A 72,089-nucleotide genomic window follows, 5' to 3' on the forward strand; every position below is an offset into this window, starting at 1 on the left:
TTCCTTGGAATGGAGAGAGAAAGGTTACCTGTGACACTGTTTAAATCCTCGGATCCAAACAAGTGCAAAGCCAATTCTGGACTTTCTAGTGAAATGATCTGTTAAATCCAGAGTTTAAGATTTTTTGAATTGAGTTTCTGTAATCTGCAACCCAAACATGCCTGATTTGTACACTGGCTCAGGGTCACAAAACAGCAAGCCCAGAGCAAGGGCTTCCCTGGTGACACAGTGGTTGAGGGTCCGCCTGCCGATGCAGGGGACATGGGTTCGTGCCCCGGTCCGGGAAGATCCCACATGCCGTGGAGCGGCTGGGCCCGTGAGCCATGGCCGCTGAGTCTGCGCGTCCGGAGCCTGTGCTCCACAACGGGAGAGGCCACAACAGTGAGAGGCCCGCGTACCGCAAAAAAAAAAACAACAAAAAAACAAACAGCAGAGCAAGATTTCATGCCAGGTCATCTGATGACCGAGTCCAACCTCTTGATCGTTATAGGGGTCGCTGATGATAATGCTCATTTGCCCTTTATTTGACCGGGGGGCCTCTTAATTCTTGGTTCGTGCTCTCACTCCCACCTGCCTGCCTTGGCCACAGGGATTTACATTGTGGCTTCTTGTTCAGGGCTACACTCTCTTCTAATCCTCACCAAATTCCTAGCCTGTTTCTTCCAGTACTTTTAAAAATATGGTAAACAGTGACTCACTGACAAGCTAGGCCTCAGATTCTAGGGCTGCAAAGACATGTATCTTTCCTGGGGTATAAGAAAGACTTTGTCTTTAGAGAGAGAACTAACTATCCCCTTCCAACCGATCCCATCTCCAAGACTGGAAAGCATGCTTTTAGTAAAAAACAGTTGAATTTTTAAATTTTGTTACATTAAATTCTTAAACCTCAAGTGTTACCCACAGACTTCACTACTGGCTGCCTGGAAGACACCATCCTTTGCTTCAAGACCTTATATTGCCCAAATGACAGCTATTGCTTCAAGCTAGGCTTAAATATAAACACAAGGTACGAAGAGGGCATAAGATAATCAACTTAATCTAATTTATGCAAGGTGGTAGGCAATTATTGTTTTTCGAAGTGAGATATATGATTACTGATTGATTTTATGATGTTATAATATTCTGTATTTCTGTAACAGTTCACTTTAGCTGGGCTGTCCCGTCAATTTGGAATGTTAGTCCCTTAAGTGAACCAAATCAGGTTATCCTGGCTCCTTAGCTGGACCTAATATAGCCTTAAGATTCATCATTTGGCATTTGACAAGTGAAACGTGGGTATTTGCATAATGTAATTTTGATACTTTTTAAGTTCCCATGTGAAGATTCTTTCATTATCATATTTTGTTATAGATTTCAGAATGGTTATATTTATATGATATCCTTTACCATTTAGAATAATAACTAGGGAAAAAACATAAATACTCCAGTAAATTCTCTTTTAAAAAAGTCATATTTCATGCAGTGAAGATTATGCAATGGTTTTTTTTTTTTTTTGCGGTACATGCTCCTCTCACTGTTGTGGCCTCTCCTGTTGCGGAGCACAGGCTCCGGACGCACAGGCTCAGCGGCCATGGCTCACGGGCCCAGCCGCTCCGCGGCATGTGGGATCTTCCCGGACCGGGGCACGAAGCCGTGTCCCCTGCATCGGCAGGCGGACTCTCAACCACTGCGCCACCAGGGAAGCCCACATGCAATGGTATTTTGAATTGAGGATCCTTAATGCAAATTCAAACACACTTTACAAATCGTAGGTTGTTACAGTCAATGGGTGACAACATACCTTTTAATAGATAAAATACCCTGTGTTTTATTTGGTTGTTAGACTCATTTTGGAGCTAAATGGTTTTTGTGTTGCCGTCTACTTGTAGGAAAACTTATACACGTTACAAAACATTTTACCTGGCTTTTTATAGAAGTGAACACACTGGTTAGCCGAGGCTGATAGAAGTCTGGATCATTTTTCTATATTTCTAAATCTGAAATAATTCTAATGCCCCCCAAAAATGTCAAAGCAAGGCATTAGAAAAAAGATGATCCTCCCCCCACCCCCAAATTTTAATCCCCATAAAAACTAAGCTATAGGTACAAGTTGTAAGTAGCTATATGGTCATAGCAATCTAAGAGTAAGAGAGAGAAACAAAATTTTGCTGTGTCCCTGAAGTACTTGGCAGTCTCGAGGGAACTGACAGATGTTGGAGACAGGATTTCAAAGCTAATGTGAGCACTTCTACATTTTTATGTTTATTGCTGGGCATTCGGTTGAATTAGTACTATTTCCTGCCCTTCTGGATCTCACAATCTAGTATGTCCCCATACTTTCCTAGCTTTGGTGTTAGTCTCTGCATCCTCCCATCTGATTCCCCCTATATTTTCTTCTTGCCCTAGATCCTGGGCTGTTCTAACTCTAAGTTAGTGGGGGTGGATCGACCTGGCCCTGAAGCTCCAGGTTCTGATTTTTGAATTAAGAGAATAGCTCTGTTATTTCTGATGGGAAGGAAACTCCCTGACCCTCCCAACCCTGTCCTCAGCAGCTGGGGTGTCTGTCTTGGGAAGGCCTTGATGACACCTCAGGCCTTCTGTTGCCCTTTCCTGGCTAGAGCTACTTCTGCTGCCGAGGCGGTTAATTCATCAGGCTGGAGCCCAGTGGGTTCTCTGGCCCAAGGAAACACTAGCACCCCGACCAGATGGCTCTTGGCTTCATCTAAGCTGCAAACTCTCAACAGTAGGTTTACCAGCTGTGTGACCTTCAGCAAGTTTCTTAATCTCTCTGTGTTTAATTTTTCTATTCTGCAAAATGAGGCTAATGATAGCACCTTCCTTACACTGCTGTTTTGAAGATCAAATGTGTTACTATTTGTGAAGCATTTGAACATTTAAATCCTATATGAAAGTTTGTTAAATAAAAACAAACAAAAGAAGAGCATTAGGATATGCCACTCCAAAATATGTCTCTTTGGCATAAGGATTATTTTGAGCTAATTATTTTTGAGAAACTGCAGACACTGGAGAAGCTCAGAAAATAGAAAGTTATCTTTTGTAAGGGAAATTGGCACTTATAAAGGAGATCTCCCTTTGTAAGGGTGTCTCCCTCTCGGTACCAGGAAGAGAAGGATAACTCTAAAACATAACAGAATCTTGTCAATGGAGAAGGCAGCCACTTAAATCTGCATACCATACCATACCCTTGTTGACTGTGGTTTTCCTGGAAACCTCTAACTGGCCTCCTCTGTTGCACCTCCAGCACACACCTTTCTCTTTTGTCTTTAGCTGGAGATGATATTTACGGGAGTGGCTTAGGCCATCTTAGGGAGTTACTAGGTTTCCCTGGGTCTCTCCCATGTATACATGAGGCATATTTGTTAAATTAATTAGACAAGGAGGCCATTGGACTAATGTGGCTCTAGTGCCTGGTGGCCTACATAAGCAAACCAAAATAAAAGCCTATATATTCCTCACGCTTCCTAGATCAAAATGCTAAGGACAACCAGTCACAAACAGCCAGCTAGGTTTTAAGCTGTAGTCAATCAATAATTTCCTTACTTTGCTTCTGCCTTTTCTCTATAAAGGTCTCCCCATTTCCTGTCCCACATAGTGCTCCTAGCCACTTGCGGTTTAACATTACCCAGTTAGAATCGATTTTTGCTCAAAAAAAACTCTTAAAATTTTTAATATACCTCAATTTACCTTTTAACAACATATTAATAAACGTCTGTTCCCTTTTCTCTTGTTAATCTATCTTTTATTACAGGGATCTCAGACAAGAACTCAGAAGAAGGTAGAGGGAAAGTTAATTTTCCTCCTGTGCAGAAACAAACAAACAAATAATCAGTGTGTTGGGTAGAGAAGAGTTAGTGATGACAAGGGAGAGAATTCTAGGATCATAGAGATATCCTCCAAGTATATGGGGAAAGGGGATGAGACCAGAGTGTCTTGTATTTGTCGTCCCTGATATAGACCCTAATGCATTCAGCCCTAGACACAGGTTTAAAGATGATAAATGTGCAATTACTCTCAAACCTCTATTCTTCTTCCCTTTAGAAAAGATCTTAAATGTATTCTCTAGGGAGTAACATTTATTCATTTATTCAACAGTAATTTTTTTTTTCTCTATTCAGTACCTACTTATTTCAAGGCAGATGCTACATGCTGGGGACACACGTAACTAAGTTAACCATGGTCTCTGACCAGATAAGCCTTAGATTCTAGTTGGTGAGAGACATTATGCAGATAACTGTGCAATTACTTATTTAATCACAACTGTGAAGAGCACTCTGAAGGAGAAAGATAATGTGTAACAGGAGTCCCATCCTAATCCTGTGGGTCAGGGAAAGTGTCTTTAAAGAAATGGTATTTCAGAGGAGCTGGTTAGGCCAGGGGTTTGGCCTTGAGGAAGAGAAGGGCGTTCCAAGCTGAGGGAGCAACATGGGCAAAGGCTCTGGAATCATTTTGCACTAGATGAGATTCAACAAAGAAGAGAATTAATGTCTTACTTTAAGAAGGAAGGAATGGTAGGTGGCAGATGTTTTATATAATCACCTGTTTCCCCCAAAGGCAGACAGTGTGGGTGCCTTATAATTTTACCAGCACCATGAAACAACAGTAGGGAATATTGAAAATAATTCTGATTGAGGGAAGGGAAGATTTCATGGAGGCAATTATACTAGGGTTTTACAGGATGGGTTGAGCTACAATAGACATGAATAAACTGGAGGATAAGAAGCTATAGACCAAATACATCACTGAAATGTAAAATGTTTGGTATTAGCAAGACGGCAGAATTTATGCTTGTATTTTCTTAGATCTACTTCTCTGGGCTCCCGAAAGCATACCGTGGAATCCACTGCCAGAGCCACTTACAATAAAGTTGTCCTGTTTACAGGTTTTTGATAAGCTGTTTTTATTCTTTAATAAATAAGAAAAGAGGCCATTGTCCTTTACAAAATAGCTGAGGTTGTACTTGAACAAAATCTGTTTGGAAATGTTAAGCTGGTTACACAGAACTAATATGCCTCAAGGTGGTCATTCTCTCTGGATTAAAGCTGTGGAACAATTGTGGCTCCTGTTACAAGGAAAAGGACAAAGGGCCATTATGAAAAGGGACAAAAATCTCTGTTCCCAGAGGGGGACTGACAAGCTGAAAGTCCCCCTGTACATGCCAACACAAAAGGCTGATTGCCTCGGATTGTTTGTTTATGTAAATCAAAAGGCTGCCATTAATTCTGCAAGTGGGACTGCTGAGCAACAAAGAAGGTGGTGATTGGCCAGATTCTCGCTCATGCGTTGGTGGCAAATCTGACAAATTCTATTACTTTTGTGCTATGCTCTATCTGCACACCTTCAGGAAAAGAAGCTTGTTATTATGCACTAAAGGGAATCATTTGTGTCTTTAGAGTAAGAGCTGGATTTGAAGGCAAGAGAACTTCTCAAGGATCTTCCCCAAAGCTCTCTCCAAGTCGGACTCAACTGTACATCATGACAGACGTTACAGTGACATTCAGTCAGGTTGAGTGTAATGGGGATACACCCCCTGAAAAGAGTCAACAAAAAATCACTAAAATCACGGAAAAAGCCAGTGATATGGATGGCACCCCACCATACTGCAGGGTAGAATCTAGTCTTGAAGATGAACCCACGAAAGGAAGTCAGGAGAAAAGTGAAAAATTACAAGAGAACATACTGCTCCACTCGTCCATGGATGAGAAGATTCTAAAAGGTAAAGCATTTTCCTCTTCTATAATTTGCTTGATTTGATTTGTAAACTCACTCAGGAATCTTTGGGTGAACTGTTATGACAGGAATAAGCTGTACATCCTCCCACCCTTGCCCCTGCCCAAATGCAGTCCCTTATCCTACAGGGGCTGCAGAGTATAAGGACTAAACCTCTGCCCTGGGTCAAATCCAGGCTCATTTATTTGATAGCTCTGTGACCCTAGACAACTTTCTTGGCTTCCCGAAGCCTTGGTTTTCTCATTAGAAGAAGGCAGAATAATAGTTCTGATATTTGTACAGTTGTTGTGAAAATTCCTGTTGGTTAAATGTTAACTACTGTTATTTATTATTATATGGACAGCACCATTATTATTCAGTCAGAAGAAATTCATAAATTCAACTTTTCTTTCTAAATCTACCTGGAAGTGTCTGAATTCGTGGTACTATAAACTTACATAGACATTAAAGGAGAGGTTACCGTTATGCTTATACATAAAAGGAATCAGTGAAGAAATGAGTTGGAAAAATGAAATAGTTATTTTTAGTGACCACAAAAATCAAAGACCTCTACCTTGTTAGAGTCTTCATTGGTAATTTATTTATCTTAGACTACTTAAATGTTAAAATATTAATCTTGTGGGGGGTTTTCTTCCCAGAAACACCAGAAGAGAATCTCTATATTGCTCATAAGGCTATCACAGATCTTTCTCTCCAAGAAACAAGTGTTGACGAAATGACATTCAGAGAAGGTAAGAGGAACTTCCATTTTGTACACAGAAATTGTTTGATGGAATGTGGAAGACAGTTTTTGCATGGGATGTTACGTGAGTGTGGTATTGAAAAAGCAATCCAGGTAATGCTTTCAAAAACTCAAAGCTGCTATAGGCAGATAAGGGAGTCTGGATTTATCTGTGGGTTCCACGTGGGAAAGCATTACACACTCTTCAAGACTGAGACTGCATGGAACGGTAAAACTGATTGGCACGCTTTGACCTGATGATATGATATCTGCGTCTTAATAAGTTAGTCTACTAAATAAACCTTTCCTTTTGATTAAGTGTCTTCAAATCTATGTCAGGCGCCTTGCAAGATGTAAACATTTCAAAAATGGGTTTATCTTAAAAGTTTACCATTGGCATACTGTTTAAAATAATCTTATAAATTTATTTATCTATAGGAAAATTCTAGGCCTCTGCTGTAAGCACAAAATGGTTACCTAATTCTTGTCAAAGAAATCTTCCAGGTGATGAAGTTAATTTTACTTGTGTTCTTTCAGAAAAATGGGAGAAGAAAAAGAACATTGATTTTTAAATGACTGTATTATTTTTCAAATAAACTCAAGAGTCTAAGAGACACAAAATCTTTTAGACTTCTAAGGAGACACCTACATTCAAACAATTTCAAAATAAAGTGGAAGATAAAAATCTACCAATTAATCATTCATATCCTCTCTTGCAGCCATACACATCTTATCTCAAAATTGAAGTCAGCTTGGTAGACCTAAGTGATTTAGCTTAGTCAGGACCTTAACAAGTAAAACATTGAAGAGATTATTGGTTGAAATATTAGAACATCACACAAAATAGTAGATGCCTAGGAGGATAAGGTTGTTGGCAGTTTCCTGGGTTTGTCCCCTTTGCCTGGACACCTCTCAGACTGTCTGCTGACTACATACGGTGGTCCACTGTGTAGTCACTCAAAGAAGAACGTAGTAAGCAACAGTCACTGTCAAGCTCTTACATTATCACAGATAATTTATAAGACCTAAACCGCATGAAATGGACTAAATAACCTCTCACCCTAACCCTTCTACTGCCAATGAGCAAGCGAATTCTGAGAGGCAGGGATCTCAACCTTTCAACTAGAGCCCCTTTCAAATTTGTGATCAGAAAGTCACTGGAGACAATAGTTTTCTATGATCTTTCATTTCCTTCAAATAAAGAATAAAAGCAGTCTGGATTTTTAAAGTGGATGATCTCAGATCAGAGTTTTTCCCTGCATGAATCCTTTTGTGTTTGGTGGAACATGTTCCTCCTGTAGGGTTAGAAGGACACATTATGGTGTTTTTTATTTTCACAATGGCAAACAGCTATAAAGTCCCCAAAGAGAATACTCCTGAGTGGAAAAATAGGAAGATGTTAAAAATACTTAGAATTATAATTTAAAGTCAAGAAGTAATTTCATGCATGACAACTCCATGCCCAAGTCACGAATATGAGTAAAAAGATCAGTTTCTTTGGTTCTTATGGAAAAGAAGAAAACAAAACAAAGCTTAAAATTATAGCAAACATTCGAGTACATATTTATTTATGATGTAAAGAATACTGACTGGATGCCAGTGGCCTGATAGGAGTTGTGCACAGCTAATGAGGAGAGATGAACCACCTCCACTTCTATCTCTTTGTGTAAGTTTACAATCTGATTCCTATAGTTGGGAAAACAAAACGAAAAGAGAATGAAAAATCTCTGATGGAAATGGACTTGTCAACATCTTTCAGTGGAAATAGGAAATTGTGGAGGAGAAGGGCAAAGAGGAACAGTGCCTCTCGCTTTATATAAAGACTGTTATGGTGTTGAAAGGGAATAGTGAACGCAACCCTGAGTCATGTGCACTGCAGGCTGAAGCTTCCCACAGAAGTCCTTCAGGGCTGAAAGCTCTAAGAACAACCTCTACTCTCCTATTATTAATTCATTTTTTTCATGCTCAATAAATATTATTGAGGATATGCTGATAGGATGTGTTTGAAAAGTGAAATTTGCAATGAATTAAATGAGCCTCTTAAAAGTCACTGCATGGTACCAAACAACTTAAGTTAATTAGTTGTCGGTTAAGGACATGTCGAAAATAATAGGCTAACCTAACACTCTGTAGATATGACCTCAACATGATTTTTAAATCTTGACTCACTAGAAATCAGTGGCAGATCTTAGGCTATAGAGTGTGTCCTTTCGTGGACTTGATGCGTCCATTAGCCCAGCACATGACTCTTGGCCATCTGTACTCCTCCTCCATAGCTGGTACTTTAGGACATGAGAACTCTGAGAAGCATGGTGGTAAACACTGAATTTGCTACTCTGAGTGTGACCAGTCACTGGCAGTCATTATTTCATTATTTTTACTGTTGGAAGAAAGCCTTTTTTCTAACTTTCCTTGAGGAGTGTGTGTGTGTGTGTGTGTGTGTGTGTGTGTGTGTGTGTGTGTGTGTAGGAGCTAGGTCCAAATATTTTTTAATATATTCACATATCCACTCGTGACAGGCTAGACAGGATTTTTAAAAGTGTGTCTCAGGGAATACCAGTATCGCTAGATACAGTAGTCCACACCAAAAATGTTCCGTAGTCAGATGAGGTTGGGTTGCTGGATGCTAACATCCATTAGTATTTTAAAGGCTTGGATAAATTCTGAAGAGGCTTACTTCATTGTGCTTAATGCAGTGTCTTCCAAGCTAATTTGATGGTGTAGCCTGTTTTATTGTGTAAAACATATTAATAACCCATAAAACAATATCCCATAAAATGTTTGGTGGAAAATGATTGTCCAGAAATATAATCTGGAGAATCTGTGGTATTTTGAAATCTCTACACATATCAATTGCCAATTGATTTTGCTACAGGACGTCAGTGGGAGAAGATTCCTTTGAGCAGCAGTTACCAAGAACCAAGTAGACGAAAGGAAAGGATTGCTGAACAACCTTTAGGAGAGAGAGGAGATGAGGATCTGAAGAACAAAACTCAACAACAGGCAATGGAAATTGAATGGCTAGGATTTCGGAAACCAAGCCAAGCTGATGTGTTACATTCTAAGCATGATGAGGAGCAAGAGGTTTGGGATGAAGAAATTAATAATGATGATGATGATGATTGCAAAGATGATGAAGATGAAGTTCGAGTGATAGAACTTAAGAAAAAAAATGAAGAAGGTTCTCAGTTAAAAGAGGAAGGCGATGCAAGTGAGGACTCCCCACTGAGCAGCCCCAGTTCCCAACCTGTCACACCTGATGAGCAGCCAGCCTTCGGAAAGAAGGGTGATATTTCCAGAAATGCTTATTCAAGATACAATACGATATCCTATCGGAAAATCAGAAAGGGGAACACCAAGCAAAGAATTGATGAATTCGAGTCTATGATGCATTTATAAACTAACTGGAACTGAGAAGTTCTCATGCCCACTAAAGCAAAAGCTAATTCTCTTCTCCTGAGATGCATCTTTGTATGCCTTGAGTCATCCCCTATAAAGAAGTGGAAGCTTAATCTCTGTTTCACTGCAGAATAATGTGGAAATAACCCTAGGCAAAACTCAGTCTGGTAACCTCAAATCAAAAAGCTTTAGATTCATTCTTGGATATTTGCTTTTTAAATCCTCACTAATATAGCCTGTGTGCTAAGCACTAAACAGTTTGACTTTAAAAGTAGCAATGCTGGGAAATGTAGTCATCAAATGAAAGAGGACTATTTGAAATGAAATGTATTTCTTTTGGTGTCTTTCTTCCTGAGGGTGATAGAAAGTCTGGTATCAAATCTCTCTTTCTTTAAAACGTGGTTTTATAGACTCTGGCAATAAACTTTCCAAAATACTTTGCCTTTCCTATTATCTTCAGATTTTAAGTTGTTTTTCTTGGCATGTACGGAGTGAAATTCTGTATAGGCTGCCTTCCTAGGTGTTACCATTCACTGAATTTTCTCACTAGAGGGGCTGAGCAATTGTCAGTCAGGAAAATTCTGTTTACTAAATGTTGGCTTTATGTTCTCAAGATGAATTAAATCCATTGTGAGATTGCCACAGGGAGGGGCTGGAAGATTGGTGGGCAATTGACTAGAGTTATATCAGATAGATTATTTCTGAGACTGAAAATAAAATCTTGTCTAGCACAGTTAATGTCATTAAACATGAAAATGACAGCTTTAGCACAATTTTAAGAAAATACCCCTCTCTATTACTACACTTTCTCCTATTAAGAGTATCTCAGAATAATTTTCTTTCCTTAGAAACCTGAGACAACTCTAGTCATAACTGTACTAGTTACTATGAAAATGGAAATAATTATCTTAGAATATTTTCAAAGTAGAGTGTGAGCATGTATTTTTAGTGAGAAAGCTCTGATGGTTGTTGGGAATATATAATTTACTGGACCTCAGCCCAAATCAGGATGCTTAAAATTGTGCTTGTGAAGCTTCACTCAAACCAATGTGTCAAATAATGTATTGAATATTTATGAAAAGGGAGAGTCTATATTTATATTCTTAGATAGTTCCATAATTTTTCATTTCATGCTTCTATATATATTATCCTGAGCTTTCTGTCACCACAGATAAAGACATTTCTTTTGGCCCTAGAAATAAAAAGACAATTCCTTATTGTCTGAATGTAATACAGTCTTCATTGTACTATTCAACCCTTTGTTTATTTATTTTTCATTTTGTGAAAAACCCTGGGTTAGCCCTTCTCAGATTTTTGCTTATTTCTGTGTAACAAATCCCACACATTCTAAAGGCACTTTCTTTAATTCTTTTTTATCATGTAATATGTTTCCATGGTATCATATACTATTAGTGTTGATGAGACCCAATTTTGAATTTTTTCCTTTTATTCTTTCAAACAGATACTTCACAACCTGACCATATAAAAGTCTGTCACGCTTAATCTATAGAATCTATACATTTCACTCTCGACAATGCAAGTTTTCAGAATAAAGACAGGGAAATCAGTTTTTTATTGACAAATTTCGGTAGAAGATTGATGCACTAGGACAATTACCTGTTTACTTAGAGCCTCTAAATCTTTTCACTTGGACAAGCTATTTTCTTTTTGGATTACTGATGAACCCTACTATTTTCTACTTAATTTCAAAGCACAGTATTGTGTTATCCATCATGGAACAGGACCATATTCTTAACCTACCATCAACAGAGCCTGTATTTTGAATTATTCCAGCAGAGGCAGCCAATTCCTGTGGAACTTGAGTGAGGTGGGAGGTCTGTGGTCATTTGATGTGGTCAAGCAACTAGCTCTAATTGGACTCCAAAATATAGTAACCCTGGCCCTTTTAGTTTTGTGCTCTTACCAGATGATTAACCAACTATGAAAGATTTTATCAACAAGACTATTTCAGGGTATGTTCAATGAGTAAATGCTTAATGCTCATGAATGAGGCAATGTAGTTGCAGAAGAGCACTGAAACTATTATTTGGCATTCGTGCCCATTGCCCTATTCCGCCATCTTACACTAAGGCCACAGAGCTTAGTGACTGTAAGTACATAATGGTGATGGGTGGCTGTTTGATTCTTGTAGCCTAAGAAAGACAAGGGTCTGGTTCAAATCTCATGGGGGGATACTTCACATATTTGAAAAGCATATGGGACACATTAAGAACACAGATTGGTAGCTACACATGAAGGTTTACTGCTTTTGTGCTTCAAGATTCAGGAATGGAAGAAGGACTCTGGTACCTGGTAGGAGGGAGAATTGACTTATTGTGAGAATGCTGGTATTTCTTACATGACTTTTTATTTTCCTTACATGCTGGGTGAACAGGAAGTAATAACAGCTCTATTTCTCTGTCAATATAAAACGTAACCCTTCATATAATGCTACCTTTGAAGACACAGAATATATCAGACTCTATCTATCTACCTATTAACAGTTTAAATAAAGAACTGTGTTTGACTTGCTCTCAATAAAAGTTTGTGTCCTTGTTTTTGGTGCCTAGATTTTATTTTTTTTAATCTGCCTTTTAAAATTTAAAAGAACCCTTGCATATTAGCAGCTATTGAGACCATCAATAAATACCATTTCAGAAATCAAGAGAATACCTCCTTTTAATTCATTTGCATTATTTATTTCAAAAAGGTCTTAAAATGCTTGTATATGAAATTGTAAAAAGAATTTCTGATGGATAGATATGTAATGTTCATGAGACATTTCTATTATTTTTACAGGAACTGAACTATTGTTTTAGATACATCTTAATTCCAACAACTTGAAACATATATATATCTTTGTAGTCATTAAGGTAATACATTGCTGTGAACTATGCTGACACTTTTATAGTAATTGTTTCTACATATTTACATGGTGGAGTACTTTTGACACACTTTCAAATGGAGAACAGACATTTGAGTTTTTCAAAATGATAGGAAAAACATTTAAAATAAGTACTAATAGAGAATTATGGAAAAAGATGAAACACCAGCGTATCATGAAGAAATATGTCTGGCCATATGAGAAAGGCATTATTTCTTTTAAAGCCTAAACTTTCATTTCTCTATAAAAGCAAGAGGGCTATAAAAAGTAATGTCAAAAGTTACAGCAAACATTTGTCCATTTTAAAATATCAGACAGGAACATAATAAATATGAATACCAAAACGTGTACACAGCTCATGAAGAACACAAGGTAAGTAGAACATACAATTGACATAAACACAATGACACGGGTAGTAATGAGCAGTGGAAATCACCCGGATACGTGGCAAACTACAAAATCAAAGCGTTTTGTAATTAACCACAAGCTTGGATGAGTTTTGGTTATGAATTTGGAAAGTAATTGAATTTTTACTTAGAAACTTAAAATTACATATTTGATTTATTCTTTATAGTAAACTTGGTCAGAGGCAGAAAAACTGGGTACCTAAAAATGTTCAAATTTATTCCAAATTCCTTTCTACTCCATAGTTTCAATCTAGTTTTTCCACTAACAAATATCTTTAGGTAATCAATAACAAATTCACAAATTTAACCTTTGCCTTCCCTTGTTTTTATGCCCAGCTCTTATAGCTAATACGTATAAAACTAGCAACATTTGGGCAGTTGTTTGAAGGAGAAGAATTAACGCATGTGCATAAACCTAAACTGAATAACAAGCATCCTGATAATTTAGAGTTTGGTTACTCCTTTCAGGTCTGGAAAAAAAAATACCCAGAGTGAAAGTCTGTGTGAGATACTTTTGTCCAGAAGACCAGATGCAGATGAAGCTATGCACTTAAGAGAGACGTAAAAAAAATCCCAAAACAGTTCTTAATTTTTCTTTGTTAGTTAAAACTCTTGGTTTTACTTTCTCTCAGTTCAAAGCATAAAATATAGAAACATACCCATAGCCATATATATATGTTTTAGTTTCAACAGCTAATATAAAGACTTTGTATAGATATTTATAACCAATATCCTTGAACTGGGAAAACCTATCAGTCAATAACAAAATAGAAAATCTCAGTTTTCAAAGAAATTATTTGTTACTTATTTGATGGCTACTGTCGTCATTAGAAACTCAGCATATTAGAAGTTGCTCTATTTGCTGGAAAATGAGATTTTTGTGTTTTTGCAAAGCAAAGATTCACATAAACTTGAAAAGAGACCCTAACTGTAGTGATAACTATTAGTTGACCCATTAGGTTGAAAACAGAGGCATTAAATCTTAGTGCGATGGTATTTTTTTCCTTTCTTTTAGGCACGGACACCACCAACACCTGAAATTCCACCCATTAAACCTCATCAGGAGTAGATAATACTTTACATGGCTTATTCAAACCTGACCATGGAATGGCTATTTGCCAAAAATGAATATTTTTGTACATTAACTGTGGTTAGTGTTCCTTTTCTCATTTCAAGGCATCTTGGCTCGTAGCAATTGTTGAGTAAACTTATGCAAAGGTTGTTGTAAAAGCATTATGGTGACAATCTACACATTGGAATGAAAGCTACACGACTTGGTTTTTGTTTTAAATTAAAGGACTCCAGTTTTTCACTTTCCACCTCTGTTCAAATTGAGCAATTTGTCAGCTTTGATTAATGGTTGGGGGACCAAAGAGTTGGTAATATCATTCACAGAGAAGCAATCTCTCTATGTCCACTTCTCCCTCTCATACTTGTTCTAGGAAATGGAAAGGAATATGTCCTGCATGAAGTCAAGGAGATAGACCACTGCGAAGTGTATGAGGATAACTATCCTTAAGCCTACACTTCAGTTGTTTAACAGAGAGGGGCGCAGCCTCTATTTCCTGTCTGTACAACATGCAAGAGAGAGACCAAAGAGGTGTGACTCTATACCAAGGGATTTTAACTGAGCCCACCTGAGTTGTCTGTCCTACTTACAGAAGAAATAGAAAGAGGAGAAGAAGGAGGGAGAGGAGAAGAAGAGGAGAAGGAAGAGAAGAATCAAAGAATCACAGCAGCATGGTTTAGTGAAAGAGGCTCACCTTTTTTTTTTTTTTTGAGCCCAATAGAATGGAATCTGGGTTTTAACTCTTACTAGTGGGACGACTTTAGACAACCCCTCTCAGCTATCCTCGTCTGCATAATGAGGAGAATGAAACTCCCCTCACTGAGTTGCGCACAATAGTGAGATGGGGCACAAACAGTGCCTAGCACATAGTAGGTACTCAAAGGTACTTAGTCCCACTTCTTTTCTCTTTACTCCTTGTAATTTTCTTGTTTTTATCCAAGTTCTTGGGGCTTTCTTTTGAGACAGAATTTCTTTTCTGCGTTTGAATGTGAAAGTTAAAGATGTTACAGCAAATCAAGATGGTACTATCTGGTGAACCTCAACTCCATTCTCTTGCATGAGAGACCCTTGAAAATCATTTTAAGCCATTCATGAAATGAAGGTTGACTGGAAAAATTGAATTCCTATACACCGTAACTAGTATCTTTGCTCCTCTACAGTTCCTAAGGCAATTCTAGAGGCAAGGTGTTAATATATAAGAAAGTATTTCCAAATTAGAGTTCAAAGCTAATGATACATTGTGATCAGAGCACATGGTGGTTTTTGCCCTTGTGAATGACAGTTGATTAAATGTTGGCAAGAAGAATTGAGCAAATTTGAGGCTGGTGATAAAAAACAGTTGTATCAACAACAGCTGTGTAATCCTTCAGGAGAGTAGGGTAGAATCTCTAGGTAACTGTTGAAAACAAGAAAAGAACTGTGCAAGCTGGAAGGCTCAGAAGAACTCAGACGGTTTGGTAAATTAGTTTTTGATCAAATAAGTCCTGTAAAATATTATCAACTATGTTTGTGTTCAAGGTAACAAGATGCAGAGACATTTTTTAAAGAAAAGGCAATAATTTAAGCTAATCCAGGGAAAACTCTGAAGTCCCCAAGAACAGAGCCCCCTATTGAGGAACTTGGGCTAATTAAGACCCTAATGTGTCCCAGCCAAGGGTTTATCTTTAGAAGTACCAGAAAACCTAGAGGCATTTATACTTTTATGAAGGTCTTCTGAAAACAAAAATTAGAGGGCAATGTTTAAAAGAATGTTGGTAGTAGATTTCACAACTAGTCAATACTCTTACAGTTAGGTCCATAAGATTCCTAACTACTGCTTAGTTCCTTGCTTCTAAGAGTAATTGAGCAAAAACATGGTAAAAGCTGTTTTAAAAGTTCTACCCAGGGCTTTCCTGGTGGCGCAGTGGTTGAGAGTCCGCCTGCCGATGCAGGGGACGCGGGTTCGTGCCCCGGTCCGGGAGGATCCCACATGCCGCGGAGCGGCTGCGTCCGTGAGCCATGGCCGCTGGGCCTGCACGTCCGGAGCCTGTGCTCCACAACGGGAGAGGCCACAGCAGTGAGAGGCCTGTGTACCGCAAAAAAAAAAAAAAAAAAATTCTACCCACGAACAAATATGTGATGTATGAAAACAGTTCTTTGTTATATTGACAATATGGATCCAAATATAGCTTCACATATTAAGTATGTCAAGGCAAAGCCAGGAAGAGCATACACTGAACAGACCACAGAAGGGTCTTTTGAGCAAAAATATTCAAATTTCTTCAGCTGGTATACCCAAAGGTAAGTGTATCAAAAACATAATTCATCTGTTTGTGAACAGAGTTGACATTTTTGGTGGAAACTCTTTTTGAATAAAAAGAGATTCTTTAGACTGGCAGAAAACCTTTCAACATTTTTCATTTACACAAAGCATTGCATGAGGCATCCAGCATATTTAGTTTGGTCAGCAACTCAATTAGTCCTTTGGCAACTGACTTGTGTTTTATCCCTCACGTGGCTCTGTTTTGAAAATAATTATCTCATTTTCTACTCATTTTCTTATCTCATCTGCAATGTCAATTATTTACATAAAACATCTTAAATATGTTGCAAATACGTAAAACTATTTCCCCTTCCAACTCTTAGTTATTGTTTTGCTTTTGTGTAATTAATTGGGAGTTAAAATTTAAACAGGAAATCAGAACTAAAGGTGCCCAGTTTTACCATCAGCTCAACAGCACAGGTTTGTTTGTTTGTTTGTTTGTTTTAATATTAACAGGAATATAGCATGATTGACCTCCAGAGACCCAACCCTAACAAAAAAATTTATGTATATCTTTCTTAAGAATGTTGTGGAGGAGATTTGGTTAGGCTAGTGGCCCTGTCTCTGGAGATCCAAATTCTAATCCTGATTCTCTCACTAACTGGCCTGGGATTTCTGGACAGGCCATCTTCCTTACCAAAATGAATGCAAAGGATATTAGGATTTCTAAGATATCTTCTGGTATGCCTAAGTATTGTCATACCTAAGATTATGTGCTCAATTTGGATCAAAGAAATATTGGAATTTTCCCCAAATTTATCAGTGTTATCTTGAGGTCCACATCTAGGACTTTATTCTTTTCTCCCCCCACCCCCCGCCCCATAGAGGTGCCGGATCCCCTCCCGTTTTTGGACAAGTCTCGGACAATTTTTTCTTAACTCTCTCCCTAACTGTTTTAAACTCATTCTCTTCCCCTTTCTTTATGTTTCCCTCACTTTATTTCTACCTTGAAATCTTTTAGAGCTCATTTTTAGCATTCTTCATCCCCGTGAATGCTGCTGAATAGTAGTATTTTCACATAAAAGAACTTTAATATTTTTCCGTGCTCTACTTCTGCTTTACTCATTTCAACTCCTCTTATTTGGTCCCACATTAGAGTAGGTTCAATGATTAAATGTATTTTTGGTTACTGCGGTGTGCCGTGACCCAGCCTCTATTTCTCTGCATTTTTTTCTTTCTTTTTTAATATCCACATGAGTCTAGAAGTTACTAGTATGACCATTTTTTAAAGTGCAATTTAAAAGCACAGAATGAATGGAAACAACATCCATGTCTAGAATCGAATAAGCATGTGACTTCCTCACTTAAAGTTTTTCCACTGACTCAGATTGGGAAAAACATTATACAATCATCTAGATCAAAACCCTGCCATCAAGGAGTATTATATCAATACTATTTCAAACTGTTAGGTAACCATGCATGTAGTGGGGAGGGATTTCACCAAGGTGAAAGCTGTGTGTTTCTGAGGTCTTTTAGCCTAGGAACTCAAGTAATTTTCTTTCTTTCTTTTTTTTTTTTGATGAAAAAATAGCAAATAAAGGATCAGCTTCTCACTGATTATACCTACTTGTGGACCAAAAGAGCTGGTTATGATCAAACTCAGCCTTCATGAGTATCATTGTGCTTCTCCAAGTACTTCCGTCTTCTTTTCCAGTTACCTGTTACATGGCATGTGGAAACTTGAAGGCTTTGTTCCAGCACAGGGTGGAAAGCAGGCAATTCAAAAGCCCATCTAGTGCTAAGAAGGACTCCAATCTAATGTTGGACTGTTTCCCTGAGTTAACTTTTGGTATCTCAAATATTGTGATTTTTAAAAAATCTTCCATTCAAATGTTATTAATTTTGAAAATTTTGAACTAGCATGGAGAAATAGTCACCAAGTTCATTGTCATAGTCACAGTGTCTAATAGATTTACTAGATAAAGACATCAGTTCCTCCTCAGTCTTCATAATATTTTTCAAATTTCCACTTTTGATATGGCTTCACTGGGTCACAAGCAGCAACTTTCAGGGTCTTCTGAGAGAAATTTCCTTCTAAGCATAACAACTGGTGATAGTTTCCGAAAACAATGTGATTCACCTGGAGAGAAACATGATCTGAGAATGAGCCACAGACTGAATTTGACAATCGTGATGTAAGAAAATGAAAACCAATAAAAAATTAGGTAATTACATTTTTGATTTTTCAGGAATTCTCCTGAACAAAATTAATAACATAAACACAAGTTTTAGGCAGTATTAAGTTTGTCTTTATCTCAAACTAAGTTCTCACATTCTCCTAGCTACAAGACGTTTAATTCTTCATGAGACAAAAGATGAATTTTCTGATGATATGGCTGATAATTATATTACTTAAAGGAAATAATTCCAGATGGCATTTACTATATTTGATCGCTGGCTGCCTCACTGCTGGTAGTAAGAAAAAATACACACCATTATAAAAAGTGTGTTAGTTAATTTCTTAAGTCTGTGACTTAGAATGCAAATTTGGAATAAAAAGTGCTAGAAATGATGTATTTTATTTAAGAGTTTCCTATCATGATCTCTGAGAGTACATAATGTCTGATGTCCAGAAAGTCCAGACGTGATTAGAGAAAGTCATAGGTATTTCAGAGGTTCTATTATTGCTTAATATTTATTGAATGTCCTAGAAATGGTCGATAACCTACTTAGAACTTGCTCATGGGTTTATAATTTTTTCACTTACCAGTCCTCTCAATTACCCATGACTGTGACAAAGATCATTCTAATTATATATATATTTAATTATATATAATATATATATATATGTTGTTTTGAAATGCTTTAAAAATTTATCAAACAGGGGTGACTTCATAATAATTTATTTTAGAGATGCTCTTACAAAACCAATGTCATCCTTGTAGGATTTTGGGAATATGATGCTTGAGTATGCTCAAGGTTTTGTAAAAGAGATAACATTGAGAAGATCATTCTGGATTTTCTACAATGTTCTGCTCATGGGTTGTAAAGAGGTAACTAAATAACTTGTCCCCAGCAAAAAACACAATGTGGAAACCGGTATTGGAGGGGCATTCTATATCCAAATCCTAGCCGCCACCTGTGAGACTTTTCCTCTTAGGTGGCCACAGTTCACAGCATTTGAGGAGGGCTGACCTAGAGGACACCTTTTAAATGCAGATTCAGAAATGTATAATTTTAATAGCTCACTGGTATCCGGGGTCAAACTCACTGTCACCCTTCTGCCTTCCATGAAGCTCTCAATGCCTAATGCTTTCTAAAAGAAGAGACATGTTCCTGTTATTCATAGTCTTATTCTCCATTTCTTTTGTTTTTTAAGACTTATACATCTTGGGGGACCTAGGAGGTTTAGTAAGAAAACTACCAAAATACTGAAAAAATAAGAAAGATAATTGTCAAGATACTCTTCTCCATGACATCTAGCGTCGTGAAAAGGGGAACCCAAGGCAGAAGGCAGCTATGTAACATGTTACAAAGTCATAGGCACAAACAAGGTAGGGGAACAGCTTTCTAATTTTTGCCAGCTTAATGAAATTACCTTATTTACAAATTGGCTTACCATTAAGGAGACCAGTTTTGGGCCTATACAAAAATCAGCGAATAAAGGCTTAAGTTCTCAGTGGGCCCAATCCAGTTTATAATTTAATTTAAGGACTGTCAGCTCCTAAATATTTTAATTTAAGGACTGTCAGCTCCTAAATATTTTCTCACCAGCCTAATATCTTTTCTGATAACAGATTCACTTCTGAAGATGAGAAATGTATTCTTTTTCTCATTCGCAATCTCAATCTTTCCTCCTCTCTCTCTCCCTCTCTCCCTCCCTCCCTCCCTCCCTCCGTATCTATCTATCTATCTATCTATCTATCTATCTATCTATCTATCTAATCTATCTATCTATCCATCTACGTATCTCTCTCTCTCCCTCCCTCTCTCTATCGCTCCTCTTTGCCACAGGGTTAAGAAAGCAGAAGGTAAAATGTAATTTATTCAATATGTGTTTACAGGTTTTCTTAACACTATGCAACGTGAAATTAGCAGCTCACACACTGGTAATTCCTAATTTTTCTGAATAACTCAATAATAACCATCATCACTAAAAAGAAAAAAATATTGTCCAGAAGGAACTGAAATATAACAGGGATGATCTATAGAAAGAAAGATTGGAGGAGGTGTTGCTTAGGTCCTAATTTTGATCCTGAGCAGGAAGAAAAATGTCATGAAGAGAACAGTCACTGGCTGTGACATCAAAAAGAATGGAGGCGCTCCAAAGAAAAAAGTGTGCTTACTTTGGGGTTCATCCCTGAGCAAAATGATGGTCTCGCATACTCAATGCATTCAGTGGATTTGGTGGCTACCTGCTAGTGAGATAGCAGAAAATTTGAGAAGGCAGGCTTGAAATTATTCCTACCACTCCAAGATCCTACACCAAAGCTTATGACTTTGTGTCCTATTAAAATATAATTGGGGAAAACAGAAGACTTTGAGAGTGAATAGGATAGAGCACAGATGTTCTGGTAAATATTCACAACTGGACCTCTGGTAAAACATCCCCGATTTGTAGTGTGAAATAAAATTCATATTTATGGCAAGACAAGAAAAATTTAAACATAAAAATTCCTCTCTGCCCTTTGGCCTCCCCTCTCCCCCATCTATGCATTGTGTCTCCGCATTATGCATTGACCGAACCTCCCCCATCAGCAGGAATACCTGCTCAACCATAAACAACAACATTCTTCTAGCATCAACAACTCCTTAAAAGAGAACAGTCCTTCCTGATCTTGTGAAGGGTCACATGACCCACCACGATGGCACTTAAATCTGGATTGTGTAAATTGTCAATAATTCGTTATTTAATGTGCAGCCCTGTGTCTCAAAAAATTTATATAAACTGTGTCTTGACTTCTAACAGGCAGAACAGTTCTCAGAGCTTTCTGAGATGCTCTTTCCGGGTTATAATCCTCAAATTTGGCTCAAATAAAATTTTCCAATTCTTTCTTAGATCGACTGGTTAATTTTTTGTCAACAGTAGCATGGGTATAAATACTTGCATCATGGCTGGTTTCAAGTTACCCATGTGACATTGCTGAATGTGAAGTTGGCAAGAGCTGTGCACAGCCAGCTCCCCCAGGCTGGTTGCAGTTGGCTCCAGCACCCGCTCAGAGCCTAGGCCTCTGGGAACCAGAGGGCATGAGAAAGTCTCTCTACACGGAAAGGAGGCAGGATGCGGAACCAGGTTCACACTAAGTGCAGGGCTTGTGGGAAGCACACTGCTTCTCACTTTTCCCATATACTGTCCCTGTAAACTTTCCTGGTAACCAGTGAGAACCAATTCTAGTCTATACACCTTTCTTCTGGCATTATTAGTTGACTGAAGCAAGTGACTTTTAGAAACAAAGATGACAATAGCAATTTAACCAAAAGAACCTGGTGACTGTTCTATTTAAAATAACTGACTTGAAATAAATTTTGTGAAAAGAATAAAAAAAGACTCAACAATTTATAGAAAATATCTGTTTATCTCTCTGTATGAACTTTCACACTGTCTCTATTGTCCCAAACACACTTAAGGCTTCTGATTGAGAAAGCTGACAATGAGGGTTTTATGTCCCATTTAATTGAAAGCTGGATTTGTGGTAAGCAACAGGTGCAAATATTCTCTTACCAGTTCTGGATGAAAGACAGATGTTGATTTATGCAGCCATTTTAGCCCTTTGTTTCTGTTATCACAAGGGTGCAGCCTCAGGGCTCCGTTATCAGGGAAGGGAGCTAAGCACCATTCTCCTTGTTTAATAAGTCTTAACCAGGTGTAATTAAATTGTTGAAGCTGTAGGTGAAATGAATAAGAAGGTGACTTCCAATGGCACACACAAGTAGCAGCTTTGTCAAACGTTTTTGTTAGCAATGCTTAAGAATATAGGCACTCTAGTCAGATGTTCTGTGTTCAAATCCTGGTGTTGTCATTTTCAGTTCTGACCATGTGGGCATATTATTTACCCTGTCTGATCTTATTTTTATCATTTTTAAGTTGGATAGCTATAGTGTCTATCTCAAAACCTTGGGGTAATGACTCTCAAGTGTTGAGCACACAGTAAGGCCTCAATAAGTGTTAGTTGCAATAATAAAAAGTATTTAGTACAATTAGTATGTATCTGCGAATGGATGTCATTTTAGGTGTTCTGAATGCCAGACTACCTTGGTGCTTGAAGTATTGGAACATTCAAACCACCACATAATTTAGGCCCCTGGCCATTGGGGCTACAGGGAGATCCAAGTCACAGTCCTAAATTACTTTGATGGGAATTATTATGTTTCTTTTTTTTAAGACTAGACATTTGGACTCCTAGAGGCTTTGTTCTATTATAGGAAAGGTTAAAAATCTTTCTTTGCTGGTAGCATAAGGAATCACCAGTTTGCTACTGCGTCAGCATCCCCCAGTTCACAGGAATGGCTCTTGGAGATGTCCAGTTTTGGGGAGTCGCCAACTGTATGTCTAAAATAAATACTGTTTTAGGTAATGGAAGGATGTTTTTAATTTTTATAAATATTTCTCTCCAGTTTTCTTACAACCTAGTACTGTCTGCCTGGTCAATATACTCTAAATGTCTAGGTGTGTGGGAAATTTGTTGTTTTGCACCAATGTAAACATATTTTAAGAAAATAGACTGCCGGTAAAATCTATCTAAATACTTTTATCTAGTGAACCATTTGTAATATAATTGAGATTTAACTTAGATTATCAAGTATGTTATTGTATTAGAACTCTCCATTCAAAGGGTAGTACCTGGACCAAAATTAGCATCTCCTGGGAGCTACTTAGAAACGCTGAATCTCACTCCCCACTATGGACTTATTAAATCAGAATCTGCATTGTAACAAACTCCCCAGGTGATATGAGTGCACATTAAATCTGAGAAGCACAAACACGTCATAATACAAGGATTTATGTGGCTACTAGGAGAAGCTAACTCTTACCTTGAAAAGGGACATTTCAACTGGTAGAAAAGTCAATAACTAAGGAGACATTTTAAGTAAGGTGACAGATAGGGCTTGATGGTTCAATCCTAGGGTTTTATTCCTTTTGAGCTTTTTTGGATGAATGCTACAGTCACTGGCTTAATATTAAGCCTCATTAATTCTGCTAAAAATAAGTTAACTTCCTCCATGTTCCTTTACTTTTTATTACTCAAACCAACCAAAAGAAGCAGAAGCTAAAAATGAGTAACAAGACAAAAAGGAAGATGGGCGTTTGTGAAAAGCAGGGGCTCCATGATTCATACTTTTTGTCTCCTAGCATCCCTTCGAGAGACTTAGTGGTTATTGAGAACTTGGGTTTTCAGATAAAATACTGGTTCATCAGACACAGAAAGTCACTATAATGATGAGTCTTGAAGGATTGCATTAGTTAATATTTTACTTTCATATAATTTGGACTGCTTATGGTTTTGTTTTACAATTTACTACTTTATTTCCTCTTTGAATTGTTAATACGTGAAAATTACTTCTTTCAATTGATTTTTGACACTTTTCTCTTTCCTCTGTCTCCTCTTTCCTAATTAAGAACGAATTCCATTAGCTTCAAGTTTCCAATCCAGAGCTGAATTATAGCAGCTTTGAATTCAGAGGTAGAGATGGGATGTGCTTGAAAATACAAGCAATACCTCTAAGTCAAAGCAAAGGAGTAAGTCTTGGCAAGCCTAGATTCTCATCACAAAAAATTTCTCTATCAAAGAATTTACCTGAAATTTTAGGGGGTGAATTCAACTCCGGAATGTATGTTCCTGTGAGTCCTATTTGGTACCCAAACTGATAACTGTCCCCACAGAATGAGTTGTTAGGAAACATATGTTGGAGAGGGAGATGCTATCACTCAGAGCTCACCTCCAGCCCTGCAGAGTCCTTGCTCTGTTCTCCCTGGCCCTACTCCCTCCCCTAAATATTGTGCTCTGAGTTTGTTGAAATTTTGCTTAGAGTTTTCCGCCATGGATCATGAATTGTGCAATTTGTATTACTCCCTTAAGATGTAGGATAACGTGTGTGTGTGTGTGTGGGGGGGTGGAATCAGAGAGTAAAATTGCTCCCTTAGATTAATTATTTAAAAATATGTACCATCTTTATTTTCTTTATCATTTTGTCGTTATACGTAATGAGTTACTTTTCTCATTTTTGTCTTTATTACTATAGCAGTGAAAATTTGTGGAGCAGCAAATGTTAGATATTCTTTTACAGGCTTCACATGTGTTATCTAATTCTATCCTCACACCAGCTCTGGAATAGGCACTATTATCACTGCCATTTACCTAAGGGTTAAGAAATTTGCAGTTGACACGTTTTTTACAAGTGATGGAACCAGAACTGGGTCCCCGGTGGGTTGACTACAGTATCAACTACAGTTGACCTTTATTCCCTGTCACTGTCTTTTACATTTAGAAGTGGACCCTGTTGTCACCAACCCTATCATTACACAGAAATGTAGAAACTAATTATTGTTTCTGTAGGCGAAAATGAATTACTCAAGTGAATGACGAATGTCATACCCTGCACCTATCAACTACACCTGCACCTACTATCAACTGTACCTACCATGAGAGAAAAAACCCAGCTCAGCATACCTTGCTGCTCCCATCACAGTCTTCCAGAATGGCTGTGGTGTTTTTGATGGAAATGCATTTACCCAAGGCCTCATTAATAAGCTAGGAAGCAAAATATAAATGCGTTAAGAAAAGATATTTTAAAGTACAATAAGACATTCAGAAAACACAAAACTATAATAGGGTTAAAAGATAGCTAAGTTAATAGCATTACTTAGCACTATACAATTTTATTGGTTGCTGTCTCTAACAGAGACATAATGTAATCTTGCTAAAGTACAGCTTCAATCTGTCAATTTAGGCCTGTGATTCAGCCACAGAGCCAACAGAGGCTCTTAATTAACCCTTGCCTGGAATGCTGAATAGGAAAGGAGAAAAAGGTGGCATGAAAAGTAGTTATTTTCTTGTCTCAAGTTTGTCTGATGCATATATTAAAAGTCAATGCACATACTTGCAACTTAATCAAACCAGCGGTTATGGGCTCTGTTCCCTGGCTGACCCCTCCAAGCTATTCGACTGCTTAGGCACTGAATCATAGATAAATTGAGTCCTTCAAAAACAGCAGATTCCAGCTGACTCCTGGTCGGAATCTTCCTAATGACTCAGGCAAGCTACAATTCATTACAGGAAAGTCACGCAAGTTAATACAGAGCAAAGCTTAAAGGCATTTTCTGGCAGGCCCCCAGGTTTTTAATGGATTTCTAAGGTCCAGTATGGAGGCAGCTTTCTATAAGTCACCATTTAATGTGGAAAAATATTGATTCCCTCGCTCCCTTTGACATTCTGGGCAGGTCTAACGAGATGGTGGGTTAATAGCACAATTTGGGGGCTTCCCTGGTGGCGTAGTGGTTGGGAGTACGCCTGCCGATGCAGGGGACACGGGTTCGTGCCCCGGTCCGGGAACATCCCACATGCCGTGGAGCGGCTGGGCCCATGAGCCATGGCCGCTGAGCCTGCGCGTCCGGAGCCTGTGCTCCGCAGCGGGAGGGGCCACAACAGTGAGAGGCCCGCGTACCGCAAAAAAAAAAAAAAAAAGAAAGAAAAAAAAGCACAATTTGGACTTAGATATCTAGAAGAGCTGTGGAGAGCTAAGTGTCTACACAGGGAAGCCCCCTGTGCTGGGAAGTGGGGAGGTCTTTGTTGCCGGGGACTCTATTTGTGTCCTTTCTGTTCCAGGGCGCCTAACAAAGAGCTCTAACCCTGGAGCGCTGTAGGACGCAGGCTATGTAGCTCACAGAGTTGCCAGACTTCATAACGCAGTGCTCAGTGGGTTGGTTCTCACTTTTACATGCATAACTTTTCTTGTGAGAAAGTTAAGGGGAATCTTTAGGGTCCAGAAAGTGCAGAAAAAAAAATGTAAAAACAAGAGGGAAAATTGCAAATGCTGGCAAGCAGGGGACCAATAGTGAGCATGGATAAGCCAGAGCTGGAATTGAGGTCGTCCGCACATGATGGGAAGCTAAAAAGTTAGACCCTCAGTGGAATGGTGTACTGGGAAAAAACAATTTACCCATTAGCACAGGGGGACAAAGGGGAAGCTAGGTTCTCCCATGGGAATCTGAAACCTTACATCAACCTTCATTTTGGTTTGAGATGCCCACTTATACCACTAGCATTGGCTAGGAACACGGATAGAACCCTCAAAGCACAAAAATAAACATAAAAATCTACCAGTTTTGTTACCTCTGGGGTGACTGGCAAGCAAAACATTTCTAGAAGAACAGAATCTCCATCAGAAATCCTCAAAGGAAGCTCTATTCACAATTTAAATTGTGACTAGACAATGACAAGTTTGGGAGGAGACAACCCATCATTAGTAAGTGGGAGCAGTCAGAACCTACAGAAGGAATCCACCACCATGAACTTCAGAGAAAGGGTTAATAAATAGAAGTGCACAGAGGTAGAATACTCCTGGAGTTGAAAGAAAGGAAATGCTGTCCCAATTGCTCTCTGGATCTTAACAGAAATAAATATAAACTCCTGTACTTGTAGATTATGCAGAAAATATCTTATCTTCAAATGAATTTGGAAAACTCTGGCTTCAGTACAGTTGAACAGGTTGCCTTACTCCAGAACTTCTCAGAACCTTCGGTACTGAGTGCAGGTTAATGTTTAGCTCGTGGCTCTGAAAGGCAATGTGGTACGAGAGTTTGCCAAATACATTTGACCACGGAATCCTATTTCTGACTGCACAACTACTAACTTTGCTCAGAACAGTGTTTGGGATCGCCTGGTTTAATTGATTTCTTTGTATTCATTTCTCACAATCCCTTCTTCCAAGCACTGAAAGGCTTAGAAAGAGAGAAAACTTTTCTATCCCTTGCCTCCCCTCTCCCACTTCATATGAAGATCTGTTTCCCTTCCCTTCTTTTGGAAATTACTGGAGAAACTGCTTTCCTTCATATAGGAATGGTCTATGAAGTGCTAAGGAATTGTTATTCTTTATCTCATTATGAATAGTTTTGAAAACTGGTTTTTAACTTTTGATTTTTAAAAAATTATATCCATGCTTTTATTGTAAACCATGTCAATCATTTTTTTTAAATTAGGGAGTACACAAATTTTAAATTATCCATTTTGAATTATTTCATTTCCAATTTAGGAGGTGGGAGTTCCCTATGGTTTATCTCAGAGTTGTTAAACACTAGGCTAGAAGCTGTTTGCTGAGTTTTATCCAACATAAATACGAATTATTGGTGAGGTTCTTTTACTTTATTATTTTCAAATATTTTTGGTTCAGTGAGAAAAGATTTGTTCTTATTTTTAAAAAGTCAAACTTGGGCTTCCCTGGTGGCGCAGTTGTTGGGAGTCCACCTGCCGATGCAGGGGGCGTGGGTTCGTGCCCTGGTCCGGGAGGATCCCACGTGCCGCGGAGCGGCTGGGCCCGCGGGCCGTGGCCGCTGGGCCTGCGCGTCCGGAGCCTGTGCTCCGCAACGGGAGAGGCCACAGCAGTGAGAGGCCCGCGTACCGTAAAAAAAAAAAAAAAAAGTCAAACTTTCCTCAGTGTGTAGGTTTAAAGAAGGGAAAAATATGAAGCAAGTAAAAAAAAGCTGTGGATTTTATTTTCTTGGAACTTTACACGATTATCTATCCAAAATAATAGTCTAGTTAATCTTACTCTGAATTGCCTGGAGAAAGGTTTTTTGTTTGTTTGTTTGTTTGTTTTAATAGTAATAATACTCCCTACTGGTTGCTTCAGAAGGGAGCAAATGTCATTTTATTAAAATTTGTCTAAGGAAGGCAGCAAATAGGGAGGAAAATAGAAAGAATTTGTTAAAATCATTTAAAAAATATTTTCCACATTTTGTTGTATTAAAACTCAGGCATCAGCAGAAGGCTGTTTCATTAGGAGAGCTCTTCAAAAATTTCACGGGAACTATTATACAAGCTAGCCTCAAAGAGGAGCAAAAGATAGTTTTTTAGTTCCCTCTGGTGGTTAAAGTTCAGTAATGCTCTTGCTGAGATTCTGTGTTGTTAGGACAGGAAAAAATTACTACGGCGATAATTTCTTTTTATTTTATCCTGCTCAGGAAATAGAGTCTTAAAAATGTAAATTTATTTTACAAGCATATTATTTGAACAGTGTATTAACCCAGGTTATTCTTGCTAATGAGTTATCTAAGATAAAATATCAGGTTGAACCATCTGAAGTAGCGACTATCGCATTTTGACCTACAAAGGTGGCAATTATGTCATACACAAACAGATTCCATATACTTATTTGTCAGTTGAATTTTATAAAAGCAGAACAAATTCTCAGACTGGTTTCCTCTCTTTCTCACTTTTCTGGGATCTCCTTTATATCATCAAGGGGAATGGCTTTACTAAGTGTCCTTGTCATCAGGAGATTTCCTAGGCAGAGAAAAACTGGGTTTGTACAATCCACTTTCTAGGGAGAACTGAAAAAATATGACCTAAAAAAAATTTGCATTAAAATTAAAAATTTAAAATTTGCATTAAAATTAAAAATTTGCATTACAGGAGAAGACCTCTAGGTCAAGGCTTGACTAACCATCTCTAAACCCAGTCTATGGTAAGTGTTCTCATATCTTGTCATCTTCTTCAAATTAAGCCTCGCTCCTAGAATGGTTTTGAAATGGCTTTTTTTTTTTTTTTTTTTTTTGCATTACGCGGGCCTCTCACTGTTGTGGCCTCTCCCGTTGTGGAACACAGGCTCCGGACGCGCAGGCTCAGCGGCCATGGCTCACGAGCCCAGCCGCTCTGCGGCACGTGGGATCTTCCCGGACCGGGGCACGAACCCGCGTCCCCTGCATCGGCAGGCGGACTCTCAACCACTGCGCCACCAGGGAAGCCCTGAAATGGCTTTTACTTTGTTTGTTTTCTCTCTTATTTTTTTTAGAGTTTCTCTCCTTCCTTGACTTTTCTTAGCTTTGTACTCTATCCAACCTATCAAGTTTGGCTTCCTTCCCTTTGGTATGTTACCTTGTGCCCTGGAATTTTCCCTGCTATTGTCTGACAATTTCTATTATTTTCAATCCCTCTTTGAAATCTCTAAAATTCTAATTAAATCACGGTCATGCCATTGCTTAACCCTACTCAGCAACTTCCAATTACATTCTGAAGAGAGAGAGAGAGAGAGAGAGAGAGAGAGAGAGAGAGAGAGAGAATCCTTACTCTGCCGCCCGCAAGGACCTGTGTATGCATCTCCTTCCTCTCTCTTCACCTTCATCTGGTGCCATCCTTCCCACCTTCACACCCTGATAACAACATCCATCTTCTTTCCAGTTCTTGAAATCCTCAAACTTTCACCTGTCTTAGAGTTTTTGCACAAAGGGCATCCTCTGCCCACGGCTCTCTTCTTTACAGCTTGGCCAGCGCTTGGTCTTTCAGGCCTGGCCTTCAATGTCTCCACAGAGTTGACTACTCTAAGAATAATTCCTGACTTGTGGCCAGTTCCCTAAATAAAAGCTATTATATTTTTTATTTACAGTTTACTTGCTTATTTGTTTATTATCTTTCTATCCTACCCAACTTTAAGCTCCACAGAGAAGGGATCAAGTCTACTTCATTCATCACCCTATAATCCAGTTCTGAAATACTGCCTGGTTTCTTGACACTCGGTACGTGTTTGCTGAATTAATCAATGAGCATGGCCGCCTGGAAGCCTTCCTCAAGTTTACCCAATGTATGTAGTCCTCAACCACGCTTGGTCTCCTCTGCACTCATATTTGCTGTTTACTTATAATGTAATAATTCATTCTTCCCCATGCATTTTCAAAAGGGTTTTTGCATTGTCTTTTGACGAAGTCAGATTTTAAATTGCTGCTTGAACTTACCACACCACTTGCCCTCACTATGGGAGCCTTCAAGTCTGGAAAAACATTCTCCAAGTACCACTTGAAGCTTTTGCATTTTAGTTTCTTTCGAAGTTCCCGTTGCTGGGTGAGGTTTCCGACATCTAACCCTTGGTCTGTGAGGTGATCCCCATGGCCGTAGAAGAGCTCCTTGTACTCATCAAGCCAGACCTCAGCCACCCTCACCAAGTTCCGCTCCACTGTTTTCATCCGGTCTTTGGGGAAGGAATACGGATTGTCATTTCGGAATATGTGGCCCACTCGGGAACAGGGAATGATCTCAATTTCGCCACCACACATCCACACCTGGAACAATTGGATGACACACACCAATTATCTGGTGATTGTCCACAAATCATGGACAATTAGTGACAAGAAGCCAACCGGCAACTTTTTCCCCCTGTTGAAGTACTACTCTTCACTTCTGAAATCCTTTTCAACAGAAAATTAAACTCAACAGGTTTATTTAGTTTTGTATATTGCTGTGGACCATTTTAGGGTTATTAAAATATATATTTTCTCTTTTCCTATCCTGTATAAATCTTGTTTTTTTCCTAAAAAAATCCTAACAGAATCCCAATGTATGAAATATGTACCATGAGTTCCTGCTTTAGTCAGATCAAGGAAAGGAATATATATTTCCTTTTTTTTTCACTGTCCCCTTCTCACATCTTGGAATGATCTGTATGACTTGTGGCCACAACTGAAGACAATTCTTCCTGATCAAGAGCTCAAAGTAATACCCCTGTCACTATATACACCCCTCTCCATAGGAAAGCAGGCGCTTTGGATGTTCTCCACTATGGCTGCTGCCACCGCTTTCTCAGATATGAATCAATGGTTATATAAATATCCAGAGTTATCTGAGACGTCCTAAGATGCTGTACTATCGCCTGTTGGTGGCCTTCCCTAGTGGCTCTTTTTATCCTTCTGTCACTTGTGCTCTCCAAGATGGCCCGTTACTAAATAATTCCATTATTTCTAATATATTAGAAAAACACATGAGAGTAATTTTGTGTCGAGTATGCATCCCACAGCATTTACATTGAATGGCAGACAGTTATTTCCCCCACATTCAGATGCAGAAACCATGTTGTGAAATATGAGGGAACTCCAATAAATTTCATGAGAGTTATTGATTCTTCCAAATTCAATCTGGAATATGAAGACATTAATCCAGAGGCCTTAATATTTCTGTGAAATTTCCTCCCAGAGGTAGTAACACATCTGATTGTATTAGTAAAATGAAACTGTTTAAAAATGATAAACTCTTAATTGTAAAGAGAATTTGAGAAACACTTGGGTGATACCTTGAAAGAGAGCTCCATATTTTCTCCACCCCAAACGTCGAGCCCAGGATCGTATGTTCCCAGTTCAAAAAAGTAATTTTTATCAATAGAAAATAATCCACCTGCCATGACGGGGCATCTACAAAAAGAAAAGTTGGTTTTTTAATCTCGCATGTCATGGGAGCTCAACTTTTAGAGTGGGTTCCCTACTAGGAGGCATTTTAGAATATTTACCAAGTATGGGGAGGTCTTGAAAGAAGTCACACATAGCATCTAAGTGACAAATTCCCTGGTTTATGTGACAGAACTTGATTAGGGTCAGCGAAGATGGGGCCTGGAACTAGGATTCTTACTTGTCCTTTATGCCCTGACACAAATTCTCCAGAGATGTTATTTTTAATAACAGTTATTTAGTGCTGTTTAGGGAAGACCCGGCAGGCACTGCTGTAAGTGTTATATATGTATTAACTCAGACCTCACAAAAATCCTGTATGTAACACTAAGAAACTACAACCCAGAAAAGGTAACAAAGTTTCCTAAGGTCACAGACTGGTAGGCTGTACATCTGGGGTTCAAATTTGGGTGGTCTGGCTTGACTCTATGATTTCTCCCCCGCTATACTGCCTCAACTGTACACAAACTTTACTGACAGCTTGTTATGTGGCAAACACTTTTTAAAGCACTTTATATATAGTATTATCTGATTTAATTCTCAAAACAATCTGAGGTAGATACTTCTGTTTGTCTTAAAGTAAAAATGAGGAAACAGAGACTCAAAGAGGTTAAGAAATTTTTTAAAAGTCACCACTAGTACCTAGTAGAGTTCAGATTTAAACCCAAAGGGTCTGACTCCAGAGCCTTCACTGCTGTTATTGGTCATGGGGAACAGAAACTACATTTGAGTCAGCAGTTAGACAAGGCAGTCATCACTTCCCATGGTGGTCACCAAGGGCTCCCCCTGCTCTGCCTGAGGCTGGCTGAGTGCTCATCCTGCAGGTCTAGACTTTGGGGGAAGTGTTAGGAAGCTCCCACCACTTGGCTTCAGGTCTAAGCTGTGTTCTTCAATCCAGTTTCTCCAGCAATAAAGCCCCAATTATAATTCACATCCAGCTTCTGTGTCTATTTCTCAATTTATTCACAGAATTTTGCACCCTTCCCATAGAAAGTACAGGATTAGACTCAAAAAGAATTAGAATGATCTCTCTATTACTATTATTTACTCTTAATTTTTACTCATGTTGACTTTAATATTATGTGTGTTTATATAGCATTTATGCAGCACATTTAAGTGCCTTATATTTCTTAGTTTGCAAATTCCAGAGAACAAGAGTAGTGTTTGTGAATTTCCCTGGTTCAGGGCTGGACCCACTGAAAAGGTGAGTTTTTGTTGTGGGAAACTAACTTCTCAGGAAAACATTGTTTGCTTTTGGTCATTTATTGGCTAGAACTGTAATTCTTGGTGTTCTATAGACTGACAGCATATACTTGTTTTGTGGAATTGCTTCCTATGCCTTTATAAAAAAGATATATGACTCCTTCCTAATCTTAAGTTTCACACACTTACCTTATTATATCAGTTTCTTTAATTTTGTGTTTTGCAACAACGTCTGGAGGAATTGTTCTCCAACCAAAGTTCATTGGCCACACAAAGATGCCTCTTTGAAAGTTGTCCACTGTCATGTAACTAGTCCAGGAAAAAAAAACCAAAGTGCTACCTGAGATCATACACATACACTTAACCAACTCGACATCATGTCTTGTGCAAGTAAATGAAACAAGTGCCTACGCAGATGATTTTAGATCATCATGAACTTTTTAACAACGTTTCAATAAAATGTATGAGTATAATTTGCATCAGTGACTAACTGGCTGGATTGCTCACTTTTAACTTACACTTCTCTTTTAATAATGTTCCGGCCATTTTTGAGGAAAAAAAACCCACTTAGGAATATATATGTGTATGTGTACATATATATATGTATACATACAGATACCACAAAAAGAAAAACTAATCTTAAGGAAAATAAATATTTGGGGGTTCAGCTGAATAGAAAGAGGAAAGACCTGGATGATGAGTATTAGTATTTATTAGCATTAAGGGTTAAGAATTTGTGATAATCAAATAAACAATTGGATTGATCTGCTTTCATCTCAAGATATCTATCATGTATTTCCATTTATTTAAACAGATAAATTGTGTATTACTTAGATTTGCAAAAATGTACATATTAGGAGTATGACCAGTACTTTCTGCTGCTGGTTAAAACTCACTTAAGTATCTTGTGGAATATGACAATACCTCATATCCTTATCATTGATGACTTCAATTACTGGACAGGCTACTTTCTTTCTACTTAAATAAACTCTTTCCAGAAGAGGTTCCAACCAACCAACGTTACATTCCACGTGAGAATCTAAGAATGTCAACACGTCACCTACAGAGCCAGAAAAAGAACAATTATTTGAAAATGCAATACACTGAATGTGTGTACGTCACGTTCAAAGGTCCTGGGGACTGATCCAGAAATGTGGTTGTAAAGGCAGTAGTCTTTTCTTCTCACTGAATTTCTTCCTTGTCTCTCTAATTTCATTCCATAATGACATAAAAGAAATTTTGTTTCTAGCAGTCCCTTGGAGCAAGCATTATTTATGTTTGGAAAAAATTGATCAGCCACTTAGAATGCGGAGCCAAGGCTCTGAAGGGAATATTTAGTATTAAAGTTAGTTGCTTTTGTCTCTTCTAAGGAGGGTGGGTCCCATTAACTCTGGGGTAGAGGACTGGGACTTTGTTTTGCAGAAGACAAGGAAGAGTTTGAGATTCCAAGTTTGGCCTTAGGAATGATGAAGAGGACAAATTGCTCCACATTATAGGAGTGAAAAGGAATTAAAGTGGGGGAACTAGTAAGACTAGGAGGTAGTTTTAAAAGGCTTACGGAGGAGGGAATGGGGAGTTGTTTAATGGGTACAGAGTTTTAGTTTCATGAGATGAAAAGAGTGCTGGAGATTGGGTGCCCAACAGTGTGAATGTACTTCACAGTGAACTGTACATTTGAAGAATTGTCTGTCCTTGTTGAGCACAGACCCCCACTTATACTTAGGTGACCAACTTAGGATACTGCTGCTAGCACCAATTAGTGACGGAGATTGTGCTTAGAGTTCCTTGATGAATGTGGACCTGCTGCCCATTTAATTTTACAGAATGATTTATAAGTGATGGTGAGGAAATCACGTGTCTTCCCTGCAGCAGGAACAAGTTGTAGAAATTTACAGAAAGATTGTTGCTCTTCAGGAGACCTGAGAGTTGGCCAGAAGTTAGATGTCACTTGTTCTCCACACACTAAAAGTTAGCCAGAGAGTTACACTTTTGCCTTATTGTTTTGTAGAAGACTCTTTCAGACTTTCAGAGAGCCTGACATTTCTCTGAGACCAAATGTGGCTAACTCGACTTCTGTTTCTGCATGTCCTTGGATATCTGATCTCAACCTTGCCTGTGGCTTCTCTTCCCTCCTCTCTGAATCCTAAGGGGTAAGTCTTTAGGAAGCAGTAGCTGTCAAGGCCTGTCAGATTCTGGATTCAGAGGCTTACCTTTGATCTCTTTGTTTGGTCAGGCATTCTAGAGAAGATTTCTACACTGGTATCTTTGCTGATCTCTGATTATAGAGACTCTTCAAATCCACCGCAGGCTGCTGCCTATGCTCTACTTGTGAGGTCAAGGGAATGCCTGGGAGAGTTTGGGAGGACTCACTAGGCTGGCCAGCCCTGCTCAGTGCCATCCTTGAATGGTCCCTGAATTACATCCTTGACTAAATCTGGTACAGGACCACCTGAGTTCCCTTAAACTCTCCCCAGGGTTCAGGTGCATTTCAGGGCAGTTGGATTTATCTTTAGATGAGGCTGTTATTAACCCCATCAAACAGACATTTTTGCTTCTTTCCAAACTCAGACATCAGCCCTCCACTAATGCTGCTCAAAGTATGGGCCATAGACACTGCCATCTATAAGGAGATAGGGACAGAAATTGAGAACAAATGTTTTGAAACTTTATAGCAGTTTGCCAGAGTAATTGGTTAATTTATTGTCTATTTCATATACCTGTGTGTTATATATATACACACACACATATATATAATTATGTATATATCTATATGTGCGTATGTATATATAATTGTGTATATAGCTATTTTTTTCCCATTTCTTTTTTAGGTAATTCATTTTTATTATCATTTATAAAGGTGTCCACAAAAAATGGAAATGAAGAGAAGTCCTTCTGTGATAGTTTGGGAAGTCAGTCTCTGCCGCACAGTGGCAAGCAGTTAAGATGCACCTCGCTGAAGTTTTTCAGAGTTGTGCCCCCTTAGTGAGTCATTAAAACAATTTATTGAGATTGGCCAGAATCTAAAAAAAATAAATAAAACAGAAAAGCAGATATTAGAATCGTCATGCATTTCTTAACATGGGTCACGGTCAAAAGAGTTTGAAAGTTTCTAAACTAAGGCTGAGCTAATGTGTTCAAGGGTGTTAATGAATGGCTGAGAAACAAATTTACAATTTTACATTTGCATTTACTAAATTCAAAGAAATCATTTTATGGTGTAACTATAAGTTATTGAGAAGGTCAATGGCAATAACTTTGATCAAGTTCATTGCACCCCTTCTGAAGGTGGCCTCTCATACTGTCTAACAATTTGGGCTGTTCTGGAGATCATTACCAGCAGGCCTTGTGCTCCAGGCAGGGAGTGAGACAGTTTTTATAAGCAGCACAGTTTTGGTCCTGTATTCATCAGCTTTCTCTATATGGGTGTGTAATTTTCATCTCAAACTGAGATGGGCAAAATCAGAGCTCAGTTGCAATCCCAAACCTGTGCCTCTGGTCATAGCCCCACCATCCACCAACTTGTTCAGATTCCAATCCTAGGGGTTTTTTTGACTCCTCATATTAACACTCTCTTCACATCTTACCTGAAGGCAAGTCCTGCAGGCTCTGTGTCCACAGTAATTCTAAATCTGACCACTTCCTCTATCTGCCCTGGTACATTTCTGGTACCTGGACAACTACAGTAGCCTCCTAACTGGTCTCCCTACGTCCTCTCTGACTTCCCTAATGTCTATTCTCTACAAAATGGCCAGAATGAGCTTTTAAAATATAAGTCAGACAATTTTGTTCTCCTTTTTAATGTCCTTCATTGACTTCACATTATACCAAGAGTATCGCCTGCATTTCTTGAGTGACTCAGGAAACTTTACAGAAGACAGCCTTTGCCTTTCTCCCCCAGTGCATCTCTTACCACTCCCTCCATGGTCAGCACCCGTCAGCCATAATAAACTTCTTTCTTTAATTTGAATATGCAGAGCTTGTTTCTGCATTGAGACATTTGCATTTCTTGTTCATCACACAGATCTCAGCTCAAAAGTTATCCACTTGGACTATTTCTTGACTATTTTATTTTTGTATCATTTGTGGATAATGACTTTCCAAAGGAAATCAAATGGAGAATTTCATTAAATTTTTCCAAATGCAGTCCATAATTAAGAATCTTAGCTGTCACCACAATGCCCGTTTTGGTGTGATGTGCTTGTTGTCAATTTAAAACTTCCATTACAGAGAGAAGAAATTTGTTAGCAAACCAATGGTATAAGAAAAGTTCCAAATCTGGGGTCTAGTTGCAAGACAGTGAAACTCTGGTGAGCAGATAATTCGGCTTCAGACAATGCTTGAATCCAAGCTGGTGGAGGTCTGCAATGCTATGGCTTATAGGAGCAGAGTGGTGGCTAAATGTCTAGAAGCAACAAAATGTAGTAGAAACAAGTGTAGGTTCTAAAGCCAAGGTTTCTGGGTTCTAATCCTGGCTCTACCACTTACTAGCTGGGAGAACTTGTCATAACTTCAGTGTGCCTCCTTATTCTCATCTATAAGATGAGGGAAATGATTGTATCTACTTCATAGAGTTATTGTAAGGATTAAATCAATTAATATAGAAAGTTTGTAGAATGGTACCTAGTACATAAGGTCAACTATTATTATGGGGTACAAGTGCATCCAGAGAGGATGTGAAAATGAACCAAAATGTTTGATGCTATTTTTAGAATACTTATGGAGAGAAAAGATATACCTTCTCCCCCATTCACCCACTAATACCCACACACTAAAAAGAGGTGAGGAAAAGAAGGCATGTTACTCTTTGGGAAGAGAGGGCAATTGGGAGAGCAGACAAAAGTCAGGGGAGAGATAATTAATTCTGAAGTTCTCAAAACCGATGGGGTCAGGTCAAAAAGTCACAGGCTTAAAGGGGTGTCTAGTGGTCAAATTTGGGGTGATTTGAGCACACACACACAAATATGAATACTAATGCTGATAATATACACATTGACTTTTTCAAGGCATAAATCCATAGTGAAGTGGGCATAACAGGGAGTTAGGAGGAAGAGAAAGAGGGAGAGAGGGGAGAGAGAGGCAAAGAGAAAAAGAAAAAGAGAGATGTCTTCTTTACAAGTTGAATGCCAGCTCTAAAAGAAGAAAGAATGAGAGATTTAGAAAAACAGTTCTGCAGTCCTCAGTGTAATAATTGATTCAAGCAATGATCATCAATGGCTGCTAGATTATTGGATAAAATGTTGTGAGGGCAGACTTAGAGAATGAACTTATAGTCACCAGAGGGGGAAGGGTGGTGGGGAGGGATAGACTGGGAGTTTGGAATTGACATGTACACATTGTTAAACTTAAAATAAAACACCTTTCCATAAGAAATTTTAAAATATAAGAAAGAATGCTAGCAGTGAAAAAAAATGTTGTGAGGAAACAGAATACTCACATGGATCAAAGTCTCACCCACAAATTACTTCCTACTCTGAGGAGAACTCTAGCTGTCAACATCTTAGCCGAGTGCTTAAAATTATTATCACCAACACTGGGACGACCTGGCATCGTGTCTCTTGATTTGAAGCGATAAGAAGTTCACAATTCCCATCACCTATGTAATAGAATTCTATATGGTATTCATGAAAAACATCCTGTGAGATAACAGTGAGAACATTTCCGAACACGGTCAATTGCACGAAGTAAATGGCCTGTACTCTTCAAAAAAAAACAACTCAAGGGTAAGTAAGCAATGTGTGTGGACTTGTCTATTTTAGACTGAGACTAGGAAGACCAAGCAACCAAATGCAGTGCATGACACTGAATTTGATTTCTAATTTCAAAAGTGAGAAGCAGTTATTAAAAAATGGGGGAGCAATGAGGAAATTTGAAAAGATCATTTATTAGATGATATTTAGATGATGAAAGCCGTGCTAATGTAAGAGAATGTCTCTATTCTTCAGAGATGGCTACTGAGGTACTTAGAGATGTGGTGTCATGATGTCAAAGTTCAGAAAAAGAGTGTATGTATGTATGTGTCTGTGTATGTGTGTGATGAAGCACGTAAAACTTTGTGGCGTGAAATGATGGATATATGAGTGTTCACTGTATTATTATTTCAAATTTTCTGTATATTTGGGAAAAAAACTAAAATAAAAATGTAACCAAAACAAAATATTAGCAGCTTCTTACCTGTTGCGTTCTGTGCCCCTGCCAGCCTGGCTCTTATTAAGCCATGTCTCTCTTTGAGGTGAAGAATCCGAACTTTTGGAAACTGAGACATGTATTTATCCAAGTTATCTTTCAGGTAGTCTATATCAGGGAAAGGATAGACAAGGAAACACTTTAATTAATGAGATCTGGACAATACTAGAAGTGCCTCTTCAATATCAAATTCCCAAAACTATGACATTTTCTATAGTCACTAAACTTTATTCTTTGAACCATGATGTCATTTTCTTGGATGGATTTTTCTCTGGGTTCAATACTCTAAGCTCTCCATTTTCCCAAAACCCGAATCCGTCTTTTCAGTGTAGCCAAGTTACCGAGAGGAGGGCTTGCCTTTTCTGAGGACTTGTCAGGACAGGTACAAATTTACCTTGAAATAAATAAAGCTCAGGTTCCTGCACAAACTTTTCCCCTTGCTAAGGCCCCTTCTAAGACCTAGGGGAGAGTCTAAGCATTGTATGCAAACTGGAAATCTTGCAAAAGAAATATATTGTAACTGCAATTGGCTAAGACCACTGTCACTTCCTACTATGACACCCTCTCTATCACACCTCTGCTCTCTTGCTCTTTTGGGGGGTTTTGTGGGGTATATTTATGTAGCTTGCAGTTACTTCTATGTGCAATTAAGTTATTGACATATCCCAGGTAGGAATGGCTTCTAGGAATACTTCTGCTGGTCACTTTTCTACTAATTGTGAATTCTTTTTCTTAAAGAGGACCCCATAGAAGCTTTGGGTCCCACGAAATCCGAATAGGCCACTCCTAAAGGGACTATTCTCTGCTTGGTAACTAGATGCTATTTCTGTTTATGCTATCGAGGCCACTTCTTAAAATTTTCAACCAGTTTTCCTTAGGTATCTCCCTGCTCCTGGAGCTCAGTGTGACCCTAGTAGGTACTCTGAGGCTGAGGGAAATGGCTCCTGTCCTTGGGGTCATGACCAGGGCTAAGCTGCTCTATTAAGATAGTTGTCTCTTTGCTGCTTTCTAAAATTTTCTGAAGTGGGTTGCATTTTGGGAATTTGTAATGTGGTCTAGGACCTCTGGCAGTCATGGGACCATTTACATACACAATTGTTTTCACAGTCCAAAGGGAGAGATTCTTCACTGTAATAAACACAAAAGTAAAGACAGTGGTGGATTCTGCCTTTGAACTCTGTTGGAACCTCATTTTTCTTGTCCCTTTGGCAATTTGTCTTCTCAACACTTAGCTGAACATATAATAGGCTTGGCTCTTGAAGAAGAGAACAGAGGCCTTCCATTTCATTGTTTACTATAACTCTAGCTATTATCAGTAGGAAAGGCATCCCGTTAATTATGGAGTTTTTGCTTGTTAGATTCCATAAAAAGTTATTTATGCAATTGTAGAGAACATCTTATGGTCTCTGGAACTTCAAGGAGCTGTAGTTAGAAAATCACGTCTACATGGCAGAGAAGTCATAGCTAAAGGGAAGTCTGCAGTGGCTAGTTGAACAAGGCCCTGGATAGTTGAGCTGAATTTCTGTTACCCATAGACGTTTGGACTTAGGCCTCTAAGGCACAACATGAGAAAATGATTTGGCATTTGTAAAATGTTTATGCTTTATCAAATTACCCTGTAATTTTTGTACTTTCCATCCAAACTGCTATTGCCTCATATCAAAGTTTGATTTTCCAGGGGGTAGTTTTCTTACCTTTGGTGCTGAAGTCATCCACCAGTAGAATCTCCTTGATGAGGTGCGGAGGAGAGCGGTTGAGGACACTATGAACAGACCTCAGGAGAGTGGACCACACCTCATCCACAAAGCACATGATGACACTGGTGGTTGGGAGGTTATTGTGTACAAGTTGCTCTGCACACCTGGGCCATAACACAAGCAGAGCACAAAAGATGTGCCAACAAGATCCACAAGGTGGTTTTAAAAGTCACAGAGTGCAATTGCGTGTAAATACACACACACTCACACCATCTATCCATCTATCTATCTATCTATCCATCCATCCTTCCATCATCTATTTATATCTTTATCTTTATATCTATCTATCCATAAGATGATTTTCTCATGTGCTTTTGTTGGGGAGAGTTATAAACAAAATAATAGAGCAGAGGAAGGATACCAAATGACAATTGTTGTTATAAGAGGCCTAGACATGCCAGACATGAGAATGGCCTGTGGAGGCATTACCCTGCAGTGGAAAGGATATAGGTTTTGCAGGTAGTTAAAACACTACTTTGAAGCCCACAGCCAATATTTCTCAGATATTTGTCTATTGATACTTTACTTAATCTCTCTGTGCCTCAGTTTCCTCATCTGTAAAGTGAGGTAATGGTTCTTACTGAAGAGAGGTTTACAGTTTAGTGAGAATGCACACTAGCACAGTTTCTGGGCACAGGAATTCACCAAATGGTAGCTATTGCTATCCTAATTAGGTTATATACCACAAGAGAACATGCCTATTCTCTTATTTAATGTTACTTAATTAACGTTAATTCAGCTAATGCTACCAAGTAGCTTATGATTGCCTTCCCAGTTGGCCTTCAGCCAAATGCCAAAGAAAATATTCTTTCCCACTGCATGTGAATGTATTTATGGATATAGATGATATGTATTCTATACTAATTAAACTCTTAAATAGCTAGCTTCTCTATCTATTTAAGGGGTCTTTGCTGAGACCCTCTCTGCTACAGGGTAGCCACAGTTGAAATAATTTTGCTGGCATGGAAGTGAGACAATGGCTACAGTGGGAGTTGGTATTCAGGTGGGTTGTAATTGGTCTTGGGACTTCTCCATGCCCTGAAGTGCATCGTGCCTCACTGCTGACATTCTCCCATCTCCCACCTGAGTAACTCTTCACAGGATGGAACCCAGGGGAACCTCACAAAGAGTGTTTGCCATATTTCTAACGCAGCTACTCTTAGTAATGTGATCATTAAATTACAATGATCATAAATAAATATTATCAGCCTTCTGCATTATTTCATTTTAAACCTCAGACTAACAGCATCTCTTCCCCTTTTTATAGAAGAATAATTGAAATCATGGGGAGTCTAGTCCATGATTATACTGTTAGTAAATGGCAGAGTTGGGACTCCAGCTCTGGTCCAGTTTGGCTCCAGAAATAACTATTCAGGAAATATTAGGTCCACAAGAATAAAAGCGGCTGGCTGTAGATGTGGCATTTTGTGGGAGCAGGTACTTCTGCCAGACAACATAACTACACTGTGCTTAGTCTGAAAATAAGAAATAGATGAGAGTAAAAGCCATAGAAAAAAACACATTAGAATGGCACTTCGCAGTTGGTAAAATACTATTATGTACATAGTTAACTTCAATCTTTATAACAACTACTTGAAATATATACTATTATACTCTTCTTCAAATAGAGCAGACTGAAGCTTAAGAAGTCAAATGAACTACCAAATGTAACATCCTTCACTGGAAAGAATGTATATGAGAATGTGAACAAATAGTTTAATCCAGATCTAGGTCATCAGAGAAAATGAGGTAAAAAGGAAAGTGGTAGAGGATTTTGAAGGTACTGGGGAAGTAGGGTTAAATATTCCATCTTGGGCTCTAAGTTGGGAAAGAGGAAGTAAAGCTAAGAGGAGTTTATTGGCCTGAGTGAAAGGAAGAGTATAGAAAACATCAGTGACCTCCTGTGACTCTCTCATCTCTAATTTTATAGTGTAAATGAATGGGAAATGCACATTTCACACATAAATATTCTTTACAACATTTGGTCCTGAAAAAAATAAATCAATTCTAAAAAGGAAGTATATGTAAGTCCATGCCACTCTCGCTACTAAATGTAAAATAGCTAGCTAGTGGGAAGCAGCCGCATAGCACACGGAGATCAGCTCGGTGCTTTGTGACCACCTAGAGGGGTGGAATAGGGAGGGTGGGAGGGAGACGCAAGAGGGGCTATGGGGATATATATATATGTATAGCTGATTCACTTTGTTATAAAGCAGAAACTAACGCACCATTGTAAAGCAATTATACTCCAATAAAGATGTTAAAAAAATAAAATAGAAAGGAAGGGTCAGCTGCACAAATTCTGCCTGAGCCATCTGAATCAGCAGGCCTTAGCTGTGAAGTCCTAGAGCTGCTTATTATTAAAATTAGGTCGACTTTAGAAACATCTAGTTACAAATGAAAATACATTGGGGAGAGTGAACTAAGCAGGCTAACTCATGTTATATAACAAGGAAGATGAATCTTCTCATCTTATAAAACAGTCGATTTTTTTGGCCTCTTTTAGAAGAAAGTTCTAAGTGGTAATGTGAGCCAGTCTGAAATTGGAGGTTGAAAGAATGCTCAGGGATTTGAGAGGTTTGGGGAAGGCACCTCCCTTCACCAAATACCTGCTCCTTCTTTCCTCCTTTCCTCTCCATTATCTGTTGTGATGCCTTAATTTCCCCATCAGGAGTCTATATAGGTAGATCAGGAAGGATTCCACTAGATCCAATGTGGATTTCTATCCCAGGAAATAGTACCTCTGCCAGTTATGGACAAATATATATTTTAGATGCATTTGAGGAATCACATTGAAGATGACCCTGTGGAAGATTATGCTCTACAGATCATACTGGTGCCTGGAAAAGGGGGTGGCATTAAAAGATGGGGAAGAGGGGCACAGAAGGATATGTGAGAGGTTTCAAATACAAAGTTTCGTAGTGTGTCTTGGTTTGGGTGGCTGAGATGCCAGGCTACTCTATCATTTATAGGTACCTGGTTTCCTGCATTACTAAACAGGTTAAACATGTTTCCAGGTGTATAGAAAACCCAGCATGCTTGTTTTGTTCAAAGGCACAATGGGTCAGAGAGGAAAGACTTTCAGCCTTATTAACTCTTGCATCATTCTTACACACGGACTGTCATCTACTTCCCATAGGTGGTGAAACTGTTTCAAGTTATCCTACATTGACCCAGCTAAAGCAAATTTCCTTTCCTCCAGTTTGCCTATTGGAAACCTTTCTGCCATATTGGAGGGAGGAGTTGCAGCTCAAGTCAAGTCTAAGTTAAATGCAAGATATTTCTGAGTGTGCAATCTTTTTTGAGGTTAAGAATTCATATTTGTATTGTATATGCCCAGTCATCACACAAGTGAGGTACTTAGAGTCTACAGGCCTTGTGCTATACTTTAAAATTAACCCAACCTGTAACCTGTATGTTTGGGGGAAGTCTAGACTGAGATTACTGTAGTCTGTCCAGGTACTAAAAATAAAGGGGGATTCTAACGTGGGGCTCCACTGTCCTGCACAAAGTGGGTCCACTACTGTGTGGGAGAGAAACACTCTGGACTTGAGGAAGATGACTAAATACTGAGACCTTTCTGATACTTATTGGCTGCATGCCTATGGGCAAGTCACGTAACTTTTCAGAACCTCAGTTTCCTCGCTGTTAGGATGAAGATTACAACGCCTTCATCACCGAATGTCTGTAAAGATTTGATGAGATGATGGAGATAAAAATATTTCTGTAAGTTCCATGGTAAAAAAACCCGTGCAAGGTCCTGTGATTATGCAAAAGCACATGCACCCATCTTGACTGCACGCACTGCCCTTTTCCCAGGCCGTCCTTTAATCCAAATCTATCAAGGGCTCATCATTTACCAAGAGACTCAGGAAGTGATGCATTTTGCCTTCTTGGCTTGTACGTGCTGAAGGCTCAGCCACTAACCTGATTTGTATGTAGCCTATCGAATAAAGAAGGTTTTAAATCAGACGACTGAGGAAATGATAATATTCCCTCATGTCTATGAATTTTTCATTTTTATTCCAAAACAGTCAAAATGGACTATGTGGGTCAAGTCTCAGTGTTCACAGGTTTGAACAGAAGGTCGAGGAGAATATTTTCTCAGCTTCTATTTGCAATTCAACTACTGCCTCAGTGTGAGCCTTCAGGGGCCTTTCCTCTCCAAGCTCTGGTATCTTTGGGAGGATCAGAAAGAGAATAGAGCATCTAGATGAGGAGCTCTGTCCAGAATTATATTCTTTTCTGCAAGACCTTAGAATTACTGAAGCTTCTTTTCCTCTCACTGATAAGAGGGTATAGTGATATAAAATTTTTACTTTTATGTTTTGTTCTTTCTAGGGTAGACTAGCCCTGACATTTAGTCAGAATTGCCTGACTACTAAGTTAGAAGTTTTCAGTCACACTCAGCACCCGTACTCCAAAGGCTGAAGCTGTGTTTCCTGAGGTAACTGCCTACCCATCAAAGCTACTGGACTCGGGCTTAGAAATATAAGCCACCAGCATCAATATTCACCAGTTCAACAATAGTCTATTTTGAGCAGGCAGCTGTCAGAGTGAGGTAGGGATGGGAGGGAGAAGAGCAGGAGGTGGGGGCTTCCCTGGTGGCGCAGTGGTTAAGAATCCGCCTGCCAATGCAGGGGACACGGGTTCGAGCCCTGGTCCGGGAAAACCCCACATGCCGTGGAGCAACGAAGCCAGTGTGCCACAACTACTGAGCCCACGTGCCTAGAGCCCGTGCTCCGCAACTAGAGAAGCCACAGCAATAAGCCCGTGCACCGCAATGAAGAGCAGCCCCCACTCACCGCAACTAGAGAAAGCCCGCGAGCAGCAATGAAGACCCAACGCAGCCAAAAATAAACAAATAAAAATAATAAATGAAATTAAAAAAAAGAAAAAGAGCAGGAGGTGGTGTGATGTGGCAGAGATAGTTCTGGGTGGAGGTTAGGGCACCTTTCAGGTAGTTCTGTCTCTCCTGGGGTCTGTGACCTTGGACAAGTCACTTCCTTCCTCAGACTTCTCTGTAACGCAGGGGACAGGATTAGAGTTCTCCTGAAGCTTCACCTAGTATTAACTTTCGGTGAGGCTCTATGTAATTTTAGCCTCATAAGTGCTTCCCTCTGGGTCATGAGAGCCAGAGCAAAGGTAATTTAAAGTGTTGTTTTGGGCTTTAAATCTTTGGACATTTTCTCTCTGGTCCTTAAAAGCACCTTAACAAGGTCCTGCGTGATCTGGACTCTGCTTACTTCTATGGTCTCATTTCTACCCTCCCTGCTCTCCCCAACCCTATGTCAGATTTCCCTCAGTTTCTCAATGGATTATTCTTTTTACCCCCTTTCCCATGTCTCTAACTCCCTCCCCCTTCAGGTTTCAGATGAAACACTTCTGCCCTCTCTCAGGCCAGGCTCAGCCTTTCTCTTCCTTGTCCCAGTAGTTTACTCTGCTTCCGAAGAACGTTTTCATGTGTTTGCCTTGAAGGCAGGACCCATGCTCAGATGTTAGATTGCAGAGTAGGCAGGCACTCAGAGATATTTGTCCACTGCTGAGCTGTGGTTGTTGGGCAATTTTATAGAGTCACCTTTGCTTAGTGCTGTATAGAAAATGATTTCCTGTAAATTTTCTCCCTGACAAGGTACCTGACGTGCAAGACTAAATCCCCTCGTATACCTCTGACCCTATCCCCCTCCCTGCAGCTACCCACCCCAAGTATAAGGAAGAGAGATGTTTTACTTTCTGCTAAAGTCATATGATTATAAGGAAACAAAAGAAAGAGGAGCTGTATCCTATGGAAAGAGCACTAGAATTAGAAGTCAGAAAATTTTCTTGCTGGGACAGCAGACCTATCAGTTAATCTCTTAGAGCCTCACTTTTCTCATCTGTAAATCATATGAGAGATAGTATGTCTTTCATAGTATTGTGTGAGGATTGTTTAGAATAAAAAACCTCCACACACATATAAAATCTACACACACACACACACACACAATCACTGCCTGCAACATAAATAAGGACCTTTTTGGTGAGGCTCAGCAAGGGGCAGATCCCCTTTATTCAGAGAGACTTGGCAAACCCAGGAGAGGTAGAGGTGTCGATGGTCACTATAAGGGCAGAGCAGGTGGGGTGGGGAGAGAGCCAGCCTGGTGTAGTTGAATCATTGCCGAGTGAAGAAAAATCAGAAGACTGAGGGTTGGATTCCAACCCTACCATTCATGAGCTGTGAGTCCCTGGGCAAGTTACCTGTCCCTGTGCTTTTTTCCTCATCTGTAGCACTTTATCAATCTGGCATGGCTGTTGTGAGGATCAAACACGATGACGTACATGGAGAATGGAAGGTCCCAGCTGCCCAGCTCGTGACAGGCAGTGAGCAAACAGGCGTGGAATGAAATGAACGGCCACCAACTGCATTGCCTGCCGTAATCTGAAACCTCAGCTTCCTCTCTAAGTCTCAGCTTCTCTACAGGTGAAGCTGGGACAGCGACAGTACCTGCCTTGAAGAATAATTTTAAGGAACAAATGAGAAGGCAGGTCATAAAGGCCTTTTAAAATACTGTACTCAAGTTTCTCTGCACTGACCCTTCTCACACATACCCGTACACCAGCGTTTTAGAAGTGGGGCCAGTTTAGAAGATGTTTTAGTTTCGAATAATATAGATTTGTTTTAAACATGGAGGAGACTCTAAAAAGCTCCCTTTATTCTGAAAGCAAACAACAAAACAGAGCTTCTAAACAAACATTGCTCTTTTTCCCCCATTTTCTGAACCTTGAGCAAAAAAATGTTCCCTTCTTGAGAGGCTCTGCTCTGAATGGGTCACCCAGGACAGCCCAACAAGGAGTTATTTTCTGGGACAAGAGTACTCGAGGCTGTATCACCATAAGAATTTGATAAATAATTTTATGATGGTTAAACTGGGCCCTGGATGAGGTGTGTAAAAAAGAAGTGTACACAGGTTCGAATTTCTACATTCACTAATTCCTCTCTCACATAAATATTTCTAGGTCTCTGGCGGTATTTAGATGACAAAGTCACGGATTTGCTTTAACATTTCTCAGTTTTACATTAATTAGGAACTGTTTTCTTCTCTTCGAATCAGTAGCAGAAGTGTGTTTTATATCCTCTGGTCATCTCTCTCCTTATCATTCCCCTAGTTGTGGGGAGAGTGTGATAAGTAAAAATGTCAAAAGCTCTGTAGTCATCTTTTGGCCACATTTAACCTTTGTCTTGTTATGGTCTAGCCTGCACCCTTTAAACAAAGTTTGCTTTATATTTCCAGCTTCCTGATACAACTTTTTAGTGAAACAGCACACTGTGCTCTAACACACACGAACACACTAATGTGCATATACACATACACACACCCAATTCAAAAGCAACATTGCTTTGTGTACACTCATGGAAGAGAAGGCAGGAAATAACCCTTTTAAATCCATCTTGTGAGATTTATTTTTTCCCCTGCCCTTGTTCGGTTTCTCAGGGAGGTCTCAGAGCTTTTCCAGTCAATTTTAGATAATGTTTTTCTATCACTATTAGTCACAAAAGTTATCTCATTTCACCAATTAAAATACTAATCTTATGTAAAACTAAGGACATTGAACTTCATATAACAGTAAAGTTTCTCTTTTCTCTCAGCCTGATACACACATCTAGAAGCACGAAGTTTGGAAGGCTATGTGGTCAGTTTACTTTCAGTAATTCATTAGTTGTGGTTTTTGACCTCACTAGGATTGGGAGAGTAGGGGAGAGGTGGAAATTTAGGTTCTATAAAGGTTTTTCTTTCCCCTCAGTAAATTGGGCTGGTTTGTGGCAAATGCACTGTGCTATCTTTTGCTTTTCATATGTGCCAAACGAAAACTCTCTTTAGCTGCGTAGGAAGGAATCAAATCATTGGTTGACAGTCCCAGCTCTGGGCTAAGAGAACAGGCCCATTCTAGTTGCTTTATTGAGGGGCTTGCCAGAGTACTGTAGGAAAAGCAAAGCATTAAAATAAACAATTGGCTAACATCGTGATGACACAGCAGTGCTAGAAGAGCATTCTGTAATTCTTACTGTCCTCTAAAAAACTAAATATTGGCAGCAAACATGTCTTTGAGTCATTTTTCTCTAAATACAGATTCAGGAAGTGCACTCTTAAAATAAGTTCATTTTTGGAGTTACATCTTCACTCTAGCTGCAGGCCACAGGACAGACTTCTCTAAGTAGAATTGCTCTGCATTTCCAGTAGATAGGAAATGTTTTACCAAAGCCTGTGTGTATGTATTGATTATTGCTGGCTAAAACAAACTTCAATAATTAATAGTAAGCACTGCAAGGATTAGCTTTTTATAAAGAAAGGGTTAAATATGGAAACTTGAAATAACCGTCAAAACAGTATTTTATCTGAAGCATATTTTATAGGCAAAAATTCTAAGCAAAATGAAATTGTATTTTATTTACTGGCATAAAACGTTCTCATAAATAAGATAAGGAGATTTTCAACCATTGAAAGTCAAAACATTAAAATGACAAACCAAACAACAACAAAAATATGAATTAATGAATGAACATGAATTAATTAATAGACAATAGTGTTAGAATAGGATGTATTTACCTTAAACGAGACACCAACATATTCCATATATTCAAAATGAAAAATTAGGAAGTCATTATTAATTTGTAAAATGACTTCTTGCAAGCCTAATTTGAATAGTTATCTATCATTTAGTTTTTTAAAAATAGTATCAGTATTCAAAAATCATTTCAGAGAATCTTATCTTTAAAACCATATTGTGTAAACTTGTATCTTTTGAGTCCACAGCACTGTGCTCAGTGCTAAATGGATACAAAATAAAGTAAAAGACAGAGTTTCCTTCTTAAGCTTAGAATTTCACTGAGAAGTTGAAACAGATTCTCAAGGCCACGGTTAGTGAAGGGCACACAGCAAGGAGTGTTTCAGTAACCAGGAGAGTGCATTAATGGTCATTGGAATTTAGAGGTCACAGCCAAATCATGGTCTAGATGGAGGTAAGATACAATTAGATTTTGAGCAATGTCAGGTTCTAGGATGTTCTAGGATGTTCTAGGATGAGCAATGTCAGGTTCTAAGATGTTCTAGGAGAAATGGTGACGACTGTGAAAGGTGAGGATGGGGGGAAGCCGTGGGAAGGGACCAGTTAAGAAAAATATCAGTGGATGGTAACAAACGTGATGAGTAGAGAAAGATAATAAGACTATCCTTATGCTGAAGGCCCACATTAGAGAGCATGTCACATGCAGCAAGCGATAGCCACACAGCAAGGGTCAGAAATCAGGGTGGCACTGAAAAGGACAGTGAGAATAATGCTAATGACAGAAAGGAGTTTTTGTGCTTTTGGAAAAGGCCAGGACTATATCTCAACATCTCAGAAATGGTTCTTTGGGACTCAGGAGAAAAGGAGAGAAGAGCAGTTTTGGAAAAGAGAGTCTGATTTTAGAACAAGAGCAAGTGAAGTTGTCCTGGGAATGCTGCTTCTCTCTTCTCCTTCTCAATGTCAACCTCATCCTAGCATATCGGTTAAATCATCATCCTTAAGAACTATTAACTACTTATTATCTTTACTGAGGGGACCTAAATTTAAACAAACATACTAGCAAATCTATGGTTTTTATCCTTGTTTTGGTTCAATGTATATTCAATAGCCAGTTATGATACGTCAGTTATACTGTGTTAATCAATCCATAACATGGATTTGGGGGGAATGAAAGAAGCAGTAAGGGAGATATTTCCCAGAACTCTTAAAATTTAAAGGTTCCAGTGGGTTGCTACCATAGCTAATTTTAAGGCCAGTCCTTCGGCATTCTAATAGATTCTTTCTCTCTCCCTTTCTTTCTCTCTCCCTTTCTTTCTTCCTTTCTTTCTTTCTTTCTTTCTTTCTTTCTTTCTTTCTTTCTTTCTTTCTTTCTTTCTTTCTTTCTTTCTTCCTTCCTTCCTTCCTTTCTTTTTCTTTCTTTCTTTCATTCTTTTTTCTTTCTTTCTTTCTCTTTCTTTCTTTTTCTTTTTGCCTCTCTCTCTCACATGTGCTTGCACACACACACACACAAACACACACACACATTCTTATTATATTCTATAACAATTTCCCCCATGCTGACTTTTAAAATTTATTATCTCAAAAAATCTTATTGTGTGTTTTCTTACAAGCATCTCATACACCTTTTGAGCAAAGCTGAAAAAAATAAAATCAAAGTAAGAGAACTTTAAATCATGCCAACCTGATGAATCAAATGTTTTTCATGTGTATTTTCTTCCAAACTTTATCCATATGAATACATAATTTGCACATACTTAGAGTGTTTGGGTAAAAGAAAAGAAAAATAATTTATTCTCTTTCCCGTAAGAATGGCCCAAAAGGGGTTCTGTACACAGGATTCCTGCTGGCTTAAGACTGTCACCTCCATCCTGTCGGAAGAGTAGAGCATCAGGTAGGCACCTTGCCAAGAGCACCTATATTTAGCCAAGGTGGGTTGTGTGATAAGAGGGAGGGGCCTGGCCACATGCTGTCTGACTCATCCTCTCAAGCACACGTGTCACTCACTTTCTCCTACTGTTGGGACAGCCTCCTTCAGAAGACAAAGCCTGACCATGACTTCCCTGGGCAGCAACACTTAATTTCCACAGACCAAATTTCAGAAACGAACAAGCACTGGGAGCTACTGAGCCTTCAATAAATCACATGGACGCTAACATCATTATTACTTGCTTTTGGCCCTCACACAATTGTCCTTTCTCTGGTTTGGAAGTGCAGCCTGGGCTTCTGTGCAGTGTCTGATTTTTCTCCAAGCTCCGTAGCAGTCTGCCAGGCCACAGAAGGGATGTTAAAATAAAGCTACTCTCCTACTTCATTCTCTGGTGCTTTGTGTTCAAAGTTGGCATGTATAGTATATGGCCATATAGTATATACTATACAGGATATGTATAGTAATATGCTGTACATAGTATGGCATATATAGTATATGCCCTATACTGGCATATTTGGATGTACCATACATAGTGTATATGTGTAGTAATATAGTGATATATCATAAATGTATGTGATATATGATATACAGGATTTCAGATCAGAGCTGGTGCAGCATAATTTTTGGGATCATTTTGGTAGTAAGTAGTAAGATATGGGCGATCAACAGCACAACATAATTTTGAGCATGGATTTTAATAATTTCTCTATAATTGCTAGCTCTATGACCGCAGACAATATAACTTCCCAGGGCCTCAGTTTCTTCATCTTTACTTTGGGTATATGTGTGTTCTCCTCAAGGTTGTGAGTTTCACCAGGGTGAGGAACATGAATGGCAGAGTGCTTGGCCTAAGCAGGTGATTAGCGCACGGCCAATAGCCATCTGCCAATGGATAAGAGCTGAAAATGGCTAACATCCCAATGAAGAGGCCCTTCTCACCAATATGAATACAGGCACATCTATATCTTCCTTCCTCTTAGTAACACTGAATACCTAGATCACAGAGAAGGGTTGTTTCCCTTTTTTTTGTTTTTACAGAAGCCAAACGAGGGCATTCTTTACAGACCACATGTGCTAAATCTGAATCTTGATATTCCCTAATTCCACCTTCTCGGCAAACATTGTTTGGCTCAGGAATTGCATATCAAGGCACACATGGAGTTGTATTATCAATGAATGGGTAGTGAACATATGGCTATGAGGTACCCTCACTTATGAGTGGGCCAAAAAGAGCCAGAAACCGAATATATTTGAATCAGATTAAATATTTGTGATCTACTTTCTAGTTAAAGGAATATAATTTTTTTAAAACTGGTTTATGAAGGCTCACTGGGCACCTTCAGAGCTGTGCTGTCTTGGAAGACTGAAGTAATTCCTGAGTGCCCTTACTTGTTGATTTGAACGCATAATACCTGCTGCCTCCTTTGCAGAGCTCTTGTGAAATTCATGTGATTTGTGTGCAGTTGCTTCATAAATGGTGAAACTCTAGAAATATAAAATATTATATTCTTGTATGTCCTGTGGGTGTTTGCTACTTATTGGCTGATTGACTTTTTCCAAAATTATTATTCCTGTATCACTGAACTCCTGAACTATCTACCATTCTCATCTATAAAGGATATTAAATTCTAAGGAGTAAGTCACTTCTTCACTTATGGTGATCATGACTCATGATTAGGCAGAATTCTGCTGGCTAAGACATGATTCCAGAGAGGCCTAGAAGGCTCCTTCTCTGTGCTCCTTTCCCAAATATACTCCTGACAAACTTGCTAATAATAAAAAATTCTGAAATTGAGAATTCACTTCATTGTCACTGTTTTAACGGAATTACATTTTCAGCTCTACCATTCATATACACCTTATTAGGAACTGAGCTCCCCTAATCATTTTAATAGGTTTTCAGTACAGAAAAGGGAACAGAACATGAGCTAATAGGGATGAGGGCCAAAGTCCCAGAGAAATAAATGTATAAAGAGAGTGCAATGGGTATGCTGATATCGGAATTTTTCTGTGTGGATGGTAGACTATTTGAACTGTGCCTAATGATTATTGTTGCTCTAATTCTCTAGGTGACCAAAAATCACACAGAATTATCTAGAAATAAGTCTAGGAAAGAGAAGAAAAATGGATCTTACCCAGAAGGTCTTGTGTCTTCAATGGCTCTGTCCACTGGGATCAAATCACTGAGGTAGACATTGAAATTTCCTTCTTTCCATCTTCTTTCTACCTCCTTCTCCTTTCCATGGGGAACAACTACCGGACGTCCAAACTGACCTGGAGCTTTCGGGTCCCTTGGAGAAAGTGTCACATCAATTCTTAACACACGGTGCATTCCACCATCTTCAGGCAAACGAGCTTTTCTGTGACTTTGGTTGAGTTGTGCAGGCTGGGTTTTGGCAGTTAAGTTGATTCTTGCTGGCCCCAGCCCACCAGCTAAGGCTTGATTGGTTTGAGACACTGCTGCTCCCTGGAGAGCAAGAGAAGAGAAAGATGCCTCCCTGCTCTTCCTGGCAACGTGTTCCTCTTGGCTTTTGCGCAGTACCGTAGGAAATATAGTTTTGGTTTTGGAATTGGGGACCTCTTTGGTGTCTGTCTTTAGCCCCGCCTCCTTGGTTATAATCACAACATGGCTTTCAGACAAATTGAGTTTCTTCCCATCAGCCACTTTGGCTCCATCAACCTTTGGCAAGCCTCCCAACTGTGTCTCATTAATAGATTGCTTCTTTAAGCGGCTTGAATTGGCAATGAACTTGGAAAAGGGAAGGTTCTTATTGGCTTTGTGTTTATTTGCATTTAGTTCTTTGCTCTGAGTCTCAGTTTTATTTAAGGCTATGGCTTCCCTGGGTTTTGGCACTGGTGGGCTGGCAGGGTAGGTCCTTTCATTTGCTACTGCCTGGAATTGCTGCTTTGATCTGTCAATATTAAGATGGATGGTCACATTTGGGTTCCTCTCAGCTGCTTGTTTTGATGTTTCACTGCTGAGACTAAGACTCTTCAGGCCCTCCTGGTTTATACCAACAGGTCCTGTGTGTACAGATATTTTGTCCAGTGGAGTTCCCCTTGCTGCTGTGAACAGGGTTTTCTCAGCCCCCTGGGCTGTCTTTTGCTTTGGCGTCACGTGCGAGGAAACTTCAGGTCTGACGTCTCGCCCCTCTGTCTTCCGCTTGGTAAAAGTCACTGGGGGGGTCAGCAGATATGCAGGATGCCACAAAGGTGCAACCTTGCCCCTTCCGGGGACATTCTGCACTTTTCTTTCCTTCTGGGCTTGGTCCAAATCATCCTCAACCTTGAGCTTACTCTTTTCCGTCTTTCTAAAGTTCTCTTTGCCCCATACGCCCTTCCCGTGTCCCTTCGAGGGGAGCTTCATCTCTTTCACGCTGCTGTCAAGGCTCTTCCCCAGGTATGGCTGAACTCTGAACCCTATCCTCTCCCTCCGGATGATGTCTTCCTTCAGGACCCGAGTGTTGATCTCACTGAATGAGAGGCGGAGAGCTGCCATGTCAAAGAGCAGCCAGATGACAGAAGCTACAAATATAAATGCCAGGACTCGCCCACTTCCTCGGAAAAACTTTCGGATCTTGTTCATGGTACAAAGGCTTCCCTCGCAGCCTGCCCTCCCTCTGAGCCTGCTTACCTTGAGGGGAGAGGGAGCTGACGTAGTAGCAATAGCAGCAGCAGCAGCAGCAGCAGCAAAGTTGCCAGAAAGCGGCCCCCTCCCCTGAACAGAGCAGGAAGCAGCAGTCCAAAGGGAGAGCTCAGCTCCTACCGCTTGTCAGTCTCTGCCTGCGTGGCATTTCACAGCAGAGCATCCGTGCCTGCTTGGCTGGCCCCTGGCTAAGCCCTGCTAAACATTGCCCTTTGGTCACCCTGGGAGCGGTCGATTCCAGCCACCAGACAGGTCAACAGATCACTCGCCTCGTCTCCATGAGCCCATGTCCACCTTCCTACAAACCCAAGAAAAGGTGGGGTCTTGGCTGCGCCTTCTCTCCTCGCAGTTCTCCGTCTGCACGCTGTAACTCAACACCACTTCTCAGAAGGAAAACATTTCAAGCCATTACCCAGAAAACTTCATTCAGCTCTCACCTTCCGTGTTATGTGAGAGTGTGTGTGTTTTCAGGGCAATTAAAGAAAACTGTCTAACTTGGAGGGCATGTGTTCCTGGTTTGTAACCCCACCTACCCCATTCCTGCTTATTAACCCTGTTGTACCCAGGTCTCCAAGAGATGTGCCCCAGCAATTCATCAGCGAACTTAATGTTCCAACTTGGAGAGGTAACAGCTTATAGAAGGGGCTGAGCATAACCTCAATACCAAAGGTGGGTGTTTGATTATTCAGAAGCCTTCTTGGGCGGGGGCGGTGGGCATCAAAATCTTTGTTTGTAAGTCAACTTTTTGTTTTAAATGAGTCCCTCTATTTTTATTATTAGATTCAGTGGACATAAACTTAATTTGTCATATTGCTGTAAAAGTTTCTAAACCCTTACTCTTGGTTTGGATACTTGTCCCAGATGTAACAACAACTTGCAGAGTGAACCAGAACTTGGACCAGACTCTGAGTGGCACTGGTAGACTGGTAGGACACTGGTTCCGACAGCTTTGTGATGGTAGAATCACACTGAAGAAATCCTCCCAAATTCTGATTAATTGATGGAGGGGGGAAGGGGCAAAGATGACCATTGGTCTGCATTGTGTTTTTAGAAGCTTCCCAGGTCTTTCTAATGTACAGCCAAAGTTGAGAAACACCGGTCTAGAATAAAATGCCTCCCCATTATTTTTTGGGTGTTGGACCACTGCGCACAATTTTTGTGAAATTTTCCCCCAGACAGAGTAAAACCTAATAAAAACTATACATTCCCAGAACAACTGAATCAGAATCTGCATTTTTATAAATTTAATTCTTATTTTATATTGGAGTACAGTTGATTTACAATGTTGTGTTAGTTTCAGGTGTTACAGCAAAGTGATTCAGTTATACACACACATGTATCCATTCTTTTTCAAGAATCTGCATTTTAACCTCACCTGCTATAAACATTGTCCCTAAAGTTTGAGAAGCACAGCCCAGGAGCACGGTTCTCCGAGGAGCTCTGAGTGATCTGCAGACAGTGATGCCACTTATTTCTCCAGTGTTAGGAAGGGTATAGCATCCCCGCTTTGAGATAAACTTAGGCTCCCAAAGACTTGGGAAGGGAAGAAGGGAAGATTCTGAATAGTTTATACTTATGCATTGCCTTCCACAACATTTTAACTTTAAGTTTGTACTTTACCCCATGGGAGGGAACCCAGATAAGTGCAGCTATGGTAACATGTTTCTTAAATCTCTGATTCTCCTTTTTATTCCATGCCTGCTCACTCCAGTTTGGAATATCCACATGGATGGCAGCACTGGTGGCTCAGCTGTTTCCTCCATGCACCCCTGCCCTCCATTTGTCCATCCTTCCAATATTTGCTGAGTCTGTCCCATTGCTCAGGCCCTGTGTTGGGTGTTGAAAGATATTGAGTAAAAAGGACATAGTTCTTGTCTTTGAGATCTCACAGTCTATTGGTGGACACAGACAGGTAGGCACATATACAATACACAGTAAGTAATATGAGAGAACCATATCCTGGATTCTTTGGGAATGATTTTTGGAGAAGCTATCTTTAGACTTGAGGGATGGACAAGAGCATAATTATCTCTGCTCATACTGTGGTCAGAGAAGGGAAGTATTAGTTGGATGGTGAAAGGCAGATAAATTAGCAAGAACATAGAAGTGAAGAGAGAGTATAGTACTATGGGAAGCACACATTTCTGAGAACCAGCATGATTGGAAACTCAGGCATGTGTGTGTGTGTGTGTGTGTGTGTGTGTGTGTGTGTGTGTGTGTACCCCATATGCCCCAAACTGTTTGCTAAGCTCTTTCCATTGAGTATCTCATTCGATCTTGACAACAATCCAATGGTGACAAACGCATGGTGAAGAAGCACCTCCAAAGGCTCTTCCCAGCCTTTTCCACATCTTTTTCCCGGTTAGTCTATGAGAATCTGTAGGGATGACAAAAGTTGGTTATAAGCAGCTCTACAGACTCAATACTATGGATCTTCAGAAAATCAGTAACGATCTCTACTGGTGGTCCCCACCAGCTCTGTATTTCTCCTCTTTTTTTCCCTCTTAGCTGGGTTTCCATGATGTTCAGAGCAATGAAAAAGTATGGATAAAAAAGAATAGAAAACAAAGAGATTTAGAAATTTTACCTTTAATAGCAGTCAGTACACACATTATTCAACAGATGACCTTTCGTATAGATACGTGATGCTGCTTTTTGGTTTAGTTTCCATATTACTAGCAGAAAACTAAATATATAGGTGGGTTGGCTGTTTAAGGTACTTCTGGCTGTCATCCCACATGGTAGACTTAGCTGGTCAAATTCCTCAAGAATCTGCACATACTTAGTTGGAGTGGGTATCATTCTAAAGAACTAGGGCTATGAAGTGGTCCTTGGGAGGCTTTTGGAGGGGTTTTTCTAATTCATTTTGACACTTGTGTAGTAAAAAATTAAAAATATATTTTTAGTTTCTTCTTCTGTAAAAGAGGTGTATTAGTAAGAGGACCTGTCGTTAAACTCTACATGGTTGATGTCAGGATTATCATGTTAATAGCTACCATTTATTGAGAATTTACTGAGTGCCTCACACTGGATTCTCCTAGATTAAATCATGAACTGTTTAGCAGGACAGCTTTGTATATAGTTAGAGTGAAATCTGTGTTCCTTTGTTCTGCTTCCAAGGTGACTATCTCTGAATCATGCTCCTTGATAATCGGTAGGAGTTCAATAAACATTTTTTAAAATTTCTATTCTCCAATTTCCCCAGCCAGAATGCAGAATATTAGAAGTACTGGTTCCAGTTCCCTGGCTTTGTGTCTAAAGTAACTCTCTCAGAATATTTGACTGGTTTTTTTTTTTTGACTATGTAAGTATATTCTGAGTAACTAATACCTATTTTCTTTTATAATATGTACTCAGTTGCTTACCCTTAATTATAAAAGATATAAAAGGAAAATATATTTAAACATATATTCTTTAGAGAATAATGAGGATCTACAGATGCATCACTGAATTTGAATGTAGATTTAAATTTGGAGATTCCAATTAAAGACAATATGGGATGAGGATATTATTCACTTAGGAAATTTGAATGGGAAAATCAAGTAACTATTAAATATCATTTTGCTTTTGTATTTTAATATGATCATTTTTTCCTTCAAAATTCTTTTTTTGTTTGTTTTTGAGAAAAAGAGAAATCGTATGCAAGAAGATAACACTGTCCTGTGAACACAATTCACAAAAAAAGAGAGAAAGTCGAAAATCATAATTTAAAGGCTGGAGTTTTTATAAAGTCCATAGGTACCATAAATATAAAAATGATAATTTGACTCCAGTTTAACTGGTTCTTCCAGTGAAGATGGATGAATACAATTTCTGGCAGTTTTGGTGTATGTATCCTTTTTTATAAGATTTAGAAGCTGGTTAAGAAACAGCCTCACTAACGCCCAGAGAATGAGGACTGCTGTGATCTTCCCTCCGACATTTGTCCTTGAAAATTTTTCCCATATTAGTGGTGGTAAGTCATAATCCATTAAGCCTGAGTTTGAAGAAAGCAAGACCTCTACCGTTGAAAGATAATACACTGTGCTTAGACCTCAGGTTTCATTGATTTTTTAAAAATTAATTTTTACTGGAGTATAGTTGCTTTACAACATTGTCTTCATTTCTACTGTGCAGCAAAGTGAGTCAGCTATATGTATGGATATATCCCCTCTTTTTTGGATTTCCTTCCCATTTAGGTCACCACAGAGCACTGAGTAGATTTCCCTGAGCTATGCTGTAGGTTCTCATTAGTTATCTGTCTTATAAATAATATCAGTAGTGTGTATATGTGAATCCAAATCTCCCAATTTCACCCCACCCCCACTTCTCCCCCCCTCGGTGTCCATACATTTGTTCTCTACATTTGTGTCTCTATTTCTGTTTTGTGAAGAGTGGAGCCAAGCCAGCATCTGTGCTTTTTAGGTCCCTGGACAATTTAATTGTTTTAATATTTTATTTTGATTAAGAAAAATTTAATAAATTTAAAATAAAACAGGGACTTCCCTGGTGGTCCAGTGGTTAAGCATCCGCCTTCCAATGTAGGGGATGTGGGTTCGATCTCTGGTTGGGGGAACTAAGATCCCACATGCCGCAGGGCAACTAAGCCCGTGTGCCACAACTACTGAGCCTGCACACTCTAGAGCCCATGCACCACAACTAGAGAGCCTTCATACTCAACGCACTGCAACTAGAGAGAAACCAACGCACTGCAACGAAGATCCCACGTGCCACAACTAAGAACCGACACAGCCAAATAAATAAGTAAATAAATAAATAGATATTTTAAAATTATTTAAAAATTAAAAATAAAATAAAACATTAACTGAGCATCCACCTTGGGAAAAGAACTGAGCTAGTTATCAGAAGGAAAAAAATGCCTTAAGGGACAGGTTGTCAATGAGCCCGAGACTTTTAACTCAAATACTAAATTAACAGAGCCATTGGTATTGGTTAATTATAAATTTGGAGAAAAAGGTAAAATAGCTCAGGGTGACTCTGATTAAGGCTTTACTAATTCAGAAAGAAAAGGTAGGAAGAACAATGACAGTTTGGAAGAAAAGAGAAGTTCAGATTTAAACATGTTGTGTTTGAAATATATGTGGAATACATAAACATGTATATATTGAGCATATATTTGAGTACCAACCGTGTACTAGCCTCTGGGAAAACAAAGAAGCTGAAGCTCACAGTTTAATGTAGTTGTTTTCAACTTTTTGTGCATCAAAAATCTTAAGGGGAGGGACTGTTAAAATATAGATTCTCATGTTCTTCCCTCAGTAATTCTGAGGTTGGATACAGGATCTGGGAATCTAGATTTTTAACTAGAATATCAGATGATTCTGATATAGGTGGACCAAGACCCACACTTTGAGGTTCATTGGTTCAGTGGCAGAGGCAAAATATTAATATAAAAATGGGAAAAGTGAGTGAAACAAGCAACTAACCTAAGAAGGAAGAAAAATAAGTCCTGACAAGAAGACAAGTTTAGTGTTTCAGTCTCTTACCATTCCAGGTTGGACAAGGATGGGAGTAGCCATTAGTATAGCCTGCAATTTTCTAAGAAATCAGGTCCCTAGCTCTCTGGTCCTAAGAAGGACCTGCAGTCCTGTCAGTGGGTCTCAGCAGGGCAATGTGGAATTTATGATTTGTGTTGTGTTGCTTCAGGCTGTCTGGGAGAGCAGACTTCTCTAATTTTGATTACCACTTATACATTAATTGCATGTTTTCTTGTTTAAAGTCTGACTGTCACTAGATTTTAGGTTCCAGGAAAGCAAAGACTGCATTTCTTTTTTTTTTTTTTTTTTTTTTTTTGCAGTACGCGGGTTGTGGCCTCTCCCGTTGCGGAGCACAGGCTCCGGACGCGCAGGCTCAACAGCCATGGCTCACGGGCCCAGCTGCTCCGCGGCATGTGGGATCTTCCCGGACCGGGGCACGAACCCATGTCCCCTGCATCCGCAGGCGGACTCTCAACCACTGCGCCACCAGGGAAGCCCTGCGTTTCTTTTATTCACCACTATATCCTTAGAGCCTAGTACTCAATCAATACTACTTTTCCCAATGTTCTGGGCACCAAGAATACAACAGTGACTAAACCAGAGAAGTTCCATCGTCTTGTAGTTCATACATAACGAAATAAAGAGACAAAAATGTGTAACTTTAGGTAGTCATGTGTGCTAGAAAGAGAATGAAAGGAAATAGGGAAAGAAAAGTGGGAATATAAATCAGGGAAACCTCTTTAAAGAGGTAACATCTGAGAAGAAACTTGAATAGAGTAAGGGAGTAAGCCATGAGAAAATCTGGGGGAAGAGATTCCAGATGGTAAGAACAGAAAAATCAAGATGTGACATTGGAAACAAGCCTGGCATTTTGGAGAGGGGTAAGAATGTGAGTGTAGCTGGAGTAGAATGAGTGAGAAGGAGAGTGGGAAGAGATGAAGAGGTAGGCAGGCTCCAGATTTCGTAGCTCATTTATTGTATATATGATTCAATTAGTTGAAAGAGTGGGCTAACACTCATAGCATTACCTATATTAACTCAAGTAATCTTTACTTAAAATCAACTTCGTGAATTAGGTGCTAAGATCTCCATTCTACAGGTAAGAAAACTGAGGCACAGTGAAGTTAAGTAGCCTGTCAAAGGTCACACAGCCAGCCAAGCAGTGGTGGGTTCAGGATATAAACCCAGGCCGGCTGGATCCTATACATCAGTGTTTCTCAATCTCTTTCTCATTATCAGATCTTACTCCCTGAGAGAAAAATTAAATTAAAACTCTCCCTAAAGTGAGAGAATTTAAATACTGAGAAATAATACTTTGTCAAGTAGAGTTAAGCTTTGGAGGGCCAGAAACCATTGTAATATTTTAGAATGTTTTTGCCCCCTAAGAATCCATTTTTGCCCCCTTGAGGGTGATATCACTTCATTGAGAAAAATGCATATACCACACTATAATAGCTCTCATAAAAACATAATTTTGTAATAAAATTTTCTTATAAATAAATGAATATTTTTATAAATAAATTACATCTCTCTTATAAATAAATGCTTTTATTGTATAAGTTTCTTACAAACAGGGAAATAAAAGGGATAATTCGGTAGCTTGATGAGACTGCCTGTTACTTGCAGATGGATTAGACCTGAAGGCTTTAGAAGACTCAGGCATAGGGGAGGTAAGATTGAAGATAAAGAGTGGATAAAGCCTTATCAGATTAAAGTGACGTCCCAGAGGAGACAGGAAATAAGCTTAAGAACACAGGTGGATTATTTAATTCATTTTAGAAACAACTAGGGGCATGTTTCATTTTGAAATTGTACCTGTTCCAGGGCAGGTAAGGATGAGTGGAGATGGAAGGAAAGAAAGTTCAGGGAGTTTGTGCTCGAGGGCTTCTGATTATTTTCCATAAGCACGAGGCAGACGGTGAAGAGTTGGGAGTGGGTGGGTAGGCGGTCGAGGCACGTGCTAAAGGTTGGAATCAGTTGCTATGAAGAGAAGGAAGAGCTGCCAACTCAGAACAGGAGCAAGGACTGTCAGAGAGCTTTGAGCCCTGAGCCCCCAGGAGCCCTAGGTACCCCACTGAGGCCACCTCTGCCACATTCCAGGTGCCACACCAGTGATGCCCTCAGAACATGTCCTGCCTCTTCCTCTTCTTCTTCTTATCTGTCCCACCCTGGAACCATTCTGCTTTCTCTGTGACCTCCATTTTAACAAAGAGGAGAGAAGGGCGAGGAGAGAAGGGGTAGAGAAAGAAGAGTCGTGGGAGGGGCAGACAGTAGGCACAATGGAGGGCCCTTGAGGGCATTTTCATGTGCTGTGAAGAAGTAGGATGAAGTGAAAGCCTTGAAGAAGGGCTAAATGCTGCTTCATATCTCCCCCCTCCAGCACCACCTCCAACTCAATTACTGCCCCCAGGAGCAAGATCAAAATAACCTTCTGTGGGATGAAAGGATGACAATGACTTTGGATCCATTTACGTTATCATAACCTGGAAACAACCCTTGCATTTGAGGTCTGCTAAAGTACTGAACCGTGAAACTCAAATCACAATGTGAGATAGGAAAGCGATTTGAACTCAGGGCCCTTTGGACATTTTCCTGGATATCAAAGAAGGATTTTTTTCCTGCTTTCTGAAGATAAGGTAGAAAATGGACAAGGGATGAACTAACCAGAAACGGTGGAAGAAATACTTAATTGGAAATGAAATTAAGAGAGGAAAAGACAAATGGATTTAGATTAATGTCATGCTTACAGTTATCACAGGATATGAATTTTGTTTACATGATCAAATATCTTCAGAGCTACTCAGCTCCTCTGATGTACGATTCTAAGTGGTTTCCTTACCCTTAGAAGCTGAGGGTTAACTAACTATTCAAGCCTGGGCACGTAGGAGACAGGAGCATGCAGGCATCCACTCATGATTGAACTAAGGAAAGTAAATATAACCCCAAAGTCCCCACCTTATTTCCAGAGGGATGAAATAAGCCGGGAAATAAGATGAACTCTCCTCATGAACTTGGACTGGATGGGAGCCATGCGAAAAGAAACACTTGAGAGAAAAGGAAAGATGAGCAATGTGTATATTTTACATGTGTGCACACATATGTGTCTGCATATTTATATGCAAACACACAAACTCCATGTGCGGTTTACGCTTGTGTGTACATATTCATATTTATACACATATGTATGTACAGAGTTCACAGAGCACTCCCAAACAAATACACACCAGATGTGCTGATTCTGAGCTCTCCAAGGAAAAGATTACTATGGAGAAGAAAATGAAACAGGGCTTTTGAGGACATCGGTCATCCTACCACGTGTACTGATACTTGGAGGGCATATTCTATGTTTTGCATATGTTTATTTTGGGTTAGAGGAGACTCAGGACAACATAATAACTGCTTCATAATTTTGGAGAGATGTCATGTGGAAGAAGGATTTAACCATTCCATATGGTTCCAGAGGGTAGAAATGAGGCCGAGGCGTAGCAGATTTCTGTTTTAAATGAGAACGACTTTCTAACAATTAGTACTACACAAAAGAGACATGTCTTCCTTCTAAAAGTAGATAATGATCTGCCTACTCTTGGAAATGACATGTGGCAGAGGCTGCGTGGCCATCTGTCACAGAAGTTGTAGGGGGCATTCTTCCATTATGGTGAGGGTTTGCACTATCGTTATGTGCTGGGCCATCTCCATTCTGAAATTCAGTGGTTCTAAAATGCATAAAGACATTTTAAGGGAAGTCAAGTCATATATGGTTTTGGTTTTCTGACTGCTTTTATTTTATTCAGTGACTTATGAGCAGCTCACTCCTATCTCAATAAGTACTAGACATAACAATTTCTTCTGTCTTCTGTTTGATTTCTGTTTTCCCCTACTTCTTTTCCTCACCTTTAATTTTTGCATTTTCTATTCTCTTTTCCTTGTCTTTTCTTCATCCTGCCTGCACCCTCTAGATGTAAGAGATGGAGGGAAGGCAATGTTCATTGAGACAGTAATATGAAGAAGAAAGTGTTTAACTCGGTTAACATTTTCTTTTCTCTGAAGGGAAAATCCTGGCTGTGTGATTACGTGAATATGTGTATGTATACTAGAGTGTCTGTGTGTGTCTGTGTGTGTGTAGACCTTCAGTGAAATGTGGTATTGCCTGGAGAAAAGGCTTATAGTATTTTTAACATAGAGGATTCCTCTCCCAAGTGGATGTTTGGAAAAGCTGGGGATTGGGAACCACTTTTGATTGTCACAATACCTGGGGGCTGTTACTGACACTGAATGGGAGGAGAGAAAGAATGCAGAATATCCTACACTGTGTGGGACACTCCCATCCAATCAAGGATTATGCCATCCCAGATGACAATAGAGCCCCATTGAGGTATACGAAGTGAAGGCTTTGGAGACAGACTATCTAGGTTGCCCTCTTTAGCTCTGTGATCCTGGACAGGTACTTTAAACTCTCTGGATTTTTGTTTCCTCATCTGCAGTATGGAGGGTAATAAGAGTACCACCTCACAGTGTTGTTGTGAAGATCAAATGAATTAAGGAGTCAAGTGCTTAGAGGAGAACAGACGCTAAAACACACTCAACAAGTGTCAGCTATGATTTTGATTTTTCTGAAATGGGTAGGAATCGGCTATTTGGATTCATCGTACATGTTGAGTGTATGAGAGTTTCTATATGCTTTCACCAGGCTTTAGGGAACTAAAACATAATGAACCAATACTTACAAAAGTGTGACCTATGGACCCTTTGAAGTTATGAACTGCTGTGACATCACCATGGACATATGTGAAGTGAGCCTTGACAAGATAACATCAGTCTGCTTTTCTTTCTCCGCCTTGCACATATGCAAATATGTCCCCAACCATTTCCCTAATACACACACACAGCGTTATATTTAATAAAATATAAAAATTCATTTAAAGTTCTAGGAGTCTTTTTTTTTTTTTTTTTTTAGTTCTAGGAGTCTTTGACAAAATTCAACACCCATTTATGATAAAAACTCTCCAGAAAGTAGGCATAGAGGGAACCTACTTCAACATAATAAAGGCCATGTATGACAAACCCACAGCCAACATCATTCGCAATGGTGAAAAACTGAAACCATTTCCTCTAAGATCAGGAACAAGACAAGGTTGCCCACTCTCACCGCTATTATTCAATATAATTTTGGAAGTTTTAGCCACAGCAATCTGAGAAGAAAAAGAAATAAAAGGAATCCAAATGAGAAAAGAAGAAGTAAAACTGTCACTGTTTGCAGATGACATGATACTATACATAGAGAATCCTAAAGATGCTACCAGAAAACTACTAGAGCTAATCAAAGAATTTGGTAAAGTAGCAGGGTACAAAATTAATGTACAGAAATCTCTTGCATTCCTATACACTAATGATGAAAAATCTGAAAGAGAAATTAAGGAAACACTCCCATTTACTACTGCAACAAAAAGAATAAAATACCGAGGAACAAATACCTAGGTCTTTTGTCTCCTCTACCTAAGGAGACAAAAGACCTGTATGCAGAAAACTATAAGACACTGATGAAAGAAATTAAAGATGACACAAACAGATGGAGAGATATACCATGTTCTTGGAATGGAAGAATCAGCATTGTGAAAATGACTATACTACCCAAAGCGATCTACAGATTGAATGCAATCCCTATCGAGCTACCAATGGCATTTTTCAGAGAACTAGAACAAAAAATTTCACAATTTGTATGGAAACACAAAAGACTCCGAATAGCCAAAGCAATCTTGAGAAAGAAAAGCGGAGCTGGAGGAATCAGGCTCCCTGACTTCAGACTGTACTACAAAGCTACAGTAATCAAGACAGTATGGTACTGGCACAAAAATAGAAATAGAGATCAATCGTACAGGATAGAAAGCCCAGAGATAAACCCACGCACATATGGTCACCTTATCTTTGATAAAGGAGGCAAGAATATACAGTGGAGAACAGAGCCTCTTCAATAAGTAGTGCTGGGAAAACGGGACAGCTACATGTAAAAGAATGAAATTAGAACAATCCCTAACACCATATACAAAAATAAACTAAAAATGGATTAAAGACCTAAATGTAAGGCCAGACACTATAAAGCTCTTAGAGGAAAACATAGGCAGAACACTCTCTGACATAAATCACAGATCCTTTTTGACCCACCTCCTAGAGAAGTGGAAATAAAAACAAAAATAAACAAATGGGACCTAAGGAAACCTAAAAGCTTCTGCACAGCAAAGGAAAACACACACAAAGAAAAGTTCTAGGGGTCTTGTCCCTATGTATTTGCTCAATAAGTGGATACAAAAAATACATTTACAGTATGCAGGGACTATGGAATTTTGGAAATTTTTTTTCTTTAATTCCTATGCTTGAAAAGGTTGTGATTCATACAACAGACCATTCTTAATCTTGCACCAATACTGAAGGTTATTTATTTTTTTTTTTAATTAATTTTTTTTTTTTTTGGCAGTACACGGGCCTCTCACGGCCGTGGCCTCTCCCGTTGTGAAGCACAGGCTCCGGACACGCAGGCTCAGCGGCCACGGCTCACGGGCCCAGCCACTCCGCGGCATGTGGGATCTTCCCGGACTGGGGTACGAACCCGTGTCCCCTGCATTGGAAGGCGGACTCTCAACCACTGCACCACCAGGGAAGCCCCTGAAAGTTATTTTATATTTTGAAAGACTGACTCAGAAGGTATTTCAAGATTTGACTAATCCCAAGGTTATAATCATGGACTTTAATGATAATTCTGTGAAAAGCCAGTTTTATAAGTTCCATTTGATTAAGCGGAATCTGTTAAAACATTGTAGTGCCATAAAAATTGTTTTTAGAAACAAGTCCCAGAGGTTAATTTGATTACTTTTCATTTTTAATTTATATTATGAAGACAGAGTCAGAGTCTTTATAGTAGTGTGTCCTTTGGTACGATGAACAATATTTTCAATTTAGTTTGTCCCGTCTGTTTACAATGATTTTGTCCCATCCCTTTCCCACTTTGGCTCATTTGCAAGGAAACACAAGTATGTATGACAGTATATGGACTGAACGATATAATTCCCCCATGATATGACTAGTGTATTTTTCAATGAATATATATTGAGAAGTGTTCAACCTTTTCCTGCCTTTCATGGATGCATTTGTTCATCAACCTCTGACACATGGAAACTGCATGTGCTGGGTGCCACAAATTCCATGGAGAAGATGAAGACATTTTATAGTTTGCTAAAACATGTATACTCACCCATTTTTCACTATTTGTTAGAAGGATTAAATAACTTCATACAAGTCAAGTGCTCAGAAAAGCACAAATAAAACACCTTCAGCTAGTGTCAGCTACGATTTCGATTTTTCTGAAAAGGCTGGGAATGAGCTATTTGGATTCACCTTACATGTTGAGTATATGAGAATTTCGGTATGATTTAACCAGTTTTTAGGGAACTAGTACATGATGAATCCATACTCAATAAATTCCATGGAGACGGAGATATAATTTATTAAAATAGGAGAACATCACATACCACTCTGGTGCAAGATCTTGATAGTGCAGGAGGCTGTGCACATGTGCGGCAGAGAGTATATGGGAACTCTCTGTACTTCCCCTCATTTTTCTTTCTTTCTTTTTTTTTTGTAGAAATGAAGTTGCCCTAAAAAGTAAAGTCTAGGGCTTCCCTGGTGGCGCAGTGGTTGAGAGTCCGCCTGCCGATGCAGGGGACGCGGGTTCGTGCCCCGGTCCGGGAAGATCCCACATGCCGTGAAGCGGCTGGGCCCTTGAGCCATGGCCGCTGAGCCTGCGCGTCCGGAGCCTGTGCTCCAAAACGGGAGAGGCCACAACAGTGAAAGGCCCGCATACCGTACCACAAAAAAAAAAAAAAGTAAAGTCTATTAAGTGCTTAAGAAATACTATTAGGATTAAGATTGGGATCTAAAATAATAATAATAATGTTTGAGTAATTCAGGGTCCATAAAACCAAAATTTAAAATTATTTCTTTTCTCTCGTGTATGCCTCAACCCCCAACTCCACTGGGGGTAGGGGCAGTTACTAGAATTTGATTTTATGAGGAATTTCATTCACTGAATTGTATCTTTCTGCCTCTGAGGAAGCACAGCCTGGAAAGAAAAGCCAACAAGCAGTCAAATTCACGGCTGTATGACTGGGATACTCGGGGTATTGCTGGTTTGTCTGAAGTGCTTCTGGTTCACTGGTTTATACGGCCATAATCTGGGTATCATCTGCACTACTTTCTTTTGTCTTTACTGTTCTGTTTGCTTGTGCTTTTGTGTACCAAAGGTTTAATTACATTAAAATATGCATACTCACCCATCATTCATTTTTTAGTAAAGAAAATCATTGAATAGAGAACGATGAGTACAAAAAGAAGTTCTTTATGGGGAGACGGGCTGGCATAGTAAAGAGCAGACAGACAGAGTCTCAGCTCCACCATTCCTTGTGATGTGACTGAGGCACCCCAGTATCCTCAGTGAACTTCAGTTTCCTCATGTGCAAGCTGTGGGTTTTAATGCTCATTTGTTAGTGCTGTTGTGAGAACTGGATACAAGGAGGGTAAAAAATACCTAGCTCTGCGTCTGGCACATAGTAGTTACTTATTAAATGCTAAGGTAGCAAGTAATGGCAGTTAATGTTTTTTGTTGAAATTTTTAATAAATAAGTCTTGCTAAAGTATTGTCATTTGTTTTCAATCATGACACTATAAAGTAGTACCTGCAGCAGTAACAACAACAGCAACAAAAATGATTGGAGAGTAGGTCCAATAATTTGCTATATAGTAAGTAGGCAGTAGCCTATAGTCCCCAGACAATGTTGGCCACAGACATTAAGGACAAGATACAAGAATACTATCCCACATGACTGAAATGTACACAAAACTCCTTAGTGTGCATGAAATTAGCATGTACTTTAAAGTTTCTAAGAGGTAATCCATATTAGACTGTAATTTGGATATGGGCAACCAATGAGCTTTAGGTGTGTGCATATGTGTATATATACATGCATCTTAATGTATAATCAGTAGAAGCCAGATGAAACTGTAACAAAAATAAATGATAAAACAGGACATGATGAATTTATCAACTATTCATTCTACAAATGTTATGTTATAGGTAGTGTGTTATGTGCTAGGAGTGAGGATTGGGAAACTTCTAAGACACTGTCCTTAAAATCAAGTTTCTTAGGCCAAAACCCCAGCATTTTTAACACAGGTAAATGATAAATGCTGCAGCTAATAGATATCCACAGAAGAATCTGGTTAGTTTGGAAATATCAGCAGAAATAACTTTAAGGATAAGTAATAAAGATTGAATAACAGCTATCAAGAATGTCAAGGGGATTAGGTAATTCCAGTCTGAAGGAACAGTGTGTACAAAGGCACAGAGACTTGAGAGCATGTGGCATATGTAGTAGGTTAGGAAAAATTCAGGAAATAAGCCTAGAGAGGTAAGCAGGGACCAGATCATGACATTGTTTATGAATACCAAAAAGTGTAAGAAAAGACCGAACAATCAGCAGTAGCAGGGAGAAATTTCTCAGTTGCCCCTGTAGCTTAGTGAGCTGAACTCTTGAGGGCCCTGCACCACTTGGGTTTTTATCACAAGTTCTCTTTTGCAGGTTCTTTTTTCCCTGTCCGGGCTCTGCTTCCCCAGGGAACCCCGCACACGGTGGTCACACTGATGCTACAGAGCATTTTTGTGCCTCGTGTGGAGCACAAACTTCTTAGAAGTGATGTTTTTGGTAGAAGGAAAGAGGAGATTGTAATAAAATCGTGTAACGTGGTAAAAAAAAAAAAAAAGGAATCTGTTACAAGAACCACAGCCTTTTCTGCAAAATCATTCTAGTGCCTCCCCACCTGCTGAACTGTGTTCCTGCTTTGCTAGCTAGCTTGCTTTTCCCATCTGCTTCATTCATTTCAGAATTAAGAGCCCTTAATGATGTCTTCCTATGTCTTAAGACTTTCCCCCTATGATTTCTCATTTAAAACAGTTCTTGAGGGATTGGGTCCCACATGCTGGATTTCTCCCATCTGTCAACCTCTGACAACTCCCAACCCAAATTGTCCTGTATACCTTAGTGCCTAATTCGATCATCTGACCAATTAATGGCTTATCGTGGCTCAACAGTTTGGCCTTCCCCAAGAAGAGTGTTATCGTGTTTAATGTCTTCACCTTTATACTGCCACTGCCTCACCTCTCTTCCCTACATCCAATTTATGTACTTTGGCAATATTTTACATATATTTGTAAATCATTTTTAATAAAACTTATTTTTAGCAGTTTTAGGTTCACAGCAAAATTGAGAGGAAGGTACAAAGATTTCCTATATAGGCTCTTCCCCCACACGTGTATGACCTCCCCCATTATCAACACCTCCCATCCAAGTGGTATGTTTACTACAAATGATGAACCTACACTGACACATCATAACCGCTCAAAGCCCATAGTTTACATTACAGTTCACTGTTAGTGTTGTATATCTCATGAGTTTGGACAGATGTATAATGATACGTATCCACCACTGTGGTATCATATAGGGTATATTCACTGTCCTAAAAATCTTCTGATTATTCATCTGATTATTATTCATCTGATTATTCATCTTTTTTCCCATCCAACCGCTGGCAACCACTGATCTTTTTAGTGTCTCCATAGTTTTGCCTTTTCCAGACTGTCATGTAACTGGAATAGTACACTACGTAGCCTTTCAGATCGGCTTCTTTCACTTAGTAATAAGCATTTAAAGTTCTTCCATCTCTTTTCATGGACTGATAGCTCTTTGTTTTTAGTGCTGAATAATATTCCATTGTCTGAAGGTACAAGAGTTGATTTTTCTACTCACCTACTGAAGTACATCTTGGTCACTTCCAAGTTTTGGCAATTATAAATACAGCTGCTCTAATCACCGGTGTGAAGGTTTTCCTGTGGATGTAAATCATTTTCAAACTTTTGCTTATTTTTTTGAAAAAAGACCATTGAAATAAATCAAGAATGGGGGAAAAAACAATACCTTTACTTTCAAAGGATCCTTTAATGTTAAAACCTAACTTAGGCCTCCATGAGTGGAATGGCGTACAGCAGGCTGACCTCAGTGACATTTCGAGAAGGTCTTTGGCCTCTTCTTAAATCACTCAGCCCAAGGAGGTCACAGATTTTGCTACATCAAGGAATTTCCTTACTAAAATTTAATGGTCTGACTCTTCAGTTTCAGAGCTTGCTATAAATTTTAGTGCTCTACTTAAAAGAATTATGAATCACAATTGCACTGGACAAATCAGCAATCCTTACTGCAGTCTGCCAATGTTCCAATATGTCTACAGCAGCAACTATAATTACTGAACTCTTGACTTTGTCACTGTTCAAACTCTTTTTCCTGTCGGATGTAGCATTTACTATCTTGACCATGACTGCATATATCCTCACCAGGCAAAGTTAGGGGCAACACATAGCATGATGCTGTCAGGCACCCCT

At 39.3% G+C, this 72,089-nt stretch overlaps 2 protein-coding genes across 3 annotated transcripts; one reads left to right on the forward strand and one right to left on the reverse strand.

The window, feature by feature from the left end:
* Positions 1-5,448: 5,448 nt before the first annotated feature.
* Positions 5,449-9,847, forward strand: ERMN (ermin). 2 transcript variants are annotated; one of them, XM_060151493.1, is made up of 3 exons: positions 5,449-5,713; positions 6,366-6,458; positions 9,324-9,847. In XM_060151493.1, exons 1-3 carry the CDS (start codon positions 5,473-5,475, stop codon positions 9,845-9,847), a joined length of 858 nt encoding a protein of 285 aa, XP_060007476.1. In that variant the 5' UTR covers positions 5,449-5,472. The 2 variants fall into 2 exon arrangements, with proteins under 2 accessions (XP_060007476.1, XP_060007475.1); XM_060151492.1 differs by having other exon boundaries at positions 5,473-5,713; positions 6,426-6,458.
* Positions 9,848-18,448: 8,601 nt separating this feature from the next.
* On the reverse strand, positions 18,449-55,073 carry GALNT5 (polypeptide N-acetylgalactosaminyltransferase 5). The gene is made up of 10 exons (XM_060151495.1): positions 53,623-55,073; positions 40,954-41,120; positions 39,248-39,367; positions 34,001-34,136; positions 33,266-33,385; positions 31,723-31,840; positions 30,395-30,718; positions 25,119-25,199; positions 22,172-22,333; positions 18,449-18,589 (listed from the first exon to the last, which is right to left on the reverse strand). Exons 1-10 carry the CDS (start codon positions 55,071-55,073, stop codon positions 18,449-18,451), a joined length of 2,820 nt encoding a protein of 939 aa, XP_060007478.1.
* Between the last annotated feature and the right edge of the window lie 17,016 nt (positions 55,074-72,089).

Source organism: Lagenorhynchus albirostris, chromosome 6 (genome assembly GCF_949774975.1).
Source record: "Lagenorhynchus albirostris chromosome 6, mLagAlb1.1, whole genome shotgun sequence".
NCBI lineage: Eukaryota > Metazoa > Chordata > Mammalia > Artiodactyla > Delphinidae > Lagenorhynchus > Lagenorhynchus albirostris.

Bases quoted from the DNA above. Each gene is read 5' to 3' on its own strand.
- GALNT5 (XM_060151495.1), bottom strand. From the start codon at position 55,073: ATGAACAAGATCCGAAAGTTTTTCCGAGGAAGTGGGCGAGTCCTGGCA. The intron at 31,841-33,265 runs GTAAGTGTGTGA...TTCTTTTTGTAG, and splicing joins AAAGAAACTGATATAATAAG to ATGCCCCGTCATGGCAGGTG. The intron at 22,334-25,118 runs GTATGCTGAGCT...TTTCACCTACAG, and splicing joins ACTGTGATGGGAGCAGCAAG to CTTCAACAATTTAATTACAC.
- ERMN (XM_060151493.1), top strand. From the start codon at position 5,473: ATGACAGACGTTACAGTGACATTCAGTCAGGTTGAGTGTAATGGGGAT. The intron at 5,714-6,365 runs GTAAAGCATTTT...TTTTCTTCCCAG, and splicing joins GGATGAGAAGATTCTAAAAG to AAACACCAGAAGAGAATCTC. The intron at 6,459-9,323 runs GTAAGAGGAACT...ATTTTGCTACAG, and splicing joins CGAAATGACATTCAGAGAAG to GACGTCAGTGGGAGAAGATT.